The sequence below is a fragment of the Quercus robur genome, chromosome 2, assembly GCF_932294415.1.
Source record: "Quercus robur chromosome 2, dhQueRobu3.1, whole genome shotgun sequence".
NCBI classification, from domain to species: Eukaryota; Viridiplantae; Streptophyta; class Magnoliopsida; order Fagales; family Fagaceae; genus Quercus; species Quercus robur.
Genome location: NC_065535.1, coordinates 70,458,429 through 70,518,854, shown reverse-complemented (window position 1 = coordinate 70,518,854; position 60,426 = coordinate 70,458,429). Strand labels below are relative to the sequence as shown.

Below are 60,426 nucleotides of genomic sequence, written 5' to 3'. Positions count from 1 at the left end.
CATCAAGGTCAATACAGATGCAGCGATTTCAAGTTCACACTCTGCTCTCGTTGTCATTGCTAGGGACTCTCAAGTAGGGGTGGAAATTCGTGTTTGCGTGTCGGGTTCGTGTTGGGTTGAGGTATGAGTATTATGTTATATGGGTCAACCCAAACCCGACCTGTTTAGTAATCAGGTTAGGATTCCTCAACCCTAACACGACCTGTTTATTAAACGAGTAACCCGACACGACACGTTTAACCCATTTAATTAGTAGGTCAAGTTAAGATCGACATAAATAACCTGTTAATAACCTGTTTGATTATGACCTGAACAACCTGTTTAATTAAACTTAACCCAAATAACCTGCTATCAACTCCCATGTATCTAAATTTATAATTCAACCATAAATCAAGTAATAAAAATTCAAATAATAACAATAGTAAATAATTCTTTCATTCCTTCAAAATAAAATTACTAGTCCAAAAGGTTCCAACCTCCACACAATCAAATTCAAATTCAATAATATGTCAATGTTCCATAATAAAAAGCCAAGATTATTACATGGCATTGATGTGCCATCTCAAAAACTAAAAGACAAACCAAAATAATTACATGGCAGTTCAATATTTCCATGATGGCAAAAAAATCCAAGTCCAACCATCCAAGTGCCACATCAAAAAGTAAAAGACATCGTTGATTAAGAAACTGGATTAGAAGAGGTTGAGGGTCCCATTGAAGAGGTGTCTTCCATGTGCTCATCCTTATTGATATTCATGTCCATTATATCTTCAGTGAGCTCTTCCAACTATGACTGTGCAAGTTCTACATCAAAAAATTTAATGAAACATTAAAAACTTATCAAAGCATTATAAATAAGAAATTTAGAAACTGTGGGTAATCAAGCAATTGAAACAATTAAGTAAATAATAGTAATTCACATAGTAGTAATTAGTAGTAATGAACTTAGATAAATGTGGATAAAAATACAGTTGTACCTAGACAAATTTATGTTTTAAAAAATAATACATATTAACTCTACATTAAGCAGAACTTAACCTGTGAGTTTTTAAAGCTAAAAAGAGCTTTACAAGGAAATACTGAAATTTGAAACTTTTAGAAAAGCTCCATAAAATTCAGAGTTCGTATTTTATAAATTAATAGCTATAAAACACTAATTTCACAGGTAAAGTTTTAGTTTCTACCACAATGTCATAAAGAGAAAAGGAGAAGAAATTTCATGATCCTACATAGATATTGATAGCTAAGTTGGACAACAATGATAGGATAACACATCATAAATATTGTCTACTGTCTACCAAGTTTTCCAAATAACATCTATAAACTATTATATTTTGTCCATAGAGCAACGTTTCTGCCATTTAAAGTTGACATAACATGGGAAATCCGACATATATATATATATATTATTTTCTTTTTAAAAAATCATCATAAAACTTATAACTCATTCAACCAACATATAAATAAAAAATACATTACCTATATTTGCATATAACCAATCTCAGCTACAAACCAATGCCTCCACAACATCAGGTTTAAGCACACTCCTGAATTGATCAATGACTCGTCCCCCAACACTAAAAGTGGATTTTGAAGCAACGGTAGAAACAGGAATGCTTAAAACATCACGAGCCATAGCAGCAAGTTTAGGATACCGAAATTCATTTCCTTTCCAAAAAGCAAGAATGTCTAATTTTGCATTCCTATCTACTCTTGGTTCATCCAAGTAGAGCTCCAATTGAGTTTTTTGTACTTGCCTACTCATATCCATACTATGAAAAGAATCAAATTCCTACATACAAAAACAACATAATAGATATTAATTTATGCAGAATATAAATAACATAATATAAATAAATAAATAAAAAAGAAAAAACATATTGCATCATAAACAAAGATCCCTCATTAGCATATTGTTCTTTAGTTTCTTGAGTAGCTTGACCACCATTTCAAAAGATATTGAAGGTGCAGAAACATTACTCACATATTCCCCAAACAAAGCAAATAATTTTTCACGAACCTTCAAATATTTGAGTGAACTAGCATACCCATAAAGCTTCTAATAGCACCAATCAACAAAAGGCAACTTATACCTAGGGTCCAAGACCACTGTTATGGCCAACACAACACTAAATTCTATCCAATACTTCTCAAATTTCACAAGCATTTGATCTGCCATTTTTCTCATGTACTCATCCTCACTATCACTTTCTTTCTTCAAGGTAAAATAAACAATGAAAACTTGTGGAAAATATAAGTTAGCTGTGGGATATTTTGTGCTAGAAAAGACCAATGTCGCATCATAAAAAACAGCCAAAAACTTTTTAACTTTTTTTGCCTTTTCTCACTCACCACCAATAGGACAGTGCTTAAAATTGTAATCAATTAACTCTAGGAGTTGAAAAGCACGTCAATAAGAGAGAGCACTTTGAAGCATTAAAAAAGTTGAATTCCATCTAGTAGGCACATCTTGCCTTAAACCTTTCTTACCATCCAAATCCATTTGCTTAACAGATTCATAAAAACTTTTTTTCCTCCCTTGTGAGCCTCTTACATACTTAATGCTTTCACGAATTTTTTGAACAACAACATCAATTTCTTTCAATCCATCTTGTACAACCAAATTGAGAATATGAGCACAACAACAAAGATGAAAAAATTCACCATTACAAACAAGTGCTTTCTTATTTTTCAATTGAGTTCTAAGCATGTCAACATAAATATCATTGGAAGAAGCATTGTCCAACGTCACATAAAAAATCTTATTCTCAATGCCCCACATAGATAGCAATTTATAGACTTTTTCAAACAAAGACACACCATTATGTGGTGGCGGCATAAAGCAAAAGTTCAACACTCTTTTCTATAAGACCCAATTAGCATCAATAAAATGAGCTGTAACACACATATAACCATCAGTTGTTATAGAAGTCCACAAATCAGATGTCAAACAAACTCTACCAGGAATAGATGTCAACACATATTTCATCCTTTCTTTTTCCCTCTTATACATCTTAACCATATCATTCTTAGCAGTATTTCTAGAGATATTAGGGACATCAACACACAAGTACGCAAATATTGCCCATATACCAACATACTCAACAAACCGGAAAGGTAATTCATGCATTGTAATTGCAGCACATAACAACTCCCTAAATGTTGCAGGATCAAATTTAGGTGAACTTACAGACATTGCATTTTGGCCGAGTATAAGCTGCCCAACATCTATTGTGTCTTTTCTTGGACATACCTTCAAATGCCACTTCAAATTTCCAGTACCATATGCTCCGGCAACAATATATACCTTTCCACACTTCTTGCATTTGCATGTAGGCTTTTCTTCATCTTTTGTGGGAAGCATCTAAAAGAAATGCCAAACGGTTGAAGTCCTCCTCCTTTTCTTGTCTTCGTTGTTTGTCTTATTCTTAGACTTAGTCTTAGCCTTCTTTGGTGGAGGCAGTTCAGCCACTTCATCAAGTTCATCTTCCAAGTCAAGGTCTTCTCTTTCATACTCAATGTCAATAGGAATCAGCTCATCACTTTCCATCTAGACCAATTTAAAGAAAAATTATTGATCAGAAATTTAGTAATTCTAAGATGATAGAAACAAATAAACTTGAAAAGAAGTCATAAAGAACAACAAATAAATTTAAAATCAAAAAAACAAACAAACAAATCTACTATAACATTACAGTGATTAACACAAAAAAAAAAAGGATCTTAAATTATTTTTATTTTAAAATGATAGAAACCGAAAACACTTGAAATTAAATCATAGAGCAAGACAAATTATTTTAAATCAACAAAAATAAACATATCTACTTTTATTTTTTATATCAGTAAAAAAGATCTTCTATTATGTACTAAAAATCAACAATATAGTGATTACTAGTATACTAAACAGTGCAACAAGAGTGACAAATATTTTTCTACACAGTGGGGTTTTCTACATAGTGGTGTTTTCTGCAGTGTAGTTTTTCTGCACATTGGTGTTTTTCTGCACAATGTTTAGTATACTAGTAATCACTATAAACTTGAAAAGAAATCATAAAGAACAACAAATAAATTTAAAATCAACAAAACAAACAAACAAATCTACTATAACATTACAGTGATTAACACAAAAAACAAATGGATCTTCAATTATTTTATTTTAAGATGATAGAAACAGAAAACACTTGAAATTAAATCATAGAGCAAGACAAATTATTTTAAATCAACAAAAAATAAACATATCTACTTTTATTTTTTATATCAGTAAAAAAGATCTCCTATTATGTACTAAAAATCAACAATATAGTGATTACTAGTATACTAAACAATGCAACAAGAGTGACAAATATTTTTCTGCACAGTGGTGTTTTCTACACAGTGGTATTTTTTTGCAGTGTAGTTTTTCTGCTCACTGGTGTTTCCTGTACGGTGGTATTTTTCTACAGTGTAGTTTTTATGCACATTGGTGTTTTTCTGCACAATGTTATTTTTCTGCAGTGTAGTTTTTCTGCACAATGTTATTTTTCTACAGTGTTTTTCTGCACAGTATTATTTTTCTACTGTGTTTGTTTTCTACGGTATTTATTTTTCTGTAAAATAAATCTGGTTTTCCCCTATTTTGATGTTACATGTACTGTTTATCATATAGTATCTAATAAAATTTCTATCTTTTATCTCAAAAAAAAAAAAAAAAAAAAACAATCAACATGATAGTGATTAACAAAATAAACAAGCGGATCTACAATTATTTTATTTTAAGATGACAAATACAAAGAAACTTGAAAAGAAATCATAGAGCAAGACCTAGTAATTTTAAAATCAACAAAAAGAATACAAACAAGTAAGAAAACAAAATGAAAATATATAACATATATACCTTCCTAGGGGATTCGGTGGTTGAAAGTTGAAGAAAAAGAACTGGTGAAGCTGTGAAGTCATGAAGGAGAACAGAGAGAAGAGAGGGCAGCCATGGTTTTGAGGGGAAGAGATATTAGAGGGGTTGGCTAGGGATTTGAGGGGAAGAGAGAGTAGAGGGTTGAGAGACATGAGGCGGCTAGGGTTTTGATTTTATAGTGTAGATTGTAGAATCTATATCTGTAAGAGAGGCTAGAGTTTTGAGGAGAAGAAGAAGAGGCAGAGGAGACAGAGTAATGACTGTTGATGAAAACGAAGAGACAGAAGGTTCAGCAAAGAGGCGTTAGGTTTGGTTTTGAGGAGAATAAATCATAGCTAGGTTTTAAGGGTAAAATTGTAAAATTACCTTTATTAGTTAATCGGGTCAGACGGGTTCAATAGGTTGAACACGAACACGACCCGTTTAATAAACGGGTTAGTCGTGTCAACCCGAATTTGACCCGAACCCGTTTAGCCTCAACCTATAACCTGTTTATTAACGGCTTAGCCGTGTCGGGTTTGCAGGTCATGTCGGATTTTGCCACCCCTACTCTCAAGGTGCTGTTCAAGAGGTCTGGGCCAGAATAGCCCCCAAGTTCTCACCTCTCCAAGCAGAAACTATGGCGCTACACTGGGCAATCCGGCTAGCTACTCAAGAAAACTGGAGCCATGTCCTGTTTGAAGGAGATATCAAGGTTTGCTTTAAAGCAGCTACTACCAAGGAGCCATGTAATGCACGGGCTATATCCCATTTTGTCGCAGATATTAGAGACTTAGCTTCTAGTTTTATCGTTTGTAATTTTCTTTGGGTCTGTAAAAGCTGCAATGCAGCTGCCCATTCTGCTACTTAGTTTGCCCTTGCTTCCAATATGTCTTTCTTTTTCAATTCGGCCAACCTTCCTCTCTGCCTTGTTAAAGTTTGTTTGGAAGAGGCCCCCCCTTGTACTTAGTTTTTAGTTTTATGAATTGAAGTTTATCAAAAAAAAAAAAAAAAAGTTAGGCTCTGTTTTTAAAAATATAGAAAGAAGTTTTTAAAAGGTAAAGTGTATATGTGCATAATTATTTTATTCATTAGGCCTTTCTAGAATATAAGGTTAGGGAGGGGTGGTAAGTGTAAATTTTGAAAATGTATATGGGTGAGTCATCCACCCTATTACCCTTAGCAAGACACGTGCCCCACCCAAAACATCCTCCCTAATCTTTTCTTTGCTGCACCAAATTCCATTTATTTTTTTTTTCTCTATTCTTTTTTCTTCTTTCTTTGTTCTCACCAACAGTTGTCTCTCTCTCACCAAAACCATAGATATCTCTCTCTCCAAGAAGAAATCAAACTCTTACTAAAGTTTCAGCTTCAGTCGTGGGTAAGTAAATAAGATTATTTTCTATTAAGGATAATTTGATAGTGTAATTGTTTTCTTTAGTTTCCCTTCTATATTCTCTAATTTGAGTGTTAGAAGTTGGAATTTGTGGTTATGTTAGCAATTTGAAATATTGAAGATATTATGGTCAATTGAATGCCTATTAATGTATTCTAACATGTATAGTATATGTATAAAAATACCCACACAAAATGAAGGCCATTTGCAATTATTTGATGATTTTGTGAGAAAGGTGTTAAAGTTGTCATTGTGATAGATTCAATGTTTACAACATGAAAAAGCTGGATCAAATCATATTCTGTAAATTAGGATGCTAGAAGTAGTTCTTATGAATTCTAAGACACACATAGTTATAATGGAAGTGGCCTCACGACAATTGGATCAATATAAAAATAATAGTTTAATTTTTAAGTTGAATGAAATTTTGTTAGGACAAATTTGAGTATGTTATCTTGTATGAGTTTTATTAAATCATGGTTTTATGATTTGACTATGAAATTGATATGGTATCTACTAGATATCCAAAGGAATGGCTCTGTAAAATTGCATGAAAATTGGATGTGAATGGTTTTGGAAAAATACATGTTTGTATCGCATATAAAACATACGCAGCGAAAAATTAACGGATCTACTTCATTCGCAATTGATAACATATACTATGTAAGTTTCAGAATTTAAGAACAAGAAAGCGTACCTTGGTGCAGTGAAATTCAAAAACAAAATATTAGAAGTACTTGGAAACATTTTTAATCTTCACTCCAATTCCACTTAATACCCAAGAAATGTGGTTTCTCAATCAGTTTCCAAGGGAGAATAAGAGAGTGGTTTACACTCACATACAAACCATTTCATTCACTTATGAAAACTCTTATGAAAATTTTGTATGTTTCTCTCCTTATATTTAACTGACTAACTAATTGGATTAGCCTTTTGGGTCATTCCAATTGGGTTTTAGTATATGGTTTGGAGTGGGACCAAAAAGGAACAAATAAGACTCTAACTCCAATGAGCCTTAGGCTTTTCTGTCAACTCTTGACAAATCCAAAATTACCATTAATTGTATTTAATACTACTATATAAATATAATTTCACTCTAAGTCTTATTAATAAATTATATCTCAATACTTTATTATACATGCATTAAAATATTCGTAGTAATACAAAATCATGAATGTTGACTGCCACTTTGAAGATTACTACATCTTAATCCTTGAGTACCCGATTTAATCCTTTAAGTTATTCATCATATATTTATGAAATCCAATTTCATATTTATATACTTTAGTAACTCCTTACTAAAGTGGTTGGGCCCAACACTCAATAACCAAACTCATTAAACTTATCTCAAGGGAATATTTTATATCTCTGTTAAAAAATTATGAATTTCATCTTGAAAATATATGTTCCATCAACATTAAATGTGGCTATCCAATATACTGAGGTTTTGATCGTGAATTTAGATCTCACTCTTGATATATTAAAGCAACCTACATCTCATGATCAGGTTCATTATTTTCTCAAGATTTAGAGTTGATGTAAATAAAAGTCGTGAGATTTATTATTCATTTGATAGTCGTTATGAGAATAATAAATCTCACAGCGGTCCAGTTCAATATGTTTTAACTCTTAAAACATATCAACATATCAACTAGAAGTCTTCACTTTCATGATCAAGACAAATCATCTTAGTTAATATATTATAATCTTCACAGATGAAATGCTCAATTTCATCACCGACTACAAACTAAAATTCCGACTTTATAAAGAACTTGTGATTTATATTTTCTGTGACTAAATCACATAAATCACATATTATGCATCTCATGGATAATGTCTCATTAGTTCATTTATAAATAGTTTCATATAATTAAACAATTTAATTATTTATGACATGCCAATAAATTAGATTTTAGGGTAAAAACTCCAACAAATGGATAGCCCATTTGTATTTTATAAAGGAGGTATATGCTACTAAAATAAGCAGTGAACAGTAAATGATATACCTAACTTTGAGGATTTAATTCTAAAATTAGGATGAATGTTTTGAACTATAAATTAGTATGCTCATCTTTTGGTATGTTCGGATCATAAATAAATTTTGCATGCCTTGATTTCTCTATGGTTTGATACATCATGGGTTTGATGAATGTATCTTGTATTTGGGGAACCTTTGTGTGATGAGAATTAAGATTTTCTTGAGTTGAGAGTTAGGTTGTGATTCATGTATAAGTTTATATACTTAGGAAGATTTGTTAGTAATAAGTTTTGTTCCTTCATTTAGGTGACGAGAACAAGAACGTGGACACTTAAGCTCCTCTTATACAAATCTCTCGCATATTTTGTTTTCAGGTAAGGGATATGTGACATGTGCGTTTGATAAGTATAAGGATTGTTTAGAAAATTTATTATGCATTAAAATCTTTTAATTAGACCTATTACATATAAGCATGATTTAAGTAAAGATATATGTTCGTGAATTGTTGAATCATAGATATATATGATAATTCTAGCGTATTGATGCTATTACTTATATCACGAACATAATATTTAAGAATGAAGTGAATATGCTACTATTATGAAATATTTATTTAAAAGCATAATTATCAAAAAAATATAGTTTTTGGGTTATTCTATTGTTATGATCTGAACTCAGCCAGTAGGGGTTATAATACTGGCATTTTCATGAAAATATTGATTGTCCATTATAAGTGGTGAGGACTCTACTATACTCGCCCTTATTAGGAACAACTAATTTGTGGAGGATGCCAACCGACTCCCATGGTTGATGATTTGATCACACCGAAAGTGGTGTGATAATTTCTGATATGATCCTAAGATTACCTAGTATTATGGAGAATGTTGGATACCTGGCACAATGTGCTGGAAGCCTCTCAAAGTTGTGACAGACTTACAATTGGACTGACTAATATATTATGAATGAGCTATTAAGCTATTTGGAATTTATAAGAAATGTATGATGGTAAGAAAGGTATGTTAAATGTATTATAAGTCTGATAGAAAGTCTATGATAAAGTATTTTATAGTCTATTTAAAGATAAAGTTACTGAATTATATTTAAATTCCTTATTATGTCATTTTATTATATAAAAGGAAAATGATGTATTTTCATATGAAAATTCATAAGTTATTATTAAGAATATTATGAAGATTATTTTATCAAAACTGACATATCCATAAAATATTTGATTTACATGCATTCTTATTAAATGCTCATGAAACTTAAAACCTTACTGGGCTTCACATCTCACCATATTATATTTCAGTGCACAAGTTCTTTCCTAAAAGCAGTGAGAGTATTAGAGGTGGCAAGAAATCTGTGAATCTCGATTGTTAGAATGCATTTTTTTTTTTTTTTTTTTTTGGTATAGTAGTTTAGCTCTTTTATTATATAGAAGGAATCAAGATATACTTGATCTTTTTGAGCACAGATGTATTTCGAAACCTTAGTTTGTTTTGAACCCCAATTGTATGTCTTTGGGATTAGGCTTGTAAATAAGAGTTTTGCTAAACATTTAGTTATGTAATATTTACACGAATATCTTAAGTTACAACCAAGTTGTAATCTTGCAAAATTCGAAATGAAATGAAGTTTCAAAGTTTTTATCAATTTTGTATATTATGGCTTTTATGTAAGGAAATAAAAAGGAATACAAGAAACGATTTTTGATAAGCACCTTCAGCCTTAGTTGGTTTGTGTTAATATTGAGATAAACTTGATGTCAGTCATACTCTAAATTCTGAAGTACAGGTTTGGGTCGTGACAATATTACTTAATAAATGAGTAAAATTAACACAATCAAGTATAATATTCCAACTTCATTAAAATTAAATCTTACACTACCAAAATATATTAAATTAAATTCTATCAAAACTATTTAAAGCCAACCAACCCAAACTTAAAAAAGGTGAAAAAGAAAAAGAAAGAGAACCAATCCAACCCATCAACCTACCAAAAACTAACCTAAAGCATTTTGGTTGTGTTGGGATGGATTGGGTTTATCTATCATACAAGAGTTGTTGTAGGACTTCATTGTCTCAAATATTGTTTTGGGCCCAATTATACAATGTCGTCTATAATAATCCATATATGCCTAGTCCAGCCCAACAAGTTAATAACAAAACGGCACGTCGTAGTCTCTGTTGTCTTCTTGGGTCTTGAAATCCTTTTGAGAATCGGAGTCAGTCAGTCAGGTTAAAAACACACTGTTGTCTCTTCTCTTTGCTCTCTCTCTCTCTCTCTCTCTCTCTCTCACAAACAAAACAAAAAGAAAATAAATTATGACTTCGCTTACGGAGCTCGACGACGATACGGTGCGCACCATGTCCATTGGAGCTTTATTTTCAGACTTCGTAAGCTTTCTTCTTCTTCGCTCTCCTTTAAGTTTAGCAATTGATAGTAAACTTGAACCGTGTTTTTTTGATAAATTGTTACAGGTTGGGAAGATAAATTCAATTGATTTTCATAGGAAGGAAGATTTACTTGTTACGGCCAGTGAGGATGATTCTGTGCGATTCTATGACATTGCTAATGCTAAGTCAGTTTTTTCTTTTCTTTTCTTTGCACACTCTTTACATGTTTCAGCAAATTTGTTTCTTTGTGTGGGGGTTTAATGGCCTCTTATACCAATTTTGATGAGATATTGAAGGGTTGTTTGATGTTTAAGGGTTTAGGTAATGAAAAGTTTGGATCTTCAATTTGTTAAAAACAGTGAATAAACCTGAGAGAAAAACACTAAGCAATCACACCCTCGTTGCTTAAATTAAGTTACAGTAATTTTATTATTAAAATCAATCTCACACTATCCATGTTATTGAGACTCAAAACACAAAGGGATGGCTCATTATAGAAAATTTGGAAATTATCAAATTGCCCGTTTGCCGTTATTCTTGTAATCTTAATGAAAAAATTGATTTTGAACCAACAATTTTCTATGTTAAAGAAAATAAAATAATCGCTAAAATAAAGTATGGATAGTGCCAAAAAAGCCACACATCAAAACTAGACCACTGATACTGAATTTTGGTGGTTACCCTTGTTTTTCATCAAACTCGGTAGTATTAATATCCTTTAGATAACTCTCCCATGGAGTTCCTGAAATCTTATACATCCAATTTGAAATGTTCGGATTGGATTTTGCTACAATTATCAATAATTTAAATAGATAGCATAATGGTGATGGTAAATGTCTGTTTAAATGTTGATGATGTGGCAAAATCCAATTCACTCATTTCGAGATGAATAGATAGGATTTTAGGAATTCCATGGTGGAATTACCGTAAGAATTCTAGAAAGTCCTAATCCATTATAGCATACAGTATATAGGTTGATGATATGTGTCTTTTTGTCCCTTGAATTCGGCCTAACTTCGGTTTTTGTCTTCCAAATTTAAAACCTTGCAATTTTGTCCATGGGATAATTTAGTAGGTATCAATTTCTTCATTCCATCTGTACATCTGTCATCAACTTATTTCAGGCCACATCAACTTTTTAATGTACCATGTCATTTATCTGCCATGTATGCTATTTGTTCTTTTTCATGGTACATGAATGGGAGTATGAACTTTTAAAATTTATAGGGACAAAATTCTAACTTTTTAAATATAGGGGATAAAAAATTAAACTTGGACCAATTTTAGGCATGAAAAGTATATTTTAAAGAAAATAAGAGTTTATAGATTTTATAAGATATCATTTTAATATGCTTAATTTTTTTCATGAGTAAAAATTTTATTAGAAAAGGAAAAGGGAATGGCACATAAGAAGATGTGTACAAGCCCTTTTCAAAGAATTCAAATATATATAATATGCTTATTAACCTATGAGGATCAAACCATTTATTTTTTAATCTTTTTTCAAATTTGATAAATGTTGATTGATCATGTATTTCATTATAGCTCTATGATTCGAAGTGTTATTTCCTATTTGATCCCTTTGAAATCCATGTTCAAAGTTGCAATCGGTAACATACAGTTTTTTCTTTTTAAAATTGGAGTACAATACTGTCATTTGGACTAATGCTTATGAACTGCGTTGAACTTAGTGATATTTGTAGATGGAGTGTTGTTCTTTTGCTTTATCACTTGGTTTTTCTGCATAAGATTTCACAATATTTGCTATCACCATCTGAGGATGTTATTGTTTGTGAGGATGATTGAATGAAAGAGATATTCAATCTTGGAACACTTCCCTTTTGTATGCAAATAGTGTTTTCAAATGTAACTTGATAAGCGATACATAACCACGTGCAATGGTTTTATTTTTCCTTCTATTAAACCAAATAATAATAACATTTGTTATGAACATCAGGTTGGTCAAGACCACGTATCATAAGAAGCATGGTGCTGATCGTATATGCTTTACCCACCACCCTAACTCTGTTATATGTTCTTCAAGATACAATTTGGAGTCCACTGGAGGTGAGTTTGTTAGTGTAAAGAGAAGATGGTTTGAAGTTCCTGTTTCAGTGGTTGTATGTGAGAACTGATGTCATTTTTCTTCCTTTTGGTTTAACTTGCCAGAATCCCTGCGGTATCTATCAATGTATGATAATCGGTGCCTTCGTTACTTCAAAGGGCATAAAGAGAGGTTTGGAACCCATGACTTAATGGTACTGATGTTTTATAATCTGGAAAGATGATTCAATAACTTTTTATCTGTTTCTTATCAAAAAAACTTTTTATCTGTTTGTAAAAGAACATGCTCATTATCATAAATGGTACATTTAGAACAGTATAATAGATTTTTTACCTTTTGGCAAGAAGCCACTTAGAAAATGATAAAGTTAGAAAGAACCAATACAAAGTACATGCATTCAAAGCCACTTCATCTTTTCAAGATTTGCTCAATATGTTTTAGAACCTCCCGCCCAAAAGAAAAAAAAAAAAAAACCTTTCTCTTTCTGTCACAACCTCTTAATCTCTATTTGGCCTGTTTTATCAATACTGGTATTATTTTTTTCCTGTATTTCTTTTGCTAGGTTGTGATATCGAATTATTGATTATATTGTAAAATCTTTTGTTGTAGAGTCGTTTCCCTCTGCATGTCTCCAATCAATGATAGCTTCATGTCCGGTTCTCTTGATCACAGTGTTAGAATATGGGATCTTCGTGTAAATGCTTGCCAGGTTGGTTTCTTCTTTCTTATGATCATATGAAAATTGTGGGGTGAAGGCCAGAGAAGTAATCAAGAGAAGCTGAAATAATTACCAATAAGCTCTGCTTCTTTTTAATTATTTTTACTGGTTCCTTTGTTTCCTTTTTCCAATGATCTCTCAAATGGCATTTACTCCTCTTCAATAATGGGATGGAGGGTAAGGTCACAAGTTCAAGGTCCACCAAGAGATAGAAGTTGGAGTATCCCTTAATTTGATCTGCATTCTCACATGTAAAAAATTTAAAAAAATAAAAATAAAAATAAAAATTATTTTAAAAAAAGAAGAAAAAAAACTACAATTATGATTTATGCTTACCATTATAGTTTTCAGGGGATTCTTCGCTTGCGTGGTAGACCTACCGTTGCATATGACCAACAAGGCCTTGTTTTTGCTGTGGCAATGGAAGGGGGTGCTATTAAATTGTTTGATTCACGTTCCTATGACAAGGTTCTTACATTACACAGAATGTTCTGATTCTCCATTTTCCAATATGTATGTAAAAAACTTAATATCATTTTTCCAAATGCAGGGTCCCTTTGACACCTTTTTAGTTGGTGGAGATACTGCTGAAGTTTGCGATATCAAATTTAGCAACGATGGAAAATCAATGCTATTGACAACGACTAATAACAACATATATGTTCTTGATGCATATGGAGGAGAGAAGGTTGTCCACCCAAATTCACAAATTTTTTTTTTAATCTTTGTCATAAATTTGTCTCGTTGCTAGTGTTGTATTTGTGATATATAGACTTTGTTTATTTTAACTTTTCAATTTTTCCCTTGTGCAGCGTTGTGGGTTCAGTTTGGAACCATCTCCAACAGCAAATATAGAGGCAACATTTACACCAGATGGCCAGTACGTGGTCTCAGGTATTTAATTACAATATTTTCTGTACAAAATCACACTTAGCATCTAGTCCATGTTCAGATTTTTCTCATCTACTCATTTTACTTCCAACTTACCTAAATTTGTTTTCTAAAAAGAGAGATGAACAATAGAAATTGCATTGTCTTTTATATGTATAGAACTATAAATTTTGTTTTCTTTCTTAAATACTAGAATGATTATTCAATACCAATTGTAAATATTTATCATTGGAGTTTTCACAAACTAACCATTACAATGAATTGTAATAATTCTTTGTTGCCCATATTGTTCTGTGCCAGACCTTACTTTATATATAAATATATATATATATATATATATATATTTTGCATCTAATTTGAATACTTTGTAGTTTGCAGCCCACATAAATCTGCCCCAATCCTTAATAACCTTATTCTGAGAACATTTATCTACATGTTTTTCAGGAATTGGATGGACTTTTAAGTCAATTTTCACTGATAACTTTTGATAGATGACCATACATCAAATTTGATTTTAGCATCAATGATTTCTTCTTCTTCTTCTTCCATTTTTTTTTTTTTTTTGGCAATTTAGTAATGCTAATCAGATGCAAATTCCATATTGATTTTTCATCTTTATCTTGTTGCGGGCATCAGAACTAAACTTAATTTTTCTCTCTTTTAAGGCTCAGGAGATGGAACCATGCATGCTTGGAGCATAAACAGGCGAAATGAGGTATCAATCTGTTTTAATTTTCTGCCTTATGGAGTTCTTTTGATAAAACTTGTGCTTATCTATCACATAGAAGTGCATATAAAACTTTTTAGGAGCGTAATATTTTGTTTAGAGAAAGTCTAGGACACAACAAAATCTCACAACATTTTCACATCACCCTTATTTTGAGTTATGTTGTGTCGGAGTATAATATTTTTATTTTATTTTGACCTATGGTGAGTTGACACCTCAACTTCTTGTGAGATTTTATTGTGTCTGTAGAAGAGAAATCTCAAGGGATTGTCTCTTTTGTTGTTCATATACCGAGCACTACAGGATGGACGATTCTCCAAAACCTTGCGCTCAATTGATTTGGTGGGTTAGGATAATTATTAAAACCCCTTTTATGGTGTCTTGTATGGTCTTGAGATCAATAGCTCCCTAAACTGGAGAGTTACTTTATTTTTGGAGTCAAGGGGAGTTCATTAATAGTGGATACAAAAGGCTTTACCTAAGATCGTTCTTTAGGGATCAAAAAACTCACTTATACTGCTTATGTGATAAATAACTACCTAGATATAATGGCGAATCTACATGCATTGTCCTGTGAGCATTTGATATCATTAAATTTCTTTTTAGTGGAAACCCATTTAAAAAAATAAAATGTTTTCTGTTGATATGCAATTTATAAGCACAGGATACTCCAAAATCCCCGACATGTCCTTGTCAGACACAAGTTGGACATGGACATGCTAAGAACACTTATGCATGCGTTATCGAAAATTTTCATTGAAAATTTTCAAGAATGATCATGTCGTGTTTTCTTGTCATGTCAGTGTCAGCGCTTCGCCACCTATGTATGCAATTACGTTGCAGAAATCCTAGTTCACTTGGTCTTGATATCCATTCTTTTCAAATTGATTACAATATGCTGTTGGATCACCACAATGAGCAATGCTCAAATATCATATTGACTAACCATTATTTTACTTGAGTTTGCAGGTGGCAAGCTGGAACAGCCACATTGGTGTGGCATCGTGCTTAAAGTGGGCTCCTCGTAGAGCCATGTTTGTTGCTGCATCAACTGTTCTCACGTTTTGGATTCCCGACAATTCCAAGTTAAATGCTGACCCTGCTTCTGCTTCTATTTCTATGGACACTGAAGCTCCAACCCAATCCGAACTTACATCTCAATGATCCCCCCCATTTTTCATCCCTTGCTTAAATCACAAACTGTCTGTAACTACGGCGGTTTTAGTATTTATTTTTATACTGCCTGCAGTTAAAAAGTTTTGGTCTTGTCCCTGTTATTTGATGCTACATCTGGCTATATATTCTGGAAATTTTGTGTTCTCAACCATCTCATGGGAAAAAAAAAGAGCTAACACATATGCCTTGGGTTTTGTTTGGTTGGTTGTCTTAGCAAAATATGGGGGCAAAATGCAAAAAAGATCCTGGGATGACTGACTTCTTGTGCTACTATTAGAATTGTTCAAACTGACCCATCCCTCATTTCTATTAATTCAAATTGACCCAAAAAAAAAAGTATCCTTGTCCTGTGTTATGGACAGGACCATTTTCTTTCAATTATAATTTATAAAGCAGAATTTAGCTGTTCATTGTATTTAAAATAATTTAGGTTACACTAATTAATAGAATTAAAAACCTATAAAAAAATAATAAAAAACCTAATAAATAGAATTTAAATGAATTTAGTGGACAATTTTTTTATAACGGGTAAAACCCCAGCCCCAGGGATTTTATTGCAATCAACAAACGCTGTGGCCAGAAATGTGTATTGAGGCAATGCAGCCTCAAAAAGTATCGTCGTCAAGGGCCCCAAATTTATTTTGGTACCCAACCTAAAGAAATTCTGGCTTCTATTAATATCAAGTACCAGAGAAGTGCTTATAAAGAATTGCTAAATGGGTTCACAGCTGCTTGGTCTTCATATGTTTATATACTCTAAACTACTGACATCCTATTGCCATTGCTTTTTACAAGCTTCAAGTTGTGAAAACTTGATGGATGATTTGGGTGGTGCTAATGAATGAATCTCTCCAAAGGGCACTCCTTATGTTACAACTTGTATATATGCCTTAACTTCCCTTCAATGTATATGCCTCACTGTCTCTATCTATCTCTCTTTCACTTCACTAGCTTGGACTGCCGGACCAAGAACCGCGATTTTTAGTGATATGTGTTTGTCACACCAAACACACCTGAAAGTGTTTTCAAATGAAAGCATCTGAAAACACTTCTAAACGAAACATATAGAACATTAAATAATAAAAATAATAAACAAAAACAAAATTCTCAAGAGCACTTCAATTCCAAACTTATCTACCTTTAAAACACATCAACAATTACATAAAACAAACATGTGCATCTACACAACAAACATAACATTATTTCTTTTCCATCTCTCACATCTTTACTTCTCAAACCATTCTCTCTTTCTTGATCTTTCTTTCTTTTTCCAAGTTGTAAGATGTGACTTCACAAGTTGAAAACCTCATGCCTCTCATGTCCTCCTCCTCTCTTGGGCCTTATCTCAATCTCTTGGCCCACCTCCTTAGTCTTCTGGCCCATTTAACCTGCCATGTCCTGCATGCCCCTCTTGGCTTGGTCCACCTCTTGTGGCAAAGCCCTTCTGGCCTTCATCCTAATGTGATTCAGGAACCAAGAGAGTGATGAAAGCCCAGTCAACCCAAAAGCTTCAGCACACAAAATCCCAGTAACAGCTAGGCCTATAACAATGGCAGCTGGGACAAGAACTGGGCTGAAGATGATTAAGAGTGGTGTGGACACAGCTATCCCAATGACACTACAAAGGAGTGTCAAGCCAGAAAGTGCAAGCAGTGTCCCACCCACAGGGAGGAGAGCAAGGACTCCTAGAACTTTGGTTGTCGATGGACCCCTTTGTTGATAATGGGACTTCATGCCACCCCCATGTTGGTGTTGTGGGTGGGCTTGGAGCCGGTGTACTGGACGATCACGCTCAGCCATGGTTGAGTGAGTTCTTTTGATTTGAGTGAGAGAAAAGATGATCAATGCGTTTTCTCAAAATATAAGATAGATGATAAAGATGGTGCAAAAGATGTGGGATTGTGGTTTAATATATATAGAGAGGTGGAGGGTGTGAGTTTTGGACACGTATTTGTGACATGGTGAGTAAGGGCTTTGCATGAGGAACAAGTTTCAAGGTGGCTTTTGATGAGGAACATAAACCAAAATATTGAAAAAAGGGTTTAACTTAGGTGGCATTTTGGTATGTATCATGTTGCCACATTTGTGTTTTTTTGTTATGTAAGATTGGTGTGTTATGTCTAAATTCTAATGCATGCAAACAAGTGGGTTTGGTCCCCATTACTAGAAGCATAGGCATGGAGAGTATTTCATGGTTAGATGCCAACAATGCTAAACCGTCAAGACTCTGGTGATACACGTTATATTATTCATTGTTGTTACATAGTATGAGGTTAATGAGTCCATATCAAAGATTTTTTTTTAATTCATAAAAAAAATTAATAATAAATGATTTTACGATGTTTTAAAATTATCTTTGGTATCAAACACGAAAGCCAAGGTACTACAATAATAGTATTCTCAATCACAGCTTTGGGATATGGTAGTTTTAATTTTTAAATATCTTTTAGGTAAATTTTAAAAAAAAAAAAAAAAAATCTTGGATTAAGATCATTACATGTGTTGGGAACCACAATTTGACTCCCTACAACCACTTTAAAAACAGGCCCACATGGTGTGATGTCGAAAGCCATAAAAGATTTAAATGTGTCTTCCTCATCTCCAATTAGTTTTGAGGTGAAATGACACAATTCACGGTCCGACAAATGGTATCAGAGCCAAGGTTATGAGTTTGAGTCATGGAAGTGTCATTGTGAGAGAGGGATTATTGGGAGACCAAAATTTGATTTCTTACAACTACCGTACGGTAACATGAGAATTTATTATTTATGTTACCACCTAAGTAGGTCGCAATAAGTTACTGTCTATTAAAGACAAGATCAGATCATTTGGATTCAAGGTTTTTGACAAACAATTTAATATACACCGAAATTTAGCTCCATATATATATATATATATATATATATATATATATATATTTAAATCTTAATAGGAGTTTCTCTTATTGCCTTCTAGCTTTGAGTGTTTGGAACGCTAAATGATGTCTTCATGAGTTAGAATTCTGGCTAAACCGTAGGCAATTAAGACCGGTAAATAGACTAAATAGTAATGGATTCTCTTATATGAACAATAAAAAGGTGTGTGGTAGAACTATTAGAAGAAATGTTTTAAGAGCTAGGTTTTTGAAAATGTATTTATGAATATGCATGGATTTCAGACTAATTTTAAATAAAAACAGTAACTTCAATCATAGTTATTTACATCAGTACAGGAGTGTAGTCTAGTAGAACCTATTCCCCTTTGGCCTTAAATAACTAACATACGATGGTATTAATTTATATTACATGACGCGATATCATCAATATGTTAGATTTGTAAAAATGAAAACTTAATAAAGTACTTTTATCAGTTTCACAAACAGAGAAAGGACCTTTGACAGTGGATTTAATTAAAATTGGTGAAATTTTTTTCAAATAGAAATTAAAAATAAAATGATGAACATATCTTTGCATTTTTTACTCTTTTCATACGGCTTAAAAATGAAACGAAGTCAAATCATTCTCTTTAATACAGTCTTTTAAATCATTCTCTTAAATACAGTTTTTTAAATCTTCAATTTTTTTCTTCATAATTTCAAAAAAAAAGAATCCCAATTTATTTTCACCTCACCACAATAGCCAATACCAATTTATTTTTATTTAAAAAAGACTAGGCAAGTGGGTATATTATATAGCGGTCCAAATCCAAAATGGTAGATCCATTTTGGGTCAAAGGAAAGTGCTTCACTTTTGTGGGCTTATGAGGGTGTTGTTTTGGGTTTTTTTTTTGGGCTTATGACTTCAGCTTCAGGATAGATTGGACAAAGGCCTAAAACGCAATAGATTAGGTGCCCATTTAGTATAATATATATATATATATATATATTTTTAGAGAGAGAGAGAGAGAGATAGTTCATAATCTTTATTTTTTTAAAGAAAAAATTGACTGTTTGAAAAAAATTATAGTATACAAAAAAAAGTGAGATTTAAAAAAATTATACCTTTAAAAAGTTTGATTTCAAAACGAAATATCAAACAGATACTTAATAGTGCTAAAAACTTAAAAACAGTTCAAAAGTTGAAATCACATGGTTTTTTTTTTTTTTTTTCACCACCATTTTTTAAACCCGAAGCCCTTAATCTCAATCTTAAGTTTTAACCCCGAGTCAATTTTATTTGACTTTTATGTAGATCATCATCATCAGATGAATAGCTTTTGATTTTGTTGTCAATAGACAAAACTTTATTGAAGGGGATAAGTGACAACGTCAATATCCCTGATTTAAAGTCAATATGAATGAACAATGATTTGACTTTAGGGGAAAAAAGTTTTATAACGATACATTTACCTCCATGCATTTGTGGATATATATATATATATATATATATATATATAGATGAATACATATTATGCAAGTACACAACACATACGTATTGTTTATATACTTAAGACCAATATAGAAAACAAAATGTCACTTATATAAATACTAAGCGGCATTTTAATGTAAAAATAAGAAAAAGAAAGAGAGAGAACATATACATCGTGTTTATTTGTTAGGCTTTTATTGTATCGTGCGTATCACATTTAGCATATGTTGATATCCTTGATTGACTAAAATCAAGGAACATTAATCATCCTTGATTTTAGTCCAATCAAAGGATGACTCTCATGAATCAACTTTAATTCTTATATATACTCTACTTAGAGTTCATTGTAAAAATAAAATAAAATAATCAATTTTAAATAGTAAGATATAGTTGTCAAAGTCTTTCCGTTGTGGATGTAAGCCGTTAGGCCGATCCATGCTTCTTCTTTTTTATTGATTCCATTTTCTTTTTCTAAATCTTTTATTTTTCTTCTTTTATTTTAACAATATATATGAACAAACCATATTGTAGATTTTTTTATAGTCAAAATTTCATTTATAATGCTCGTGCAATAATTTTTAATAATTAGATAAATTTCATGTACAACTTAATTATGTCATTTTTTTTCAACTCATAAAATGATTAAATTACAACATATATACATATTTATAATGTTAAAGTTTAACTTGAAAATAATAACAAATTATGGAGTTTATTGTATAATTATTTTCAAATTTTCTTACTTTTACACTCTTTTTTTATATAAAAAAAAAAAAAAAATTGCTACATAAAAAATTTAACTCCCAATACTTTTAAATTTTATTTTTTGATTTGTTTCTCTTCAATTAAAACTTTTGCTTCTTTATTTTCCTTTTTTTTTTCTTTTATAATTTGTCAATCTTTAAAAGCATTGATAAAATAGGAAATATTTTCTTTCTATTTTTCTTATAAAGTTTGACATATAAAGAGACACAATAGTATATAATAAATAAATAAGAGCAAAAAATACAAAGAAAATGAGGAAGCAAAAAAAAATATTATTTTGGGGGGGGGGGGGGTGGGGAGGGGAGAGGGGGAAGGGTGAGATTTTGGTTGGCTAGGGGCAAGGGCCCACTCCCCCAACCACCCCTTGGAACCACCTCTGGGTATATGGTAAGAACTTAAAAAAGAGAATGGTGTATATATTCATATCACCATTCTCCTCTCCTTTCTTCTCTATCGAAACATAAGGTAGTTCCTTTTTTCAACCCTCTAGGATGATCTTTTGTTCACGTCTTATTTCTAACCTTCATTGAATATTATTGTAGTTTTACCTTTGAACATGAATGCATATGTTCATGTCACAATTTTCCTCTCTTTTTTCCTCCACCGAAAAAGATTGGGTAGTTCCTGTTTCAAACCACCGAAACATAGGTCTTTTTTCCACATCATAGATTTATAGGGGCGTTGATTCTCTCACATTCCTTGTATATCTTCCATACACATCACCTTGTTTTAAATGTGAATACCAATAGCAAATGTGAACATCATGCATGAAATTTTGGACGTTATATGTAAGAACTAAGGGGGAATGGCCCACTCCCCCGACAACCTTTGCGTATATGGTAAGAACATAGAAAAGAGGAAAATGTATATATTCATGTCAGCTTTCCTCTCTCCTTTCTTCCCTATTGAAACATAAGAGAAATCTTTTTTTCAACCCTTCTAGGATTATCTTTTTATCACACCATAATTCTAGCCATCATTGAATATTACTATTGTTTTACCTTTGAACATGAATGTATATATTCATGTCACAATTTTCCTTTCTTTTTTCCTCCACCGAACGATAGGGTAATTCTTGTTTCAACTCGCCGAAACATAAGTATTTTGTCCATATAATATTTATAACAATCACTTAATACTATTATCATTTTACTTTTGAATTAGATGGAAAAGATGATATTGTACCTCAATTTTAACCAAAAAAAAAGAAAAACAAAGAAATATCTTCATTCTCCCTTAAAGATTATCCATTGAAAATTTTAGATTTATAAGGGCACTGATTTTCTCATGCTCATTGTATATCATTTGTACACATCACTCATTTCACGTTTTAGATATGGACATCGTGCATGAAATTATGAACGTTATGTGTAAGAACTAAGGAGGAATGGCCCACTCCCCCAACAACCCTTGGGCATATGGTAAGAATTTCGAAAAGAGGAAAATGTAATATTCATGTCACCATTCTCCTCTTCTCTCTTCCCTATTGAAACATAAGGTAATTCGTTTTTTCAACCTTTAGGATGATCTTTTGTTCACACCATACTTCTTGCTATCATTGAATATTACTGTAGTTGTACCTTTGAACATGAATGAATACATTCATGTCACAATATTCCTCCACCGAAAAATAGAGTAATTCTTGTTTCAAGTTTCAAATCGAAACATATGTCTTTTGTCCACATCATATTTATAACAATCACTTAGTATTGTTATAATTTTACTTTTGGATTAGACGGAAAAGATGATATTGTACCTCAATTTCAACAAATAAAAATAAAAACAAATAAATTTCTCCCTTATTTCTTTTTTCTTAGGATTATCTATTAGAAATTTTTGATTCATTAGAGCATTAATTCTTTCATATTCCTTATTGTACATTGTCCATATACATCACTCATTTCACATTTTAAACATGAACACAATACGTAAAATTATATACGTCGTATATATAAAATATAAATCACATCAACAAATGTCGGAGAATAATTACAGAAGTCATAATAATAAGTTTGAAAATGTCCAACATAAACACGAAATCTTATCATCACATGTCTAAATGATCCCTCAATGGCACGTCCAATCTCACTCTCCATCCCTAGCCACATCCTCTGAACTCTCTTTATTCCGTGAAAGCCAAAGCTCGTGTGAGAGTCCTTCAAATCCGGCCGCTGTCGACCACAATAGAGGCCTATGCCATGCAGTTGAGCAGTCATGTGTGGTTCACTTCAAATATATATAGGTCTATTGAAGAAGTTGAAGTTGTGTTGAATGAATGTCGTCCCTGATTAAGACTTGGGCATGTGCACAAGCTCAACTGGCTTTGGGCAATGTCTAATCAATCAATCACCTTAGATTGCAACTTTGAGAGAGAGAAAGAGAGCACGTCTTGGTCTTGGTCTTGGACTACACTTTTGGGTCATTTTTACCCTTTGGGCGGTTGTGTGGGGGTGGCCCATAAATTGGAGAGCGATAGACATGACCTAGGACTTATTGTCTCAGATTAAGACATTCCAAATGCACAATTCTGTTAGTGTTTTAAGCGTATGCAGTGCGCGTGCTCGCTCTTGCATGAGAAAGAGAGACATAAAGTATCTTTCTTGTCAACATGTTCATCTACTCTCTCTCTCCATGTATATCTTACTTTATCAATTGAAAATTGTTACTCCCACAACTATTATCATAATAATTATTGGGTACACCAAATGTGAATGACCAATGATGAAAGATTAATGTTATATAATGTCCAAACTGGAAGATAACAATCTTTAATGCTAAATATAGGCTTAGTATTTTTTTTTTTTTTTAAGAAAGAATAACACTCTCTTAATATTCTCATTTATCTAATGAAATAATTTAATAGCATATACACAGTCTTGACTCTTTTGTCCCAACCTCATTGTTTTCATCCTGAATTATATAAATTTGTTTAACTAATCAGTCCAAGTTTGTGATTACTTTGGATTAAATTGATGAAACAGAAAAGGTGTCTTCTTACCATTAGCTAGGTTAGAAAAAGAGTTTATTTAAATTATATTTAAATAAATCAGCTAATAAATTAATAAAAAATAATTAAATTCAAATGCGTGCTTAATCATGTTCTTATTGTTAAGGAAGCTATCACACTAATATTAATGTGTGCTACTCCAGAAGTTGGGGGAGATGGGTTACTGCATTTTTCAAGAGGTTAGAAATGATAAATAATGGGATAGATTATACTACCCTCCATCTACATTTGTCAAAATACACTCCTATTAACGTTTGTATAATTGACATTTCTTCCTTTTTAAGGTTTGTATAAATGCAACATTAAAGTTCGCAACTTCTCAAAATGTTATTTAATTCACTAACGTAATGTTTCATTTTTACAGAAGAATTTTACCTGAATTATATGTAAATGAAATGACAAGCTCCTCTTTTGAGGTTTATGGAGAAGCCATACTCCCCACTTAGGTATGTATAAATTTTTTTTTTTTTTTGAGAAGGAGGTATGTATAAATTAATAGAACTCTTTTAAAAAAAATGAGATATTCCAATAATAAAAGCCTAATGGTTGCCTTTATACAAACTCAAAGGAAGAGGGGTTTTATTTCATGTTACATTTGAGAGGAGTGATATTTTGTAAAATTTTAGAGGAGGTTGGAATACTTTATCCTAAATAATACTATTATAAAGGGTAGAGGAAGTCAAAGGTTCAATATCCAATTATGATTCGCAGCAAGGGATTTTTGTGCCCTTATCACATGGGAGAACAATACTTGTATGGATCCTATATGGATAGGCATCTGTGTGACTTACTGCTTCAGACAATGACAATGTTATAATGAAAAACTTGAATTTTACGAGCAAAGATTACACATATTATGTATAGTTTTAAAATAAAATTTTAGAAAAGTCAACACATTTGCAGTGTCACTTTTTCTCTGTCCTTGAATATTGAAAATCATATACTGAGTTGAAGCAAGTTGTAAGGAGCCTGAAGATTTGATGTGCCAAAAGTTAAGAATCTCATTACAGTTTCCACCGGTTCACACTTAGGGCCTATGAATGAGCGTGGACAAAAAGGATAACCTATTAGTTGGATGAGATGTGTGTTTCCTTTTTCCCTTTCTATTGTCACTTGACAAATTATTTGCATTATAGCTGGTTAAGACTTAACTAGATTACAAATGTCCATTTATAGTCCATAGAGCATGTCTCTTAAAGATAATATAAGAAGTACATTTATGATTTGTTGCATAAGTAAGGTTTGAGGTGCATAATTTGCATCAGCTTCCTTAACTATAACTGTATACCAAGCTGATGTGTATGATGTAACTACTTGTGCTACCCTGTACATGATGTCATTGGAACATTAAGAAAGATTTTAGTTTCTTAGTTAAGATAATAATTTCATAAACCAATAATATTCTAGAGGCCTACTGATAAATTACTGGCCCGATTATGCAGTGCCAAGTGCCATGGACCATTGAGCTATAAGTTTGGTGGTTAAATAAACTATGTAGGTTGGTGGCCTCAAAACTAAAGGGGACACTCAATCATTATCATAATCTACGGGCATACATAGATATATAACTTGGGTCTTCAGAATTGTTTTGTTTATTAAAAGAAGTGATAATATAATCTTCTGAATCCAAAGGACAGCTATAACTGAGCTAAAGAAAAGGTTGGAACATATTCGAGAGAAACTACACATATAAAATATTTATAAAAAAAAAAGTGTACCCAATGCACAAAATTTTTACTTATATGGGGTATGGGAGAGTTGATTGATAGGCAAGCTGATTACTGGACTTGAGTCATAACATATCACTTGGAAAGATAGGCAAAAAAGAAACAGAAAATTCCAATGTACATGCTCCAAATAATACTCAAGCAATGTACAAAATCAACCAAGCATAGATTACACCAAGAGCTTTACATAGAAATCTTCCCATATGCTACACCAAAAACTTGACTATGATAAGTTGCTAATTTCTCAATTATGAAAAGTTTAGTAGCATTCAGTAGTCGTACCCCATATTCTGTGTAGAGGGGTTTCACAACCTAGCATACCATGTTCCCTTTTCAATAGGAAAACTTAAATAGATGTCCTAAGATAGTCATAGGTACATAAGAATGTCACAATCCATCTTACATTACATGTTACCTTCTCCCCCTCTCTCATTGCTGTCCTCACCAGGCTCATTATTCCATGGAGAATAATGATAATACATACCAGAGTTTTGACCAAAAGAGCCTCCTCCATGGCTCATATTCCTTCTTCCAAACTGGGATGATGTAGGCATGTCATTGGCATTGCATGCATAACGGATCAAGTCTGCATTTGTGGCATCCAATTCCTTCTGGAGCCTAATGACTTGCCTTTGAAGGACTGAGATGGCTCCAACACAACCATAGACTGGATCTTTTATCCGTGCCTCGGCTTCATAGGCCAGAGAGTTTACAGCATCCTCTCTCTGATGAGGAGCGACTTCATTGAGAAGCTTACTAACATTGCTTGCACCAAATATTTTGTGAACATTGGCAAATTTTTGTGGCTCTTCAGGTGGAAAATATGGTGCAAAAATGCAATCTGGCATGCATTTTCTTCTTAAAAACTTACAGGCAGCACAGGGAGAATTGGAGTAGCTAGAAGAAGAGGCCATATAAATATTTCACCTGCAGCAAAAAATCACCCATCTGATCCATCAAGCAGTTTATTGCAAATTCACTTGAAATTGGAAGCCATATATAAGTTTTCATCTTGTTGTTTTTTATTTTATTTTTGTAATTTCCTTTTAAGGAATAACACATTCACTTTTCATGTAAATTAAGAATTCTCCTTAAGAATATATATTCTGACATGGTTGAACATGACAATACCTTTTCTTTTTTCCTGAATTTAACTTGGTGATTTTCTGGGACAACAGAACTAGGGTTAGTACCACGCTACCACTTGTCTATATATATAGGTACCTAAAAATCTACTGCTATCTTACTTTCAAAGTTATTTTACTTTTTGCCTGCTAAGCTGTTTTTCTTGAACATGAGTACTACTACTTTATGAACATTACATCTTGAATGTTGATAAACAGCCCCCCCCCCCCCCCCCTCTCTCTCTCTCTCTCTCTCTCGCTTTTTATTTTTATTTTTCTGACAAAAGAAAAAAAAAAGTAATTAATATGACACATGAAGACAAGGATGGTTTCCTGTGTTAGGATTCTCCTGAATTTGGTCAACAGTTCCTAAATTCATACAATATGCTTGTCCTTTGAATCTCTCTCTCTCTCTCTCTCTCTATGTGCTTGTACCTCCTTCACTTTAACCACCACCACAGATTTAAATTCCTGGATTTCATGGCAATTAGTTTACACCACCTAGCTACCACATGTGAATATCCCTTCTCTCTCTTGGGTTTCTTTTTCTATCTTTTAATATAAGCCAATAGAGCATAGGAACTCAGTCATGTAATTTCAACCTTTTCCTTTTGTAAGAACTCTCTACCTATCAAATTCCATAAACCAAAACCCTGGATCAACTTCTATAACCCAAAAATTCAAGCAACATTCTATTTTAAAAGAAAGGAAAATTAATTATAAGAAAAATAATAATAGAGAGGCTGCACCTATACGTAGTTATGTACTTACCTTTTTGTGTTGATTTCTGTGGTCAGAAAGAATACTATTACCTTTTTTTTTCCTGCTGTCTGTGTAAACTCTTTCAAGATCTATTCTTTGATATTCCCAAGGAAAAAGATGTTGCTGCAGCCATTGGGAGAGATTAAAATTCCTTTGTTGGGTTTGTGTTCAAAGGAGGAAAACCCTAGTTTAGTTGCAGTTCAGATAGAAAGAGAGACTTGCAAATACATTGACAAAAGGTGATAATAAGAGAAAAAAAAGGGAGGCAAAGAGCATTTTTCAGTGAGGAGGAACGGAAAGCAAAAGACAAGAGCAATAAATGGGGCTACAAGAAAAGAAGGATGACTATGACACTGCCTTTATAATAATTATCAGACACTGTTCAGCTTAAGTTGAAACTTGAAACCTGTCCCAGTCACATTCATACATTAATACTCATATGTATATGTTACATATCTCTTTAAATACGAAATATGACATGTATATCGTGGTTTTTTATTTGAATTTTGAAATTCTCTATCACTCTAAAAGAGCATCTAGAAAAACATGTTCTTTTTCGGATACATAAGAGATACATAAAAGAATATATTGTGACCAAAACCCTAGTAACACTAAGGTGTTCATGGCATATAGGGTGTACTCTCTAAAAGATTATAAACTTTGTTCCTACTAGTTTAATTTATTGCACCAAGATGCATACATATATCCAAGTACATCATTTGGCAAGTAATTGTATTGTTTCAAGATCAATATGCAACATGAATTTGTTGTTCTTTGCTGCACTGGAAATAAGAAATCAAGTAAACCCAGTCAAGATCATAACCAAAGAGAAGAAACAAATCACGCTTTAAATCCTTCAACTTTTTCTATATGTGGCACTCAGTTCATGGTCTCTCTTATCTCTTTCTGGGGCACACTTTAGGGTTCATTTGTTTAAAGATGTGGTAGGAATAGGATACACACCCAGCCCTCTCTGAAATATTTTACTGTTTAGTTCAATTATTGAGTGCCAGTATCAGCAGGAAACTCCGAAAGGTTTACTATTAGCTTCCATTATTGAATTCAGTAATCAGCATGGACACAGTACATTGAATCATTTCAGTGTAGCTACAGACAAACGTGACTGAAATACAAGGACGGACACCAATTGAATAAGGTTGGGTCTATCACATTTGCACTTCTCAACTAGCTCTCTGAACTCTGAAATATTTGATTGTCCCTTGTGACCCAAAAGCCACAACTTGAAATGTCATCAATAATTTCCATGATTTAACCTGAAGATCTGTGATTTGACGAGTATAGTGCTGATGAGATCACAATTCTTGATTGCAAAAGAATATTGCAGAAATCCCAACAACATTTGAATAAAAAATAAAGATGTACCAGCACTTATTTGTAACTCACTCACTAACAAAGTAAATGGGTATGGAAATTTTATGTAAAAAGTGAGGAATCTGTCGTGTTAATAGAAGTGTAAGATCATAGTGTACTCTTGAATGCTCATGTGAACACACTTAAGTCAAAGATTAAGTTTTGAGGTGAACTTTATTAACTTAATTAATAAAGTCTATTATTGTCAAATAAGAAATTTATGATAAAATCATGCTTACATCAAAAATAAAGGACAAAAATCAATTGTTGTCTAATAAAAAATCTAGGGTTTTAAACTTTGAACCTTTTTTATACAAAAAAAAAAAAAAAATCAATTAATATTCTAATCTAATGATAAAAATTCCTATTTACATAAAAAAAATTATAAAAAAAACCATTTGAAGCTAAACTTTTTCCAAAAATAAACATTTGATATTTTAACATGATGGTAAAAGACAATTATCATAAAGTGACTTAACATAAGTTTAATTCTAATCAAATGTGTAGAAAAGAAAACTTTTTAGTATCTTGCAAGTATATATGCTTTAAAAAAACACGGCCCTAATCTAATTTGATCTTTCAGAAGGTCAAAAAGGCGTAAAAAAATTACTTAAATAGTAGAGGATAAAAGGTCGATGGTTCCCTAGGACTTATTTGCTAAGAGGGTTTCCTAAAACTAGTTAGGTAAAATGCTTTCCACCTTTGATATTATAAAATTTAACCCCATTTCTCAAATCACAACCTCAAGTAAACTTTTTGTTATGAACAATATATATATATATATATATATATATATATATTAGTTTATGAAATACATATTTAGTTAAGACAATGTGTCGTAATTATATTCAGAATTTAGAATAGTAGCAATGAGCATATAATGATGAGATTTATTTTAGATCTCCTCATTAAGGTACATGAATCTACTTTTTGTAGTATTATCATATGTGGACGGCTATCTGCATCTCTATTTGTATTTTTATATATGAATGCTTAAACTTCTATTGTCTTATACAAAACATTATATGGAAAATCGATCAAATCATTAATAATTAGTACAAAGCTTCACTTTTTCTTTAAATTTATTAATATTTGTTGTTATCATAGCCTTTGGGCACCAAGAAATACAAGTGGAGAGATGATATGGGCACTTTCAGAAACAAGTTCTGTTCTCCTTGCTGCATGCCGACTTGGATTCTTTACACACTGTGAGGGTCAGATTGCAATGGGGGCATTGAGAAAAAAGTTGCAATAGAAATTTAAAAAGATTCTTTTTTTTTTCTGTGAATAAATTATGTTAAGTAAGTATGGCCCTAATGATGAGTGGCAATTATTGGATATGTAGAAGATATATTAATATATATCATGCTCAATACAATGTAATGTATTGAATTCTTGAAATATCAGTTAGTAGGACATGGTGAAACAAAGAATCTAGCTTCAGTACTCTTTTACTTTTGTAAAAAAGACTCAGATTTGACTCATCATATATAATATGGATTCCACCTGTAATCGCTAATGATTCACGGGATTGGTGTTTTCTATCAAAATAACTGTTAAATGATTAAATTCTTCATTCTCTAACAATTTAAACTCTTGAAATAACTAAAACTTTGTTATGGTATCAAAGTAGGCAATTCGAATTTTAGATCTTGTATCCACATTGGATTTCACCTCCTTTTAAAAAGTTAAAAATTCACCTCCACCAAATTTTTGAAAAATTCTAAAAAATGTAATGATTTTATATGAGTGGTCCCAAAAATTTTAAAAACTATTAAGTATATAGATTTATGGCCCCAAATCCCAATTAAAATCTTTATATATCTACAAATAATATAAGTTATAAAAATATATAATTTTTTTATAAAAAAGCCTAAGTTTCTTTATAGTCTTTAATAGAGATATAATACTTTGTTGTGATATCCAATTACTTAAATTAACTTGAAATTTATAAAATTATAATAAATATATAGTTATCTAGAAAATTATCTCAAAAAATAAAGGGAAAATAATTTTTTTCCTCCTTTCTCATAAAAAATAGTTACCTAAAAATAAGCTAATTAATAAGTACATCAAAAAAAATTTGTCAACTTTTTTTTTTTTTTTTTTTGAGAAACAAAAAATTTTGTCAACTTGGTTCAAGTTATTTGTTGAAATTTAATATGTATATTTTTTTAGTACACATTACATTAGATTATAAATAGTTAATTTATACATTTTGTTATGTTTATAGTACTATTCATATAAAATAAATAAATATATACAAAGAAAAAAGAATACTATTAATCATCTCATTTTTTACTCGATCCCCTCAAAAGCCATATTTCTGACTTCATCATTGATTATTTAGAGCCGAAATGTAGGGTTAAAAAAAAATGGGGGGGGGTGGTTTACAAAAATGAAAAATGCAAACATTATCCCCTTTCACAGGGTTCTGGGTACTAACCAAAATAATGCCGACCACAATTAGTTAGATACAATGGACAACATTGAAAGGAATAGGTTGATTGACAAATTTGAGAGAGAAAAAAAAAATGAAAAAGAAAAAAGAGAGAGATTCCAGGTAAAGTGTCCCATTTAATAATTTAGCCCTCATGTTTAAAAGGGGACATAAAAAGGCCACCCAATTGGCTATCACTTCGACCAGGAACTGTGGCTTCATAGGTTTGTGAATTGTTCAAATGGCTATTTGGATAGGCTTTCTCACATTCCATGCCTAGAATTGATCTTGTCGATGATACAATGTGCTTGCTCTGGGCTCAAAATAAATTTACCTCCTATAGCCTGCCTCTATTCCCCAACACCTGTCGATGATACAATGACCATTGCATGAAGTTTTAGGTTCTTCCTTCAATAACTCTAAAGCCAAGCCTTGTTGAGTGCTACCACTGAGTCTTGCCACTCTCTTGTCATTGATAATGAAATATGGTTCCAAAGTGCCTGTTGCTTTGATTATAGTTTAATTGGGACACTGCAGTTTTTTTCCTATATACGCAAACCTATCTTCTATATTATTATATTGTCCTCTCAATTTAAGCAATCTTCCTATTCCATGATTTATCAAACCAATCTTTATCTATCCACAGACACACACCTCAAAAGAAAACCAATCTTGGGGACCACCTACTATTCTAACCAAATTTAATTAAGTGATATTAGCTTTTTTTTTCTTAGAAGAATTTTGTAAACTTTAATGATAAAACTTAGCCAACATCAGCTAGAATTGAAGCATTAAGGTGTAAAAGAACATTTTCTATTCATACCAACAAACCTGTGATATGAACAGCATATTTAGCAAATTTATGAGCTATAGAATTACAATATCCCTTAACATGAAAAACTAATATGACACTAACTACTTTTCTTTTTTTGAGAAGAATATGACACTAACTTGATTGCATGACTCGGGGCCTTGGGACATTTCAATATTTTATACTTATTAGACCAAGTGTCCCTATTCCATACGGCAAAATCAAGCACAAAAGAGATGAGTATGTTTCCCACCCGACAGCTCAAAAGGGCCTATTTAGCTAAGTTATGGCAACAAATTAGCCACGTATATATGAATTACAAACCATTCAAAAAAGGGATTCAAAATCATTTTGGTCTCATCGACAAACCAACGAGGAGAAGAAGTCGAATTCTGTTGGGGATGATGAATAACATTCAGAGCGTCGCCTCTACAAAATTACATGCTTTGTCTCATCTAGCCAATTAGTTTGTCTCATCACAATGTGAAAGTGGTATGTAGGGAAAAGAGTAGAGGAAAATAATCTTGATGCAAATTACACACTTAAATCATATACTTTAGGGATGGTTCCAAATAATTAATCCATATAGTTTTAAAAAGTTTGATTTTTTTTTTTTTTTAGAGAATTAAAAGTTTGAAATTAAACTATGAATTTCTGTATTTTCATACTGAACCTTAAAATTTTGAAAACGAAATGATTTAGACCTTCAATCAAATCCTCAGATCAAATTCAAAATATTTAAATTGAGATGATTTCATAAGTTCAGGGTTCAAGTTGAAAGTGAAACTAGAGAAATTAATAATTATAAAAGATTAATTTGTAACAATTTCAAACTTTTTAAATTATAAGATAGATTTAGAATATAATTGACTTAAAAAATTTTAGTATCTCTTACTCTCCCAATCATTCCCATATATAATTGCTCCAATTTATATAGGTCCGATTTTCCTCATCTTTTTCTTTCTATATTGTACTTTAACGCCAAAATTTATGAAAAATTTTTACACACAGCATGACTAGCACATGCAACCACAAATTTACTCTACTGGAATATTATAATATTAAAATTTAATTTTGATAAATTAATTATATAATAAGATGGAAAATTAAATGGAAAAAGTGGGAGTTTCACTTGGTTAATGAATCTTAAGTGTAGAGTTAATGTCTTAGTAAAAAAATGAATCTCACATTGTTAACAAAGAATCCGTATTGTTAAATAATTAAGTTGTTGAGTAATTGAAAGAGAGAGAAAGGAAAGCAAATATTGGAAGCAAGATTTTTACGTGATTCGGCTTAGAGACCTGCCTTCATATATAGGTTAAAGCAAAATGGATCTAGGCATCTAGCACACATGCATGAGAAGGTGAAAAGGAGGAAATTCTTGGGGCTTTTGTCTGCAGAGGGTTTCAATCTCCTCCTTTAAAGAAAATTAGATTTCCATCATTCATATATTCACCAACATACTTTTTCTCTTATTTTTCTTCTTAGTTTTTTTTTTTTCTTGTAATTTACTCTTCCATTATTATTTAGCAACAATTCAAGCTTCTTTTATTTTTATTTTTATTTTTATTTTTACTTTTATTTTTTTAGAAACAAAAATACGCACACCCACACCAAGGGGTGGATGGGATTTTAATTCAATGGCACACCACAAATTCTACTAAAAAACTATGAACTTCTAAAAGATGGTGAAGCAAGTTATTCATACACACAATAGACTCTTAAATAATATAGAACAATTACCTTCTTTTTTTTTTTTTTCTTGAGAAATAAACGCACAAACAAACTTATTTTACTTTAGACCCTATAAAATATGCCTTCAGCTTTCTCACCACTTGCTCTTCTTGTCTTGATAACCAGTATATATATCACTAGAAAACTATTTCTTCCCTATTTAAACCTTATCGATAAGTTTGGACCCCACTTGGTTTGTTGAGCAACATCATGTTGATTGTGTTGCCCATGCCTTCTATCCATATTAGGCAATAAGCTAGCCTCCTATGTTCTTCCCTAAGGCTGGTCCGGAATTCAAAGATGATTCCAAAGCTGTAGTTTTCTCAGTAGGTAATGGCACTTTGTGAGCTACCTTACCATCAAAGTTTCCCTCTTTCATTAAGTCCTTCACTTTGTGAAGCTTTTCAATGACTATCTTCCCAAGTTTGTAGCTGGACTTGCAATTCCTACAATTGCGACCTTCATCATGTACTTTACGGACCTCCTGATTCCCATCAATATTGATCAGTTTATTAACTTCTTTTTCACTCTTCCACTCTTTTAAGCCACCCTTGTACTTGCTCCATTGGCTTCATTCGTTGTCCCTCAGCTACTTCTACTTGTTGTTTCACATCATTCCTCAACTCTAGCAATTTCTCCAACTGACTACTCAGCTCCTTAAGATTTTTTTCCAGATTAGCATAGCTTGCATGCCAAGCCATGCAGTTGAAGCAGCAACTGCCCAGGTCGATTGAGATTGAGAACAAATTACCCATATCTTAGTAAATATTTTGATGGAGAGAAACGAAAAGATAGTGACGAATGTTTCTAGATAAAATATAATTTAGTGTAAAATCTAATGGAAGAAGATAGGAAAATTAATACAAAGTGAATGGTGCGCTCTATGAGTTAAGGTACAAAAAAGGCTACTATGGAAGAGTGAAAATGCTTAATTTAGAAAGTGGTAGGTGGTGGCTCTATGCATATAGACGAATTATCTTACAAAATTTATAAGGGAGGATTTGAAACTGTTACAAAGTTGATGGTGGTGGCTTACAACCAAGCTGAAAGAAGAAGAATTCTTCAAGCACCACATCTTACAGAGTGTACGTCTTGCAAAATGGGATTCCATGCTTGACCTATGTTAGTGTGTTGCGTCCAAAAGGGTATCACTTTGTCATGACCATCCATTAATTTCATCGCCTGCAGTGCCCTACAAGGTTTTGTTCTGGTCATCGCTCATGACTCATGTCTAACCCTTTTTTTATAAACATGAAATTATTAATTTCATAAATGTAATTTTTTTTTAATAATTCGATAATTAATATGAAAATGGAGATTTAAACTCTGAATGTCACAGACATACCAAAATGTGTCAACCAATAAAACTACAAGGCTCTTAACTTCATGGATGTAATTCGATTATTTGTATAATTGTATTTATATCAGCAATCAGTTCTATAATTTTAATTTTTTTTAATTTAAGTAATTAAGAAAAAGGAGAAGAGTAAATAAAATTATTATAGGTGTTGTGGGGACACAGTTTGGAGCCCAAGCCTGCATTTCATGAAGTCTTGGTCCAAAAAAGCCCAACACAATGAATTTTGTAGAGTATGGGTCAAAGAACTAGGTTTAGATAAGTTAAGCAGAGGCTTGCATGGGATTAAGGAACACACAGACAAGAACAAAAGCTATTATGATGAAATAACCTCCGATCCGAGGAGACTTGGAATTTAATTTATAAATACAAATCACTACATTAGGGTTCTTTTGCATGCTACAGTGTTCTCCCCTCTTTTTTCTCGTTCCTCCCTCATGGTGGGCTTCTCTACATTATATAGACTCTTCCTCATCATCTGGGCTTTACACTTGTTGATCATCTGAACCCCCACTTGAGCACCCATCCCATCAGACACCCATTTCAATCCTTTGTGAGCTGCGGTAGCCAGGATAACACTGTTCAAGGGTCTTCTCCACATTAATGCGGCCAGAAAAGTAGCTGTAGTATATTTAATGTGGTGGGGGTAGCTTTTGCTGTGAATGACGCAACTTCTTTTTCAGGTCGTCTATTTCTCGTTGCATGGCCTGATAATTGTTTCGCCTTTGGGATATGCGACTGCCTACTTAGGCGTGGCTTTGGCTCGTCTAAGTAGTATGTACGCTTCCCTCTCGGTTCCTACCATTGCCCAGATTTGGCTCAAGGTCCGGAGGATTATTTTGCCGTTGAGGCCCAATAGGTTCTGTTTGCTAAGGGCCAGCTTGGCGTGGATTTTCTTGGTGTGGACCTGATCCTGCCATGCTCAACCGTCGTATTCACTAACACTCAAGTTCTCCCCACAGACGGCGCCAATTGTGGGGACATAGTTTGGAGCCCAAGCCCGCACTTCATGAAGTCTTGGTCCAAAAAAGCCTAACACAATGAATTTTGTAAAGTATGAGTCAAAGAACTAGGTTTAGATAAGTTAAGCAGAGGCTTGCATGGAATTAAGGAACACACAGACAAGAACAAAAGCTATTATGATGAAATAACCTCCGGTCCGAGGAGACTTGGAATTTAATTTATGAATACAGATGAGGGAGGGACGAGAAAAAAGAGAGGAGAATACTGTAGCATGCAAAAGAACCCTAATGTAGTGATCTGTATTCATAAATTAAATTCCAAGTCTCCTCGGACCGGAGGTTATTTCATCATAATAGCTTTTGTTCTTGTATGTGTGTTCCTTAATCTCATGCAAGCCTCTACTTAACTTATCTAAACCTAGTTCTTTGACCCATACTCTACAAAATTCATTGTGTTGGGCTTTTTTGGACCAAGACTTCATGAAGTGCGGGCTTGGGCTCCAAACTGTGTCCCCACAGGTGTAAATCCAAGTCTATCCCAAATCTAAAAGGGAGTAGTCTAACTTTAATTTCAAGATAGCTTGGGCACTTATGAACTCAACATCCAACTTCCTCCAAAGAAAGTTCAGCTGTCATGCTTCTTATAGTTCTTAATATTTATGTGGCATAATTATAGCTTTACAGGTTGACAAGTCAAGCCAAACAAAAATCAGTCGTAGTGGGCATTTTGTGCCATACTTTAATTGTTAATAAACATTTTTCTACAAAATTGTTGAAGCATGAATTTTGTACGGTCAATCCAATCCAAATACCTGTAAAATGGAGAGAAAGGATTAGCCCAAGAATGAAAAACGATATATTTTGTGGTGTTCTTCTCACCCTAATATCATTCTCTCAACTTCTAAAATTAAATAGAGACCCTAGTTGATTTGGGTATAAATTTTCATTTTGGATTACGTGAGATATTCCATAAATAATAGTTTGGAACTCAGAGACCTTAACTCAAAGTCTTGAAATTGAGGTGAATTATCTAAAAAAGTCTTGAAAATGAGATAAGTCTTGGTATCAATATTGCTTATTATAGATATAGGAAACTGGATGCAATCGAATATAAGATTAGATTCATGGATGCCATTCCCTTCAATAAATGATCACCAAAATAATTTAAACCTATATTCTTTGTCTAGATGGGGAACTAAACAGTACGAATATGAGCATTGAAGATAATGTGCCATCACCTTAACTGATGATGCTATCTTCAACAATGTAGTCCGCAAGTATTTATCCATCTCTCGTTCTCAAGTCATTTTCTTTTGGGGAATAGAGTAATAATTTAGTAGATATATAAAGATATTTGGTGAACGTTTGGATAGGGCTGAAAAGTGTTTTCAGCTGTGTTGTGTGTTTTTCAGTGTCATGTGTACTATTTACAGGACCCACAAGTACTTTATTCAATAAAAAAAAAAAACTTTAAAACTGGGTCCCACAGTACTATTCACACATTTAAAAATTATTTTGCTACAGTATTTTCAGTTTTTGAAAATAAGCGATATCCAAACATTTTCATAAACCAATAGTGTGGAGGAAGGAATTTTGAGCTCCCGAATTTACAGCATTTTCTTTAAGTCTAATGAACTCTTCATCTAAATATCTCAAAAGAGAGTTGTGGGGCCCAACGATTTATGGGCCGAGCCCATTTATTCATGGGGAGCCCTAAGGCCCAAGCCGAAGAGGGCTACAATCCAAATTCAATAACATAAAGCCCAAAATGGCCCAGAGATGTTGCCGAGGACAGTTCAGTCCTCGGCATACCCAAAATTCCACCGAGAAGAAGGGCAAAAACGGTATAGGAACAAGCCTGAAAGAAAATCCAAAATATCTAGGAAAAGCTGCCCTTCCCATGCAAGGCTCTGACCTAACAGAGTCGTATTCGTCAGCTTTATCAATCATCCCCTACGACTTTGGGTTTGAATTGACGGGACAAGTATCAGTCTTGGAAATGTCGACCCTACACGTGGACGAAGGAAAGTGAATGCAGACTAGTATAAAAGAAGAAATAAGTAATCTAGAGAGGGGGGGGGCTGGAAGACTGGCCAAAGAGGAAGGGCCTCCAGTCCGCCTCCAGAAGAAAGACTCCAAGGGTGAAGGCACTTTAATCACATGTGAGCATCACAAAAACCACCGCTGGGTATCTAAGGTCTAGCCTTTCGAATCCACTCTCTACAAATGATATTGTTTGGGCCCATTCATGTGCGAACCCAACACTACTGTGGTTCGTCGCGGAATGTGACCCTACAATTGGCGCCCACCGTGGGGCAGGCTTGCGCGTTAGCTCGAGCGACGGTGGAGTTGAGTTTCTGTCGAACAAGGGTCTACAAGGATGCCTTTATGACCGGCGACATATTGTTGTTATTCCAACATAAGTTCCCACTAGGGGCTACGCCTCGCAGTGTTAATGGCATGGACAAGTCTAGGGGCTTCAAACATTAGGCTAGCTTCCCCCACCTTGTTCGAGGAGCTAACCTTCGGAAAATAAATAAATAAAGAAAAATACAAGTTTTGGACAGAACCAAGGCCTTGTATGGTCCTCGGACCCAAGCCTCTGGGGAAACCAACTACTTACAAAGAGAATACAAGTTTTGGACAGAACCAAGGCCTTGTATGGTCCTCGGACCCAAGCCTCTGGGGAAACCAACTACTTAAAAAGAGAATACAAGTTTTGGACAGAACCAAGGCCTTGTATGGTCCTCGGACCCAAGCCTCTGGGGAAACCAACTACTTACAAGAAAAACACAAGTTTTGGACAGAACCAAGGCCTTGTATGGTCCTCGGACCCAAGCCTCTGGGGAAACCAACTACTTACAAAGAGAATACAAGTTTTGGACAGAACCAAGGCCTTGTATGGTCCTCGGACCCAAGCCTCTGGGGAAACCAACTACTTACAAGAAAAACACAAGTTTTGGACAGAACCAAGGCCTTGTATGGTCCTCGGACCCAAGCCTCTGGGGAAACCAACTACTTAAAAAGAGAATACAAGTTTTGGACAGAACCAAGGCCTTGTATGGTCCTCGGACCCAAGCCTCTGGGGAAACCAACTACTTACAAGAAAAACACAAGTTTTGGACAGAACCAAGGCCTTGTATGGTCCTCGGACCCAAGCCTCTGGGGAAACCAACTACTTACAAGAAAAACACAAGTTTTGGACAGAACCAAGGTCTTGTATGGTCCTCGGACCCAAGCCTCTGGGGAAACCAACTACTTAAAAAGAGAATACAAGTTTTGGACAGAACCAAGGCCTTGTATGGTCCTCGGACCCAAGCCTCTGGGGACACCAACTACTTAAAAAGAAAACACAAGTTTTGGACAGAACCAAGGCCTTGTATGGTCCTCGGACCCAAGCCTCTGGGGAAACCAACTACTTAAAAAGAGAATACAAGTTTTGGACAGAACCAAGGCCTTGTATGGTCCTCGGACCCAAGCCTCTGGAGAAACCAACTACTTAAAAAGAGAATACAAGTTTTGGACAGAACCAAGGCCTTGTATGGTCCTCGTACCCAAGCCTCTGGGGAAACCAACTACTTACAAGAAAAACACAAGTTTTGGACAGAACCAAGGCCTTGTATGGTCCTCGGACCCAAGCCTCTGGGGAAACCAACTACTTACAAGAAAAACACAAGTTTTGGACAGAACCAAGGCCTTGTATGGTCCTCGGACCCAAGCCTCTGGAGAAACCAACTACTTAAAAAGAGAATACAAGTTTTGGACAGAACCAAGGCCTTGTATGGTCCACAGACCCAAGCCTCTGGGGAAACCAACTACTTAAAAAGAAAACACAAGTTTTGGACAGAACCAAGGCCTTGTATGGTCCTCGGACCCAAGCCTCTGGGAAAACCAACTACTTAAAAAGAGAATACAAGTTTTGGACAGAACCAAGGCCTTGTACGGTCCTCGGACCCAAGCCTCTGGGGAAACCAACTACTTAAAAAGAGAATACAAGTTTTGGACAGAACCAAGGCCTTGTATAGTCCTCGGGCCCAAGCCTCTGGGGAAACCAACTACTTAAAAAGAGAATACAAGTTTTGGACAGAACCAAGGCCTTGTATAGTCCTCGGACCCAAGCCTCTGGGGAAACCAACTACTTAAAAGGGAAAACTACGTTACGTGGACCTTAGGATCTCCCCAAGGAAAACTCTCCATTAACAATTGGGTTAATTCCTGAACTACTTGGATTCTCTAGTTCGCCCTCGGATCCTCAACACCAAAGGGACTAATACAGAATGGGGCAACATGTTTCCAAAAGCATAAGCGAAGTCATTCAATGCTCGATGCCCTTGGATGAATTATTTAGAATTTGTCGCTCTCAGACAGTATTTTCGCACTTATTACAAAACGTTCAACCATTATCTCGGTTAGTTTCCTAAGTTCAACTTACTATGAATTGTTATTATTGTGCCTGGTAGTGTCGGCAAATTAGAGTTAGTTGGATTGTATTTCACGGGTTCTTGCTTTAAATATCGCCGAGAAGAAACAAACACATGGAGCACACCCATTCACAAAGTAGTGTCGCCAAAAGAACAGTATTCAAAACAAGTAAGTAAGTTTCCATTTTTACTAAAACAAAGAAACAGTACAGCGTACAATGAAAAGCTGGGATCAGCTTATGTCAGAGCTCACTACATAATTGGAAAGGAAGATACAAGAGAATAAAACAAAGTAGAAAAAGGCAGTACAGACGAGAGGTTGGGTTCTAAAGCTAACCACATAACCAAAAAGAAAGAAAGATACAAGAAAATAAGATAAAGCCGAGGAAGTGGATCAGAGGAGAGGTTGGCTACTGCTCCAGGACCTTGTTCTTCCTCAATGCCTTTATATGCCCATAACTCAGGCAGCAAAAGAAACCCAACTTGAGCCTCACACTGCTGAAGGAAAGGTACAGGGAGCCGGAAGTTGAGAAGCCTTCACCAAAAATTTGCCTGCGACAGGGCAGAGACGCTGATGGCGGAGAATCTTTCTTCTGACACACCAAAATTCTAGCATGAACAGAACCTGCTTCGGATTTTGACTAGAAGAGGGAGAAACACCATTTCCCCTCTGTCGAAGTGGAGTATTCTCTTAAATTTATACTTCCTTTGCCCGTGCCTCACTATCCTGAGTCTCAGGAGGACACGGCTCCTCTGTGGCGGAGAGAGCTTCTTCTCCCCAACCCTCGCCTCAAACATGTTATGCTAAGAGGGGATAGCACTGGATATGGGAGTTGTGATTTGGGAGGAAACAGAAGAATTGGTGCGTAGGTGAATCAACTTTCTCTCCTATTTATTTAAAGAGATAAGGTGGTGGCATTTAATTCGCGCAGCGTCCCAAGGAACGCTACAGACAAGATGGCTCTGGCTCAATCTCCAACGCCACCTGCAACCATGGGATTAAAGGAGTCTCGGGAAGGTGCACCTCGAACATTGGGACGCCAAAAAGTACTACGTGACCAAAAACTACATAAATGCCCTTTAAGTTGTGGGCCTAGTGAATTCGCGGCCCAGGCCCGTTCTGCATGGGGGCCCAGGGACAATGGCCCACGCCGAGGAATAACCGTTGCCGAGAACCACCTCCTGCTCGGCACCTCGCGAAATACCTAAGGAAAGGGAGAAACTGAACTACATCCTTCGGACTCAAGCCTATGGGGAAACCAACTACCTAGGTGACAAAACTAGGTTTTGGACAGAACTAAGGCGTTGTGAAGTCCTCGGACTCAAACCTATTGGGACACCCACTAGTCGGACGGGGAAAGCCCTCGGCTCGAATACTGTAAAATGTTAAGGCTGATAAAAGTGTTAGGATGATGGCGAGACGCCCCACTATTTGGTAGCCTATGGGAAATGTTCATTCTTGCGAGGGGTATGTCTTCGGATGATTATCTCCTACACCGCATACAGCATCCAATTCTAATCTCGGCATTGTTTTGGGTAAGTATCGTTATTCACAGATAGGCATTGCTGTGTCAAATAATTCTATTAAAGTTATGGTGACATCTTTTTATTAGCAAGTATTTTGGCCTTAGTTGTCATTGGTTCAAATGCTGTATTATTGGGCCGAGCAGCGCTTGTAAACTTGTAAAAACGTAAAAACAGAACATGCGAAGTAAAATAACAACAATTTTTATTAATATGAAAAATTATTACAACGTACAAAGAGGGGCTTAAACAAGCCTATACAAAAGGTAAACTGCCGAAGCAACAATAATATTCGTAATACAGATAAGTAAACAGTCAGGTGTCCTTTAAACTCGTCTTCAAAGTCTCTCCAATCTCTGCCTCAGTATTGCTCATATTGAGAGAAGAACTTTCTTTAGAAAAAGTTGAAGGAGAAGGAAGAAGAAAATGAAGGACAAGGAAGAAGAGGATGGAGGAGATGAATGAGGAAGATGAAGGACAAGGAAGAAGAGGATGGAGGAGATGAATGAGGAAGATGGAGGAGATGAATGAAGAAGATGGAGGACATGAGGAAGATGGAGGAGATGAATGAGGAAGATGGAGGACATGAGTAATAGAAGGAGGAGAAGAAGAGGGAAAAGGTGAGAAGGAAGAAAGAAAGGCAAAAGGAGGCGCCAGTGAACGAAGAGAGGAAGAAGCAGGGGCACTTAGTCCCTGCCCCAGTCCTGACTCCTAACACACTGGCGCCGTATTAGATATGCTCATGAGAGAGCGGGTAGTACTGATGATGTGTGTCCTCGGCTCAGTCATGCCAAAAACGTGACGTGACGAGTCCCTGCTTCGGATTTTGGCTGAAAGAAAGGCGAGACAAATCTTAAGTCTCCGCCATCCTTGCCCTGATCGAGCCATTTCGAGCTTCGTTAGAACATGGTGTTTCTGGGAGGGGAATAGTTTTTTCATTGCTTGTTACTACGGTGAGTGTGTTTCAGGTTAAGGTATAACCGGAGAATAATAGTAAACTCCGGAAGAAATCTAAGGGTTTCAAATTTTGGTGGGAGTAAAGGGACTCATTTGTGAGAGAAACCACTCCTGTTTCTTCTCTTTATATAGGGGACGAAGAAAAGAGTGCTTAATGAGTTCAGATCTCCAAGGAAATCTGCAAACATAAATACGTCCGTTTCATTCCCCCACGCCATCAAAAACCGTTGAACCTGGGAGGTCTCGTAAAGGGAAGATATTAAATACGCGCTGCAGATAGCCAAACGGCATAAACGCATCGTACGCAAATCAAGGGGAATATCTTGTAGACCGATACATTCCCTGGGCAGGTGAAGAGTCGCCAGCGTCAGTCATAAAGGCTCGGTATTATCAAAACCCCCCTCTCCAACCAAGAAGTCGGACAGCAGGGTTTTGAGGGGCTATTGTGGGGCCCAACGATTTATGGGTCGAGCCCATTTATTCATGGGGAGCCCTAAGGCCCAAGCCGAAGAGGGCTACAATCCAAATTCAATAACATAAAGCCCAAAATGGCCCAGAGATGTTGCCGAGGACAGTTCAGTCCTCGGCATACCCAAAATTCCACCGAGAAGAAGGGTAAAAACGGTATAGGAACAAGCCTGAAAGAAAATCCAAAATATCTAGGAAAAGCTGCCCTTCCCATGCAAGGCTCTGACCTAACAGAGTCGTATTCGTCAGCTTTATCAACCATCCCCTACGACTTTGGGTTTGGATTGACGGGACAAGTATCAATCTTGGAAATGTCGACCCTACACGTGGACGAAGGAAAGTGAATGCAGACTAGTATAAAAGAAGAAATAAGTAATCTAGAGAGGGGGGGGCTGGAAGACTGGCCAAAGAGGAAGGGCCTCCAGTCCGCCTCCAGAAGAAAGACTCCAAGGGTGAAGGCACTTTAATCACATGTGAGCATCACAAAAACCACCGCTAGGTATCTAAGGTCTAGCCTTTCGAATCCACTCTCTACAAATGATATTGTTTGGGCCCATTCACATGCGAACCCAACACTACTGTGGTTCGTCGCGGAATGTGACCCTACAAGAGTCTTAAATAAACAAATCACATAATTCATTAAAAAACTATAGGACTAAAAATACATTAAAAATTATAAGACCTCATTAAAAAAATATAAAAAATAAAAAAACTACAACTTTTGACAACTATTCACAAGGCAAACTGTGAGCAATGGAAAAAAATAATGAGTCCATGTAAAAGTGACAAGCAGTTAATTATAGTTTGTCATGTAGAATAGTTATGGCAAAAATTATAACTTTTTATGTGGTATTATAACTACTCAAAAAATACATACGATGAATTGAATTGTACAAAGATGAGCTAAGCTTTTTCTGTTCTTTTTTTTTTTTTTTTTATGAGTACCAATGGCCTACTTGGGCTTAGGAATTAAAAAAAAAAATAACAAAAAAAATAACTAATTATAATCTGTCATATAAAATAATTGTAGCAAAAATTATAACTTTTTATGTAGAATTATAAATACTCAAATAATATATATGAGGATGAATTAAATCGGACAAAGATGGGCTAAACTTTTTCCCCTTTTTATTTTATATATATATAAATATATATTTATGAGTAATGATAGCCTATTGGCTATTTGGGCCTAGGAATAAAAAAAATAAATGAAGCAACCGAGCAGCTACATCATATTTCGGCCCAAACAATAGCGTACCACCGCATTCAAAATCTAAAAACTCAACCTACGACGTCGTATAGGGATTGTTTCCTGAAATTCCAAATACGTGGCGGTATATGATTTGGCAACTGTAAACACTACCGACAACCTAACTGTATAGAATCCATCTCCAACTCCGAACTTAACTTGGATTCGAAGGTCGAACACTTTACAACTTTTAAGTTTTTCTTCGTCAAAAAAAAAAAAAAAAACTTTTAAGTTTTTAACAATTAACGAAAACAAATGATAGCAAAAACGGTCAAAGATTCATTCAAAAAACCGTTGGAATTGTAGCAACTTTCAGTTGTCACTGTAAGTTTTACACTAACTCTCTCTTTTTTGTAATTTAATTTCTTTTTAATTATTAGTTTTTCTTTTAAATGGGAATAAATATAGCTCTGGTTTTGTTGAGTTTGAAATTTGAATCTTTTATTCTATAATTACAACCCAAGGTCTTTAATTTCCAAGATTCACTTGCTTAGTACATATATTTTGTTCAATCTTTTAGATGATTAATAATCAAGGTTAATTTTATTTCCTAGCGTAAAATTATATAATTTAAGCCAAATAAGATCATGTTGAATTATTTATTTATTTTATGAATGCAGTAGCAAATTCATCATGTCTGGATTGGAGGAACTAAGAAAAAAGCTTGCGCCATTGTTTGATGCTGAAAAGGGCTTCTCAGCCGGGTCAACTTTGGACCCTTGTGATTCTTACACTGTAAGTTTTTGCATTGGAAGAGAAAATTTGAGATAATTTTTAAAATCAAATTTCAAAAGAATACAAAAGGGTCTTCTTTATTTTCTGTTTTTAATTTGATTGTTAAGTTACACTAGATAATGGGTTTTGAACCTAAGAACACGGGAAGTTCCATTTGAGCCAGAGTTTTTTTTTTTTTTTTCCAATGAATTCGTGGTTTTTGTGAAGCTATCGGATGGTGGGACTGTTAATTTGTTGAGTAGATCGTATGGAGTGTACAATATTAACGAACTTGGGTTGCAAAAGTGCACGTCTTCGCCGGTGGATGAGTCGGATGGTAGTGAAAAGACATACAAATGTGCTTCACATGAGATGAGGATATTTGGTGCAATCGGTAGTGGAGCAAGCAGTGTAGTTCAGAGAGCTATACATATTCCTAATCATAGAATTTTGGCCCTGAAGAAGATAAATATCTTTGAGAAGGTATTTTTTTAAATTTTTCTTTTGGGGATGAATTAAGAAAGTATTGCTTGCTAACTATGTCTTGTTGCTTTGTACTGATATAATGATGTGAGAGTTTGTTTGTCATGAATTAAGATAAAGAAATTGGTCATTTGATTTACCTATTGAATCACAATCTGGGGCAGTCTAGAGGTGTGTTTATTAAACATTTTGGCCATCTGATGTGTTGGTTTCTTCATTGCAAAAGGAAATTATAGGGAATTGTGGGCTAAATTTGATCATATTTGGCTCATTAGTCTGTTATTTGAATATTTCCATGAAGAAAGAGAGCATATTTTTCTTCTTCTTCTTTTTTCTTTTTCTTATGGAACTATAAGGGATATTCTTAATTTGGTCTACTCTCTTCTGAAGTACCTAAAGTTGCTTTGCACTAGTCGCATCTCTGAGTTCTCATAATCTACATGTCCTGCCTTGCACAGGAAGGCACACCAACTTTAGGTTGATTATCATTAAACTTGTCTACTTGCCTCTACTTTAGTGTATAGATATTATTCCTCTTCTAATGATCTTAAATTGAGATAATCTGTTCTAAAATAACAAACTTTAAAAATCTTGATCCAGATACCCATGACTAAAATGGTGCATAACACAAGCAATGTAGGGTTAAAAGAAAAGTTCGGCGTAAAAAAGTAGTATGGGGTAAATTGTACTATTCTCTTATCACATGGTCTTACATAAGTACTCCCTTGTGCTTACTAGGAGAAAAGGCAACAGCTTCTTACTGAGATACGGACATTGTGTGAAGCGCCTTGTTATCAGGGTCTCGTAGAATTCCATGGGGCATTTTATGTTCCAGATTCTGGGCAAATAAGCATAGCTTTGGAGTACATGGATGGAGGGTCATTGGCAGATATCTTAAGATTGCAGAAAAGAATACCTGAACCTGTCCTCTCGTCTATGTTTCAAAAGCTCCTTCATGTAAGAATATCTTTAATTCCAGCTAGATTTTTCTCATTATAAACTTCCCATCTAATCAGAAGATAAGCATTCTTGTTATTAACATTTTCTTTTTCATCCTGGAAGGGGTTAAGCTACTTGCATGGAGTTAGACATTTAGTGCACAGAGACATAAAGCCAGCAAATTTGCTTGTGAATCTGAAGGGGGAGCCAAAAATAACAGATTTTGGTATAAGTGCTGGCTTAGAGAATTCGATGGCAATGGTTAGTGATACTTTCTACATCAATTCAAGAAATATAAGTGCTGGTTTTATTGTTCTATGCTTCTTGCTTTTAATACATGTCAATTTGATACGTGTTTTCTACTTGCTAGTTACTTTTTTTACATGATTTTCAAATTGTAGATTTATTACTTATCTCTCAATGTAATATGTCAGTGTGCTACTTTTGTTGGAACTGTTACGTACATGTCACCTGAGAGAATTCGAAATGAGAGCTATTCTTATCCGGCTGATATTTGGAGCCTTGGTCTTGCTCTCTTTGAATGTGGTACAGGAGAATTCCCATATTCAGCTAATGAAGGACCTGTCAATCTTATGTTACAGGTGAGGATAATCATGATTGAAAGATAAATGAAAGTGCTTAGAAATTGTTTCCGAATAGACTGTTTTTCGTAAAATTTCCATGCTCATTATTTTAAAAGGGTTCGATATAGTTATAGTTTTAAATCCTTAGCAGGTGTGAAAATTAGAAAAAAGGAAAAAAAAAAATTTGTGTCTGCTTCACAAGAGTTTTATCCAATATAACAAACATACTATTTCAGCAGTTGTAATACTTTCATTGATCAAAGAATGAAGACATTGAATGTATCATAAAAGGGGAGCACAATGTCTTCATTTTTTTTTTTTTTTTTTGATAATGATGACAATGTTCTTCCATCTATATTACAGACACATTTTGCATTCTTATGCATTTTATTGCCTATGTGTCGTTTCTTTGTTTAGCAACTGAAATTTCTTGGTCTGGCAGATCTTGGATGACCCATCTCCATCACCATCAAAACTCAATTTTTCAACAGAGTTCTGCTCATTTATCGATGCTTGCTTGCAGAAGGATGCAGATGCAAGGCCAACAGCGGAGCAGGTGAGTAAATGGCAGAAATTTGTGACATGGTACATGCCAATGCTAGTGAATCATAAATTGGTGGTTTTAATTGTTACTATTTTGTAATTTCAAAAGAAAGAAAAAATCTAAGTTTTGGTAAATTTTAGTTTAATTATTAACTTTATAAAAAAAATTAACCTTTGTTGATTATTATCAACAGATGGTTTTGATTCTCCCTTCACTTAGAACATGTATCTGCCATTGTAGATGTAAAGTTCTTAGTTCTTATTATTGACTTGGACTCCTCCTTGTTCAATTAGAGTGCCACTTCTTATCCTTGCCTAATGTATTTGAAGACATGATTCTGAAAATCATTGTGCCACTTTTCATTCTTTTTTAATGTTTTTTTAACATCTTGAGGTACTTGTTAAGTAAAGACATGCTCAATTCAACACTGATTTATGAGTACTCTCCAACTGCAGTTACTTTCACACCCCTTTATTACGAAGTATGAGCACTCCAGAGTAGATTTAGCAGCATTTGTCCAAAGCGTTTTTGATCCAACACAAAGAATGAAGGACTTGGCAGATGTGAGTACAGAAAACTTTTAATCTCTATACTTTCTATCTAAATGTTCTAACAATAATTTATCCAGATGAGAAAATTAGTAACTGATGGATTTGAGTGTGGTATGTGTAACGGTGGGCTATTATGCTTGAGAACTTTCTGACGCTAGAACTTCTGTATGCAGCTGCTTTGAGTGCAAAGCTGAAGATGGCATCATCTTCCAACCTTAATCTTGAACCCAAAACATTAATTAAGTTTTTGTTTTCATGATAGCTGACAATTTGATTAAAGTTTTCCTCTACCTCATTTTCAAATTATTCTTCATCATTTACAATGACAGAAATATCAAGTGTTCCATTATTATCTAATCAACCTAAATTCTATTTGTGTAGATAACTAAGGTTTGAATCTATAGAATGTTTTCATCTGGTTGCAGACCTTGATAAGAAGAAATGGCATGTTCAAAATCTGATTATGTTGAATGGCCTGAATTTTGGTTTACATTATAAAAGAAATGGCTCTAATTGAACATGGACCTATTGTATTTGAAGCACTTAGATGGAAGCTTGAATAATAAACAGAGCTAATTACTCATGCTTATGCTCCATGGATATTGATTCCATTTCATGTTTTCTGATCAGATGCTGACGATACATTATTACTTACTCTTTGATGGACCTGATGAACACTTGCAGCACATAAAGACCTTATACAAAGAAGGTTCAACTTTCAGGTACTGAACTATGCGAGATTTTTTTTTTTTTTTTTTTTCCCTTTTCTTTTGTTTAAGCAAAAGTTGCTGGTTCTGAAAAGGGAAGGTGTAAATGGTTCAAACATTGTCAGTCCATACAAACTTTTTTCTCAAAGAGGTCTGGGATGAGGTGCTCCAACTCAGCAAATGTAGTATTGTTGAAAGTCAGTTTTAAACTTAAAATGAGAAACTGGCTGTGTAGTATGTTTTGGCTTTTTCATGTCCACTAATATGAGCTTTTTATTCTTCTAGTTTCTCTGGCAAACACTCTGTTGGTCCAAATGATATTTTTACAGCTCTGTCAAGCATCCGGAGTACATTAGCAGGTGACTGGCCTCCTGAAAAACTTGTGCATGTTGTGGAAAAACTTCAGTGTCGTGCTCATGGTCAAGATGGAGTTGCCATTAGGGTATCAGGATCCTTCATTGTTGGGAATCAATTCCTTATTTGTGGAGATGGTGTACAAGTAGAGGGTTTACCAAATTTCAAAGATCTCTCCATTGATCTATCTAGTAAGAGAATGGGAACGTTCCGTGAACAGTTCATAATGGAACCAAGCAGTCACATTGGGCGTTACTTCATTGCTAAACAGGAGCTGTATATTACCCAGTAGAGAACAAACTAACATCGAGGATCCTGTCCTCCCAGGTTAGTGGATTCATCAGTTGTGCACAAGTTTATATGACTTTCTGAATGTTCTTCTACAATTTTGTAGCCATTGCAGATTTTAAATTTATTTTGAGCGTGAATGTATTCCTCTTTTGTGAAAATTCTCCTTGTTAAGTACTATACAATTATTACAAACAGTTTCAGCATGTTGTCAGCTCCCTCTTTATATTGCTAGCTAGTAGCTACCAGTGAGAAATGCCTTCTCCGTGACCCCACCATGAAACTTATGTGTGTGTACGGTATATAGTTATGGTAAAACTTATTTAGCTATACTTATTTTTTATTACTGCTTGCTGCTATCATCATGGCCCCTCAAATGGTGTTAGTCTATTAGATGCATCAAGTAAAACTTTCTAGTCACTAGGGTTGTTCTAAAGCAGATGATTAGGGGTTCAATTCTAGCTAAGTCCCTTTGCAAACTCAAATGCTTTATATTTGTCTTGCATTCTCTTTTTTTGCATTTTTGTAGTCCTTTCTCTAAACTTACTTGGAATTTATATTTGTGGACAGATATCACAACCGTGACACTTACAAGATGAAGCTAACAAACTCTTCTCCAGAGTGTATAGTCCCACTTCATAGACACAAATTATTGTCATTACATATTAATTCATGTAGTGAAAATGTATTATATGGTTGTAAAAAACTAACGTTTATTTGGGTTGGCATAGTGTCAAAGTGAAACCATGTATACTGCCAAAACATTTATTAGTGTCAATCCGACCTGTTTTGCTCCTTGTAAGTTTGTTTACTTGTGTTCCTTGCAAATATGTATCTTAACAAATCTTTAATGCATCAGTAACACTGTAATGTAATATATCCAAAGTTCTTTAGTTTTCTTTTCATCTAAGCTAATTTTTAATGTGTCATTAACACTATTTATTTGTAATGATATGTTTCCAAAGCTTTTGTAGCAATTTGATCTTTATTACAATAGTTTCTCAATTCAAGCTCTTTAGCTTCACGTTTTCTTGATTAAGCTAAAAGGGTATGAATAAATTGGTCTAGCTTATAACCAAGCTCACTTACAGCTAAGATTTTCACTGGATTGGATGTTGTCACAGTAACATATTTAGCCGGCAAAAACACAAATGCTTCACTTTCCATGCATTTTTTAGATTATAGAGTATGCATACTCTCCGTAGCTGATAACATCTCTATATACATAGCAGTAGTCAACCCCATATCCTTCAAAATTCAAATCATACTTTAATCAAAGGGGAAAATGCAGAATGGACTCAGGACTTTAGATTAAAATCAAACCCCTTATTTTTTTCAATTTGAAATAGTAACTTCCTAAACTTTTAGAAATATCTATTGCAAATATTGGATGGAAAATACTTTATTTTAATAAAAACATTCATTAAAAAGTAAAATTTATTGATCCTATCTTCTTCCTTTTTCCCCTTAATAAGCTAAACTAGTTTAGATTCCCCTGTCACCTCACTGAGTTCAAATAAATATCCCACATAGGGTTGTAAATGAACCAAGCCAATCATGAACAACTTGAGCTTGGCTTGATAAAAAGTTAGTTCATGTTTGTTTATTTATAAATAAGCCAAGCTTGAACTTTAATTTTAGTCTCGTTTAATAAACAAACCGAGCCCAAACAAAAAAATTTGTTCACGAACAAACTCATAAGCTAGTAGGCTTGATACAAAACAATTCAAGCATAGACTCATTTATAAGTTTATGTGTTAGTTAAATATACTCATTACACATATCTTAATAATGACATGGCCAACATGAGACCACTACCCATTACTTTAATTTTTTATTCCTCTAAACTGACTAAGAACCATTTTAGACTATAATTACATTTAAAAATAAATTAATTAATTAAGTAGATCACATATGATCTTTCTCTATCAGTCAACTAAAGTAAAGTTATGAAACATATTAATATTTTCTCATTCATAATAGTTACAGATAAATATTTTTCTAATTCTTCATTATCTAACGTGAATGTAAAAATTATATTTTAAACAATTGTTGAAGTTATAAACAATGAATAATGAATTAATAAATTTAATTATGTAAATTTTTAATTTGAATAATGGCTAATCATAAGTAGAACTAGATGCATGATAAAATGAGTACTTTTTTTTCTTTTTTCTTAATTTTAGAGGTTTAAATATTTGATAATATAATTTTTTAAGATCTCAAGCTCAAAAGCTTGACCTGAGCTCAAGTTTAAACTTGATATTAAGCTTGAGCTTGGCTTGACTAATTAATCAAACCAAGCTCAAGCTTTTTAGCTTTTCAACGAGCTCAAACTCAAACACTATTTTTAAGCTTATCACGAGCTCAAGCCAAGCTTGACTTTTTTACTTTTTTTAACGAGCCAAGCTTGAATATGCACTACTCAACAAAGCTCAGCTTGTTTACAACCCTAGTCCCACTCCCACAAGTCATTGAAGTGGATACAACTTGCATCAAAGGAAAGCCAAAATTGTAATCAACAATCTCAAACTAGGCTTCACAAAATTGATGTCCAATTAACTTCTTGTTATGAGTTTAATTTCGATAGGTTTATGTTAGTTACTAAGTTTTTGGTTACAATAGAAGTGCATTTGAATTTTTCTCAAGAAAGTGATAGAAAATTATGAGGTAAGAGGTTTCTTGGTGGCAGTATCGTTTGGTGGAGGGCCAAATTTGTGTGATGGTTAGCTGCCGAACTAGGTAGTTTTGGTGGAATTGTGGGCAACAGAGAGGGAAGGGTAAAGAAAAATATATCTTTTTTTAATAAACTTTACTATTAAATGAATATTATATTTAAAGAAACACACATAAAACACATGATGTATTGTTCATCCAATCTTATTAACAAAAGAATAATAATAAAATGATAAAGACATTTCTTAAAATTCAAGAACTAATTGTTTCAATTTAGAACAATAAATGATTTGATTTTGACCCAAAATTCAATTTTTTACATTACTCCCTTAATTAATTACCACATTGAGTTACTTTAGATTGAGACAAATGGTTACAAGCCCATTGAATAAACGGTGACATACCTTCAACCTCTCATTATAGCTTTAGAACATATACACTTAACATATAAGGATCTGGACTGGACCATCTGGTAGGCAGCAAAAAAGAAAAGATCTGGTGAATGTCATCTCTGCAAAAGTATGTTAAACCAGAACAAGTTCAAGCCATGCCTTATACACCATCCATAGCTTATTCAAGCAGCTAAAAAACTATGGAGAAAATCCTAAATTTTTCTTTCAGGTTCCTAAAGTTCAAATTCTCAACAAAAAGAAGGGAAGAGGGTGGGGGGGAGGAGGTGGGGGTCACAAAGTTATTCTGAGTGGCAAAATGAAGCCTTGAAGCTGGATGCTGCCGGCAGTTCATTCACAATTTCAGAATTTCAAACTGGCAACCAGTCTATGCAGGCATCACTTTTCAACTCACTATTTTACAGCCTAAAAAAAAAAAAACAAAAAATTTTACATGATAAATTCATGCCAATGAATGAGCAACAAAGATTTTAAACAACTGCTCCAAAAATGCTCTATTTTTTATAAGCACAGTGAACACGTTTCCAGTTTGGCAAATATTTGTCCAATGCCAAATTGGCATGAACTCCGAGGTAAATATTGATGAGATGTAATGGTCTAACAACCCTCCTGTATCCTGCTTTACAATATTTCCAATACAGCCCTGCAAAAACAAAAGCGAACCTGGTGAAATTTCCCCTCCAAGTTTACAATTCCATATATGTATAAATACGTGTGCATGTGTTAAAAAAGATGAAAACTGGACTTACTCTACAATCTGGAAAAGAGTGATGTGCCTGCTTCTCTATTCTCAAGCCCTTGATCCAGCAGTAAAATGTGGGCTTCAGTATCATATTGTATATAAAAATTAAACCAGAGGTATAAACCAATAAATTATGAAGCCGCTAAAAAGTAGTCTCGGATTGTTCTTTTTATGGAGGAAGGAGGGTTCAAAACAGAAGATGGGCTCTTCAATGCAGCTTCTGGGGTTTTCTCAAAGGCTTCATTTAAATCAGAACCTGAGAATAACTTCTTCTTCTGGCTCTCAGGAGTACTGATTGTGGGCATCGTGATTCTGTTGGATGAGCTACTTTGGACTAATACTTCATTGGAAGGAAATAAACTGTCAGGATCCTTTTTAAGACAACTTGGTTCGTTATTCATAAGCTTGTTACATTCTGCACTAGGGATTGCCATTACTCTCCTTCGAATGGAAGATGGGGATCTTGTGCTTGAGCAATAACTGCTCTGTGTGTTCCAAATTCGAACCTAACAAATAAATATGTGCACAGTGAGGCATAGGGAGTGTAGGTAAAATGCTGGAGACACATTCCAGCAAGCATGATAAGGAAATAATATATCACTAAATAGTAAAAACTAGAAAAAAAAAAAATTTGCAATAGATTAACAATTGCATCATTCTCTTGTATTTAATTTAAATATTCATCTTGCTCACCGTGAAATCATCTGAAGAAGTTGCCATCTTCCCAACCTCAAAAGGACACCTGCAAAAGAAATTTTAGAACTTACTTTTTTGTCAGTGAAAACTCAATTCAGCAGCATTAAGTTTTAAAAGTTACCAATCTACTGCTGTAACTTCTCCATCATGGCTTTCCAATTTTAGGGGATCTTCTTGAGGCTTGTTCACCTGGTTTGAATGAGTTTGCCAATTAACTTAATTCGAATCAAAATCAAACAAAGAGCCCTTCATAGGTAAGAAATCTAACCTGCCAAAGATAGGCACAGCCATCACTAGAACCACTGATTATGTGAGCTGCATCAGGGCTGATTGCTGACTGCAATTGCAAAAATCATATGGAAGATATGTAAATTTGTAGGCCATCAATTTCAAATGAACAGGGTTCTTGGGCTTAAAAAAAGCAGTTCTCACCTTTACAAAAAAAGATTCTATCCTGCATCCAGAGAATGATCTCAAAGGCCCCTTTTCAAGCTGAAGTACATTGTACAAGTATATTCTGAAAGAAACAAGAATATAAAATGTAAGACGTTCAGTATTCCCCAATAAGGCTCTTATATTTACTTAGATCCTCCTGTTTACAGCAAGGGTAAATTTTTTAGATCGGAATTGCTGCCTTTTATCTCATGCTTGCACATTGAACATTCTGCTCATGCTTATAACTTTATGTTTATGTTCTGTGAAACAGTAGCTAAATCAGTTAATGACAAAAATAGAGGCTATTCAAAACGGAAGGAATACCTATTGTCCATGCATGAAGCTGAAAGAAACACTCCATTTAAATCTTGGGACAAGCTTGATATACCATGTAATCTTCTTTCCTGAAATGAGAACAAAGAATCAGAAAACATCAAGATAACAATATGTCAAATTATCCAATATCTGTAACAAAATTTCAAATTATGAATTACGACACATCCACCCCCTTGGGTGAGGTATGTTCAGGGTTCAAATTCCCCAAAACCCTTTGCCCAGCTGGAAAAAAAAAATGGAATAATTGCAGAAGAAATGTTACTTATCCTGCTACATCTAGATTTCCAACTATTTTAACAATTCCTTGACCAAAAGTTAATTGTTTAAATCACAAACCCTGGAAATCAGTCCTAAGTTACTAAGGTGGAGAGCAGGGTTGAATATATATGACAATTGATTTGTTGCTTGCTCCTTGGAAATAGGCATTACAGGATAAATTTGCAGTACATTTAAAAATAACCTTTGCAGTTGACTGGGGATGAGGACTTGTCTGTGTGACCACACTTTTCAGATTTCTGGTATCCCAGAACTTCAAAATGCTGAAATGAACCAACCGCAGAAAGAAACCAACAACAACAAAAAATCTCAAAGCATTAGTATGATATAGATATAATTTCTGATCAGGGAATTAACTTTTAATATCATGTATGAATGCAAGTGCTATATACATACCTGTCCACTGCTCCTGCAGAAGCAATGGAAACCTCGTCTTTGAGATAAAGGACCGATGTAATGCTCATAGAAGCTGCCTGAAGGAATTAAAGAATCAATAAAGAGTATGGAAGAAGTGAGTGAAGTGACCAAGGAGAAACAAAATCAGCAATAAACCTTGCTCCGCCTGATGCGTTTTGCTTGAGGGGAAAGATGTGCTCTTTTTACCATGGCAGTTGAACTGTGAAATAATTGGAAAATAAGAAAAAATAAATAAGAGGCAAAATAGCATTGTGCTGAATGAAGAGTAAATTAAAAATAAAAAACTGCTAATGTTTGGATTACAAACGTAAAATACTTGATTGGATCAAAGGAAGTGTGAAGCCATAACTTACCCTATACAAAGCTCCCTGTTCCAACTCTTGGAACTAAAATTGCATCTCAGGTCCCAAAGAGCGAAGGACCCATCCCTTGAACCAGAGACAATAATATCTATCCAAAAAAAAAATTATTAAAGTTAGAAGGGTTCATCATTTCAAAATATGTAGCAGCCAGTTGAAGTGAATATAAGATATTGATATACAAATGAACTTAGAAGCCTACCTGGATTACTTGGATGAGAACACATAGACTTCACACTTCCGGTGTGCCCCGTCAACACTCCAATACATTTCCTTTCCTGGACATCCCATACCTTCATCTACAGAAATTCCAAAGAGCATAATTGGCTAAGAAACTGAAAATAGTTATACTACAAGTGAAAACTTAAATTGGTTTGAAATTAAGTATACCACTATTTTCCCCAGGGAACCCAGCTCCATATTCTATTTTTTGTCATTTACAATATTTAAGCTTCAACTTGTTTATATTGATAAGTGTTATGTATCACATTTTCTCATGATGAGTTAAACTGAACCATATCACAAAGTGATTCTGAAAAGTTTTTGGTTTTAGACTTTCAAACCTAACTTCCAACTAAAATCTTGACATCCAGCCTATAGTTTAAAGCATAGAACATGAATTGCGGATCACAAAATGAGTGCCCATTAAATAACCATCACAGAGTGAATTTAGGTTAACTATAGCCTAAGGTTCTGTGAGCCCATAACTAGCATGACAATAAAATTTTGAGTAAAAAAATGACCACGGACAAAGTCAAGCAAAACATGCTCGAAGGCATGAATTGCAAATAAGCAAGCCTGTGCTAAAGTTCAAACAAATTCAAATGTCCATTCAACGATTTGAACATGCTAATGAAAGCAACAAATCTAAATAAAGTTCAATACTTACAGTTTGATCACCAGAAGCCGTCAGAATTTGAGTGTCTTCCTGCAAAATCAGTCAAATTATAAAGAAATTAGCATTGTAAAACAACAAACAAATAATTTTTTCTTTAACCAATCATGCTAAACTGTAAAATCGACAAGTGCCATTCTAGTTTACTCCAAACTCATTTTTGCTTAACCTTCATTGAAATTTACTAAAGAACCCAGAATTCCCATTTCCCATTTCTTACACATAATTGAAAATGTGTGGATTTTTAACAATCTGGATATATTTAGAAGAATGAATGGTGATAATAACCAATGCTCGATTTTAGCATATCAAGAAGAAATGAAATGTTCAATCAAAAATATGCTCTAAAAGGGCTTAATTGTAAGTTAACAAAGATAATTGTTCCTTAAGCAAAAGAGACAAAATCACAATGTAGTTTTGGAAGTACCTTAATCCAACATAAATCGAACACCGCATTATGATGCGCAACCCAATCACAAACCCTAGCTTTGTCTGGAAAACAGTTATGCAAGAAAAGTAAGAGAAAAAAATCAATATTTTCTATAAATTAACAATAATTAAAAATTAATTCCAACTACAATTTTGGCTTATGTACATTTGTCAAGTGTTAAAGTGTTAAATTTTCATCCCTAAAGTTTTAATTGTGTCAACAATGAAAAAACCTAAAAAGAAAACCAGACCTGCATTTTCTTGATGGGATGAAGAAGATGATAACTTGCGGTGAGAATCGAACAAGCTCACGTACCCGTCCTCATCGGAAACCGCAAGGATATGCGAGTTCTTACTGGTCTGCCATTTGCATACAATTAGTCTGGATCTACGTATAGAAAATATGATTAAGCTATTTAACCCAAATTTTTATACCTTGCAGAATGAGATAGCCAATGGCGGTGTCTCCTCGCCGCGGTGCTCCACCGCCACCGCTCCGATCTCATTGATGCCCATTGCGACGTCGCTTATGTGAGCTCGTTTTCGAACTGAACCAAACCAAAAAAAAAAAAAAATATTATGGATATGCAAAATGTGAGAGGGTCATTACATGCATGTAGAGAGAGAGAGAGAGAGATAGGGGACCTCTGAAACCGTTGAGCTCTCTGGATCTGAGGTCGTGAAAGATGGAGTGTGAGTTTGAGGTCTGCATTTGCAATAGTCTTGGTTGTTGTTGTTGCTGATTGAGTCTGTGCAGAGAGAGTGATAGAGAGAGAGAGAGAGAGAGAGGAGGTGAAGGAGGAAGCATTAGCGAGATGGTTTTTAGTTTTTATTTTCTGGGGCGGAGTATTGGCGGGAGGAACGTCAGAGCGGGAACTTAAATTTCAAGCTTTCACTGCGCGGGTTTCTTTTCTTTTCTTCCTCTTGTTAATTTTTTGTTTAATTGCAAAAATACACCCTTTTAGTTTTAAGGGTTTATAATATATTCTCGGTTTTGTGTTATTGACACTTGAGTTATCATAAATGATATATTTGATCATTCCATCAATTAGGCGCAATTGTATATTATAAATAATTCAATTTTGATCAATTTTATTATAGAAATCACTTTTGTTTTCTTCCCATTAAAGTCCGTTTGATTGGAGATAAAAAAGTAAGGGATAGAAAATAGAGAAGGTACGGAAAAGTGAGAAGAAATTAGAGATTTTAGTTTTCTTTCCTAGTATTTTAGCTGGGAGGTGGAAAAAGTAAAGGGGTAATAAATTCTTTTATTTTGTTGAAAATAAAATTAGATTATATAAAATGTTGTTTGTATGGATTTACTCTCTTGTTCCTATTAAAAATTTGTTTTAAGATATTTTATAAGGGGAAAAAAATATTGAATTGGGCTTTAATGAAAGGGGGAAAAACAATGTTAAGGGAAGTGGGGGTAGATTGTTAATTTCAATTAGTCCCCTTTGTTCTCCCTATTTTCTCTTCATTTTGGCAAGATTGAATTTTTATGGACCCAAGGAAAAAACTGTGAAACTCCACCATTTTCTCTTCTCAACCAAATACACCTATAATCCATCTCACCCTTCCCATTTTTCACCCCAACCAAATGGACTCTTATTAGTTATTTCCTCTTTTCGTTTTTCTCACTCAGTAATAGACCCACATTAAAACCAAGCTCCTAGTCCAACAAGCTCACCCCTCCTCTCAAAATAGTAATAATTAAAAAAATATTTGTTACTAAATATTTATAAATTAATGCAAATAGTAATTTCATTCATTCTACTAAAATAAAAGTAAAATTATAATTAAGCAAAAAATAACAACCCAAATACTAGGTTTAGGGCCTACGCTATTAAGGGAATATGTGTCAGGCATCCACTCGGCCTATGGTATTCTATTATACAATGGTCAATTTAATGTACCGTCATACCCTAAAATATCAAAGCATAATTTTTGAAAGAGAATGACTCCAAATGATGAAATATTTGCATTCAAGCAAAACACAAAGTAGGCTAGACATGAACAAGATATGTAACTATAAGGACCCATAAATCTGTAACCCACGCCCACTTAAAACAATAGGTTGTGCCTTTCAAACCTGGCCTAAATTAATAAAATTTATAAGAGGTGGGAAATAACAACAACAATGGGCTCTACCTAAGGACATGTACAAGGAAGAATCTCGTTTTAATTCAGAAACACATAAGTATAGGGCTCTATACAGTTGCTTATAAGGAGACTAGATTTGTACAAAATTGGTCATGTTCACTTTCTTCTTCCAGTGCCTTTTCTTCTATTTCTTTTCTCTCTCTTCTTTTTCGATCCCCTTTCCAATGTTTTCTCCTTTCCTTATAT

General features: G+C 34.1%; 5 protein-coding genes across 7 annotated transcripts; 2 read left to right on the top strand and 3 right to left on the bottom strand.

Moving 5' to 3' along the window:
• Window positions 1-10,467: 10,467 nt before the first annotated feature.
• On the top strand, window positions 10,468-16,361 carry LOC126714807 (protein ANTHESIS POMOTING FACTOR 1). Its single transcript, XM_050415177.1, has 10 exons — window positions 10,468-10,640; window positions 10,725-10,825; window positions 12,598-12,707; window positions 12,810-12,876; window positions 13,315-13,414; window positions 13,775-13,891; window positions 13,974-14,111; window positions 14,236-14,317; window positions 14,980-15,029; window positions 16,011-16,361. Exons 1-10 carry the CDS (start codon window positions 10,569-10,571, stop codon window positions 16,203-16,205), a joined length of 1,032 nt encoding a protein of 343 aa, XP_050271134.1. The 5' UTR covers window positions 10,468-10,568; the 3' UTR covers window positions 16,206-16,361.
• A 979-nt stretch (window positions 16,362-17,340) lies between these two features.
• LOC126707103 (oleosin S1-2-like) lies at window positions 17,341-18,022 on the bottom strand. Its single transcript, XM_050406702.1, has one exon. The coding sequence runs from the start codon at window positions 18,015-18,017 to the stop codon at window positions 17,601-17,603; it is 417 nt and encodes a 138-aa protein (XP_050262659.1). The 5' UTR covers window positions 18,018-18,022; the 3' UTR covers window positions 17,341-17,600.
• An 8,185-nt stretch (window positions 18,023-26,207) lies between these two features.
• LOC126714806 (LOB domain-containing protein 25) lies at window positions 26,208-28,287 on the bottom strand. Of its 2 annotated transcripts, none has more exons than XM_050415176.1 (2): window positions 27,958-28,287; window positions 26,208-26,989 (listed from the first exon to the last, which is right to left on the bottom strand). In XM_050415176.1, the coding sequence occupies exon 2, from the start codon at window positions 26,974-26,976 to the stop codon at window positions 26,467-26,469; it is 510 nt and encodes a 169-aa protein (XP_050271133.1). In that variant the 5' UTR covers window positions 26,977-26,989; window positions 27,958-28,287; the 3' UTR covers window positions 26,208-26,466. The 2 variants fall into 2 exon arrangements, with proteins under 2 accessions (XP_050271133.1, XP_050271132.1); XM_050415175.1 differs by having other exon boundaries at window positions 27,999-28,287.
• A 17,116-nt stretch (window positions 28,288-45,403) lies between these two features.
• Window positions 45,404-51,304, top strand: LOC126714805 (mitogen-activated protein kinase kinase 3). Of its 2 annotated transcripts, none has more exons than XM_050415172.1 (11): window positions 45,404-45,566; window positions 45,863-45,977; window positions 46,185-46,439; window positions 47,178-47,396; window positions 47,502-47,639; window positions 47,813-47,980; window positions 48,405-48,518; window positions 48,962-49,069; window positions 49,688-49,779; window positions 50,050-50,445; window positions 50,977-51,304. In XM_050415172.1, the coding sequence occupies exons 2-10, from the start codon at window positions 45,876-45,878 to the stop codon at window positions 50,408-50,410; spliced, it is 1,557 nt and encodes a 518-aa protein (XP_050271129.1). In that variant the 5' UTR covers window positions 45,404-45,566; window positions 45,863-45,875; the 3' UTR covers window positions 50,411-50,445; window positions 50,977-51,304. The 2 variants fall into 2 exon arrangements, with proteins under 2 accessions (XP_050271129.1, XP_050271131.1); XM_050415174.1 differs by having other exon boundaries at window positions 45,418-45,566; window positions 45,866-45,977.
• Window positions 51,305-53,466: 2,162 nt separating this feature from the next.
• On the bottom strand, window positions 53,467-58,906 carry LOC126714804 (uncharacterized). Its single transcript, XM_050415171.1, has 17 exons — window positions 58,723-58,906; window positions 58,513-58,625; window positions 58,329-58,437; window positions 58,076-58,140; window positions 57,643-57,681; window positions 56,956-57,052; window positions 56,748-56,844; window positions 56,530-56,593; window positions 56,374-56,450; window positions 56,162-56,240; window positions 55,690-55,769; window positions 55,363-55,447; window positions 55,199-55,267; window positions 55,052-55,119; window positions 54,928-54,976; window positions 54,242-54,740; window positions 53,467-54,135 (listed from the first exon to the last, which is right to left on the bottom strand). Exons 1-16 carry the CDS (start codon window positions 58,883-58,885, stop codon window positions 54,366-54,368), a joined length of 1,629 nt encoding a protein of 542 aa, XP_050271128.1. The 5' UTR covers window positions 58,886-58,906; the 3' UTR covers window positions 53,467-54,135; window positions 54,242-54,365.
• Between the last annotated feature and the right edge of the window lie 1,520 nt (window positions 58,907-60,426).

Excerpts from the sequence above, each read along its gene's own strand:
- LOC126714807 (XM_050415177.1), top strand. The coding sequence starts at position 10,569 with ATGACTTCGCTTACGGAGCTCGACGACGATACGGTGCGCACCATGTCC. Across the intron at positions 10,826-12,597 it reads TATGACATTGCTAATGCTAA|GTTGGTCAAGACCACGTATC; the intron begins GTCAGTTTTTTC and ends TATGAACATCAG. Across the intron at positions 13,892-13,973 it reads ATTCACGTTCCTATGACAAG|GGTCCCTTTGACACCTTTTT; the intron begins GTTCTTACATTA and ends TTCCAAATGCAG.
- LOC126707103 (XM_050406702.1), bottom strand. The coding sequence starts at position 18,017 with ATGGCTGAGCGTGATCGTCCAGTACACCGGCTCCAAGCCCACCCACAA.
- LOC126714806 (XM_050415176.1), bottom strand. The coding sequence starts at position 26,976 with ATGGCCTCTTCTTCTAGCTACTCCAATTCTCCCTGTGCTGCCTGTAAG.
- LOC126714805 (XM_050415172.1), top strand. The coding sequence starts at position 45,876 with ATGTCTGGATTGGAGGAACTAAGAAAAAAGCTTGCGCCATTGTTTGAT. Across the intron at positions 47,640-47,812 it reads TAGAGAATTCGATGGCAATG|TGTGCTACTTTTGTTGGAAC; the intron begins GTTAGTGATACT and ends GTAATATGTCAG. Across the intron at positions 47,981-48,404 it reads CTGTCAATCTTATGTTACAG|ATCTTGGATGACCCATCTCC; the intron begins GTGAGGATAATC and ends TTGGTCTGGCAG.
- LOC126714804 (XM_050415171.1), bottom strand. The coding sequence starts at position 58,885 with ATGCTTCCTCCTTCACCTCCTCTCTCTCTCTCTCTCTCTCTATCACTC. Across the intron at positions 55,770-56,161 it reads ATCCCCAGTCAACTGCAAAG|GAAAGAAGATTACATGGTAT; the intron begins GTTATTTTTAAA and ends TTCTCATTTCAG. Across the intron at positions 55,448-55,689 it reads GCTTCATGCATGGACAATAG|AATATACTTGTACAATGTAC; the intron begins GTATTCCTTCCG and ends TGTTTCTTTCAG.